At 38.7% G+C, this 72,089-nt stretch overlaps 1 pseudogene; it reads right to left on the bottom strand.

Moving 5' to 3' along the window:
• Window positions 1-9,821: 9,821 nt before the first annotated feature.
• On the bottom strand, window positions 9,822-38,642 carry LOC143675580 (uncharacterized; annotated as a pseudogene).
• Between the last annotated feature and the right edge of the window lie 33,447 nt (window positions 38,643-72,089).

Here is a 72,089-nt window from a genome sequence, read left to right on the forward strand (position 1 = left end):
CACTATGTTCAGAAAATTATAGACCAATATTATTTATAAATTTATAATAAATGTACCTAACTCATATACAGTGATGGAGATGCGTGGCTCAGAAAACATTTGAAAATACATTCATTTAATTTGACATGATCAGAAAATAAAGAGGAAGAGCTTACATTCTTCTGAATAGGTGCAGAAAAAGGTATTGCCAGAATCAGCACCTATTCATGAAACTAAGTCATATCAAACTTGGATGAGGAGGGACATTCTAAAATGGACAAAGTGCCTCTACCAAATAACAAAAATGATACTTAATGCCAAATTATGATACTTCCCTTTCCAGCACCCTCCAGAAGATACATAGGAAGGAAATTAAAAATGTGTTTGTCAAATGAACATTTTATTTGAGAAACTCTGCATTGTGATTGAAATTCAGATAAAAATGGCCACTTATTGGAAGCTTTTAGAAGTTCTTAAGGGGATGTCATCAGTTCATCAGGAAAGAAAAATATCAGACCTTGACAGGAAAATCACACCAAACTTCTCCAAACATGGACCCAGATCACTGGGGGTGATCCTCTGTTCTTCATGTGTCCAGGACACCCCTAGATGCACAACCCTTCCCTGTCTGCAGTGTAGAAGTTGGTGTCTGATCACACTCTCCTTTCCCTTTACACGTGTTTCCCATAATATTACATGACAGGATTCTCATCACACACAGGCTGAGCTGCAGAGAAAACTGGTTCTTGGAACTGCCTCTGCATTTAGCATTATGTAGAGAGTGGTAGGTTATTTGTTGTATCACTATCAGCACTTATGCATCCCATTGACTGAAGCCCATTTGGGGCTGGAGGATCCACCTTCAGCAGTAATTAACAATTTTTTTTTTTTTTTGCACTCAGTAATTCTTAGTATCATCACATAGATGTATGGTCATCATTTCTTAGTACATTTACATCGATTTAGGAAAAGAACTAGCAAAACAGCAGAAAAAGATATAGAATGTTAATATAGAGAAGAGAATTAAAATAATAATACTAATAATATATATATAAAAGGAAAAAGAAAAAAACAAAAACAAAAGATACAAACAAACAAACAAACAAACAAAAAACTATATTTCAGGTGCAGCTTCATTCAGTGTTCCAACATAGTTACATTACACTTAGGTATTATTGTGCTGTCCATTTTTGAGTTTTTGTATCTAGTCCTGTTGCACAGTCTGTATCCCTTCAGCTCCAATTACCCATTATCTTACCCTGTTTCTAACTGCTGCTGGTCTCTGTTACCAATGATATATTCCAAGCTGATTCTCGGATGTCGGTTCACATCAGTGGGACCATACAGAATTTGTCCATTAGTTTTTGGCTAGATTCACTCAGCATAATGTTCTCTAGGTCCATCCATGTTATTTCATGCTTCATAAGTTTAGTCTGTCTTAAAGCTGCATAATATTCCATCGTAGGTATACACCACAGTTTGTTTAGCCACTCGTCTGTTGATGGACATTTTAGCTGTTTCCATCTCTTTGCAATTGTAGATAATGCTGCTATAAACACTGGTGTGCAAATGTCCATCTGTGTCTTTGCCCTTAAGTCCTTTGAGTAGATACCTAGCAGTGGTATTGCTGGGTCATAATCCATTCTGCCATTCTATGTCTTTTGATTGGGAAATTCAGTCCATTAACTTTTAGTGTTATTACTGTTTGGATAATATTTTCCTCTAACATTTTGGCTTTTGTATTATATATATCATATATGATTTTCCTTCTTTCTACACTTTACTCCATACCTCTCTCTTCTGTCTTTTCGTATCTGACTCTAGTGCTCCCTTTAGTATTTCTTGCAGAGCTGGTCTCTTGGTCACAAATTCTCTCAGTGACTTTTTGTCTATAAATGTTTTAATTTCTCCTTCATTTTTGAAGGACAATTTTGCTGGATATAGGAGTCTTGGTTGGCAGTTTTTCTCTTTTAGTAATTTAAATATATCATCCCACTGTCTTCTAGCTTCCATGGTTTCTGCTGAGAAATCTACACATAGTCTTATTGGGTTTCCCTTGTATGTCACAGATTGTTTTTCTCTTGCTGCTTTCAAGATCCTCTCTTTCTCTTTGACCTCTGACATTCTAACTAGTAAGTGTCTTGGAGAATGCCTATTTGGGTCTATTCTCTTTGGGGTGCGCTGCACTTCTTGGATCTGCAAATTTAGGTCTTTCATAAGAGTTGGGAAATTTTCAGTGATAATTTCTTCCATTAGTTTTTCTCCTCCTTTTCCCTTCTCTTCTCCTTCTGGGACACCCACAACACGTATGTTTGTGTGCTTCATATTGTCATTCAATTCCCTGATCCCCTGCTCAAGTTTTTCCATTCTTTTCCCTATAGTTTCTGTTTCTTTTTGGAATTCAGATGTTCCATCCTCCAGTTCACTAATTGTAGCTTCTGTCTCTTTAGATCTACCATTGTAGGTATCCATTGTTTTTTCCATTTTTTTCTTCTTTGTCCTTCACTCCCATAAGTTCTGTGATTTGTTTTTTCAGATTTTCTATTTCTTCTTTTTGTTCAGCCCATGTCTTCTTCATGTCCTCCCTCAATTTATTGATTTGGTTTTTGTAGAGTTTTTCCATTTCTGTTCGTATATTCAGCATTAGTTGTCTCAGCTCCTGTATCTCATTTGAACTATTGGTTTGTTCCTTTGACTGGGCCATATCTTCAATTTTCCAAGCGTCATCCATTATTTTCTGCTGGTGTCTGGGCATTTGATCAGATTTCCCTGGGTGTGGGACCCGGCTGGTTGAAAGGTTTTTCTGTGAAATCTCTGGGCTCTGTTTTTCTTTTCCTGCCCAGTAGGTGGCGCTCGTGGCACTCTTCTGTCTGCGGGGCCCACCAGTAAAAGATGCTGTGGCTCCTTTAAATTGCCAATCCGAATCTCACAGTCGGACCGGGAAACCGCGCGTGGAGGGGGGGTCGCCGGTCGACGCAGCTTGGGGGAGTGCTGGTCCAAATTGCCCAGCTGGCCCGAGACGCCAAGCGTGGTGGGAGGGCCCCACTTTCCAACGTTCCCAGTCAGACCGGGAAGCCACGTGCATGGAGGGGACCCCAGTCGCCAGCCGCCCTGGCCGGGAAAACGCGCGCCCCTCAGGTATCTCACCGCAGCGGATTCTCCCTGCCCATTCAGCCGTTCCAGAATGGGGTACGCTGTCTTTTTGGTCTCTGTCGTGGCTCCGGGAGCTGTATTGTATTGTTTCTGTTTCTTTAGTTGCTTTTCTGGAGGAGGAACTAAGACCCGCGCGTCTTACTAAGCTGCCATCTTCTCCGGAATTCCTAATTAACAATTTTGATGGAGAACACAGAGAAAGTGCAGGTGAAGGAAGGGATATGTGAGGTCTTCACCTGTCCTGGACCTGATGCTTACAACAATGCCTGGGACAGGACACCTGAAAGCAGGAAAATCTCAGAGCCACACACTTTGTAAAAATCATGTCCATCACACAATCCCCACATCCTAGAAGATGCTCAGAGCTGAGATCTCCCACAGGAGAATGATGTGCCAAAATGTTTTTATGTTCTTTGGAATAAAACCCATGAATTTAACAAATATGTCCTTAAAAATAATAGAAAACTGACTAACAGAAGGGTTGTGATGTCTCCCAGGAGGTCAGAGTTTCATTTCTGTGTATAAGGCATGTTTGTGTATGAAGAGAGAAAGGGCTGACTATTTGGTCCTTCTGGTTGCTTTCCATGTCACCACGATGTATTCTGACCACAGGTCAGAGCTCAAGCTTTTGTGACAATAAGCATAATATTTATATCATTTCATTTTGTTTTTGAATATTCAGGAGAATTATCTCCCCCTGAAAATGAATTCTTCCCTCTAATTATAAAGAAATTCCATAAAGAAATTCCCATGGCATTTAGAAGGTGGTAAATAAATACATCTTAAATGAATGAAAATGTTTGTGATGATTTGAAGCTATTATGTACCCCAGAAAAGCCATGACCTTTAATCCGTATTCAATTATTGCTGGATAGAATCTTTTTATTGTATCCATGGAGATACGAAACACCCAATTGTGGGTTGTAACTTTTGATTAGATGTTTTCCATGGAGATCTGTCACCACCCATTCAAGGTGGGGTTGCTTACTGGAGCCATTTAAGAAGGAACCATTTTGGAAAATGAAGCTATCACATCAGTTCCCTCTGCAGTAACCTGTGGTTGTTCAGGTAGGATGAATATGACTTTGTTTTCCTCATGTCTCTGCTTGCTTCACAGAAAACTAAATGTGTGGAGTTTGATATTTTATTAATGTGAATGCATATGAAAACTTTAAGTTAAAAGAAAATACAAATAAATAATTGATAAAAACATCGAAGAATAATTAATTTCAAAGAAAGAGAAGTAAATGTATATGTAATCAGTAATGCTCTTTGGAAAAGTGAAAAAAGTAAACAAATATTATGAGTCTGCTCTTTTATAAATAGGGACTCACTCTTCTAATTTATAAACTGAAAGCCTTTCCTCTTTATGTATGTATAACATAATTGTACTACCCCATATAATAGCATCAGAATTTGTAAGAGACATAAACTAAGGATTGAGACATGGTCCTTGATGCCACAAAGGACTGAGGCTGCTCCGGAGGCCATGCAAGGATTTCCCTCTTCTTCCTCCTTCCATCTGAGAACTTCAAGCCCTGTACGAGGGTAGGAGAAGGTTATTCTCAAGAGATTGACTTAAAAGGACTAACATCACAAAATCTGCTGAAGATAGAATGGTTTACACTTCTGTCCAAAACCAGAAGGGAGAGCAGGGAATGTGTGTGTGTCTGTGTGTATGTGCACATGTACTTAATACTATTTTTTAAAACACACACAAATTATACTTTTAATAAAACTTGGATAGATCAAGGACTCGCTTTGAAAAGAAACAGTGCTCATTATATGGGCAACTATGCATGTTGGGAAGCAAGAAGAGTGAATACCAGGAAAGGGCAGGAATTTCCTTCCCAGCCACTCCCCCCACTTGCCCCTGGAGCCCCTCAACTCCGTTGATATAATCATGACACTTTACTGATTTTCCTATTCATTTCATGCATTACATCAATTGATTGATACGTTATATTTCATCCTTGCATCCCTGAGATAAATGTCAACTGTTTATGATATACAATTAACTGTATATGTTACTCTATTTTTCTACCTTGTATTTTGCTAAGGATTTTCTACCCATAACAAGATATTCACATGTTCTCTACTTTTGTTCAGATAACTATGTCTGGCTTTGGAGTAATCAATATATGGGCCTTGTAGGACTTGGTAAGGTTTCTTTCTCTTCTATTTTTTGGAACCATTGCTCCAAATATGGAAGAATTATGATTCATTCCAATTTCAATGATAAAGTACATTTGTGAATCTGTATTCACTTTGGTTTTTACTCATAGTTACATATAATTACCGGTTCAAAATTTTATTTGTTACATGTCTTTTCAGATTATTTATCCATTTCGTATTTGGTTTCATCATATTTGGTATTTCTAGCAAATTTTCTTCTTCATCTAAGTCTTCTAATTTTCTGAATCACAATAACTTAAAATATTCCTGATATTCATTGTGATTTCTCTTATGTTTCCAGGTATGATCTTCAATAGAGGCATGAGTCTTCTTCCAATTATCTTTGCCACAATTGCCAATGATTGTGAGGCAAAACTTAGGTTAGAACTGCTCCCAAGAATGTACTAATGTACTCAGCCATGGACTTGAATCTGGACTCTAAAGCTGAGTATGGGAAAATGGAAGTTGACTCCTAGAAACAGCCCTCTCTAGAACCTCAGTATTTGGTGAAAGAGAGACACATAGTGAAATCTAGGCTTGCCTTTCCTCAACTGGAATCACAGTCTCATGAACAATAAAAGGAAGCTGCACTCAAGGTAGAGCCACACTCCACAGTAGGCTTTAAGCAAATGAAGGAAACATTACTTCTTGAGTACATTCAGTCTTGACTTAAGCTCAGAAGCATCTTCTGGTCAGGATGTGTCTTTCATATCCAGATCTTCCTTTGAAGAAATTCCTTTCATGTACTTTTATTGATGTATATTCTATAGCTCAGCTTATATTATTATAAGTCATTCTCATTTTAGCTCTTAACTTTTGTATGTTTTATAGTGGGATCACATTTCATCCCTTTTCCATGTGAGTATACTTTTACTGCAGCACCATTTGTTGAATTTGTTTTTGTTTTGTTTGTTTGTTTCCTTTCTTTTTGGTTTGTTTTCTGAGAAGTGCATGAGGTAAAAATTGAACCAAGGTACCCATCATAATTAGAATACTAAACAGAATTTCAGTATGTCTTTATGCCTCAATTGATTTTTATTTCAACCTGTTTAATGTCACTGATGTTATTTCCAATGTATGGGCATTACAATGCAATTGGCAATTCATCTTTGATGTCTAGTAATTGAGAAAATATTCTTCTGGGTCTTAAATGAACAACACCAAAACAGATCTTCGGAAATTGTAAAGTATCAACATGTATTCAACTCATTACAGAATTGAGGAAATACCACAAAAAGTAAGAACATTTGGAGGCAGAGAGTTGCTATAATAAGGTTGTATATAAACAGTAGAGATCCTTCTTTCATGACACTCTGGTGGATTTCCAGAGAACCACTAAGTACACTGACATCTAGTCAGAGACCAAGGTTTTGTGGCAATGAGCATAAAATTTATGTCATTATATTGTGTTTTCCCATGTTCAGCTGAATTTCTGTGTTTGAAGAGGATTTTCTTCCTTTAATTATGAAGAAACCTCAATGTCATTTACAACACAGTAAATAACTACATTTAAATGAACTGACTATACTAATACATAAAATTTAGAGTATTTTTCACTTAACAAAAATTATTTCAATAGAGACAAGTAAATCATAATTTCCTAGGGATATTGTGGTGTCCACCTCTCATAGTCTCTCCTCTGTCACTGAGAAGAGTGGAAGATGTGGGCCAGCAGGGGCATGTGAGCTAGTGTGACAAAGAGTTGCAGGCTGCCTGAGCATTGTCCCTCTATAGTATTCCAGGCTACACCTGCCTCTGTCTGGATTTCCTGTGAAATTCAAAGGAACCATGGCTACACCCTGTGTGGTAGCTCCATGACTACACTCTGTTTGGTAGTTCTGAGAAAAATAGGAAAATCAGAACAGCAAGCACAGGAGAGGTTCTGTAAATCTCTTTTCTTCCTGGTGGGAGGAAACAGAGAGGCTCAATCAGGAACCTCTTCATCTTCTCTCTGTAGCATCCAGTCCCTGTTCCCCATGGGCAGGGTAGACCACAATCAATCCTGCCTGCTTTTACCAGCCTCTCTGCAGGAAGCTGGAATTCAGAAAGTTCGAGGAACAAGGAGGCAGTTTTCTCAGAGGTGATTTCATGTTCCGATTAGGCACCTACATCCCTGGGATGGATCCCAGTAGGGGCAACTGGATACTCATGAAGTCAGGAACTGTCATCACTTAAGCACGAGTTGTACCAAGGAGAGAGTTATTTCCCCATCACAGGTGCTGGGTGGGGTGGAGGAAGATGGAGATATCCTCAGATTCCAAGAATGGCATGGAACATGAGGCCTAGGCACACTTCTGAAAGGAACTGGTCTCAACGAGAGAATGTCACATCAGCTGGACCTACAGAAACCTTTGGTGGCCCAGGCAGGATTAGGAGTGTGACTTTGCTCTTGATCACCCAGCCTGCATCACGGAAAACTAAGTGTGTGGAACCTGACACGTTATTAATATGAAAATACAAAAAAACTTCAGGGTAAAAGAAAACACAATGAATGAAGATTAGTACAACCAAGAATAATTAAAAGAAAAGAAAGAGATTGAAATGTAAGTAGAATCAGTGATGCTCTTTGGAAAAGTGAAAAAAAAATAACCAAATATGAGTCCACTATTTTTGTGTTCAGTCCTCATAATGCAAACATTGCAAACGTGCATGCTCTGTGCAACATAATTGTATCACTTTATGGAAAACATCCAAATTTATAAGGGTTTTTATATAAGCACAGAAACCTGGTCCTGGATGACACAAAGGACTTAGACTGCTATTGAGGCCATGCAAGTTTTGCCCCCTCACTTTTTCTACTCCCTGGGGACTCAAGCACTACCAGATAGAAGGACATTTTTTTTCCTTGCAAACCTTGGAAGTTTGACATAGGAAAATTAACTTCGCATGGTCAGATGAAAGATTGTTTACAGTTCCATCCAAATCCAGTACAAATGGCAGAAAATTGCATAAATATGTGTGTGTGTGTATTTCATTGTACCTTTATATGGGTGTGTGTGTATATATACGTGTGTGTGTGTGTATGTGTGTAATACAGTAATTAAATAACATAGGAAAAAATGTGCTTCGACTGAACCAAGCTAGATCATGGACATGATAAAAAAACACTCAGTTGTTTTTACCTGGGAACTATATATTAAGAAAGGACAAGAAACACAATGCCAGGCAGAGAAATTCTCCCCCAGCCCCTGTTTGCCCCTGCACTGGCCCACTCATCTCTGTTCAGATAATCATGCAATTTTACTAAATAGTCTATTAATTTTAGGTATTAATATGATTTGATTGATGCATGACCATTCAATCTTGCATCCCTAGCATACATAACATTTTTTATGACACCTAAACATTTTGATATATCACTATTTTTCCATCTTTTATTTGGTTCAAGGTTTTGTTCCCATATTCAGAAGAGGAATTGGTATGTTATTTTATTTTGTTCTGATTACCCTTTCTTCATTTGAATTTAGCAGACTTTGATCCTTCTATAAGAGAGTAAGTATTCCCTTTCTTCTATATTTTGGGGAAAAATTTGTTCCCAAATTTAGAAAGATTGTGGAACACTCAACTTATCAAATGATAAGTAGAATGTCTTTTTGAATCTATATTCACCTTAGCTTTTATTATGGTTACTGATGCAATCTCTTCATATGTTTTATGCCTATTCAGATTATAGATTTCACTTTGGTTCAGTTTCTTAATTGTGTGTATTTTTTTGCAATTTTTCTGTTTCATCTAAGTTTTCCCAATTTTTGGACTCACAATTATTCAAAACAATCATGATAATCATTGTCATTTTTCATATTTTTAGGAATGTCATCCTCTAATTAGCAATTGTAATAATACTGATAATTCTGTCATTTCAAATGTCTGCTGAGTTTTTAATTTCACCTACAATTCTTTTCAACTCCAAAATACACTTTTTCTTAAGTTAAAAATGGTTACTTCTTTATTGAAAATAATAATTTGTTCAAAATTGCCTATATATCTTCTTTTGCTTCTATAATCAAGCTTTGGTAGATTCTAAAATCTACCAAATTCTATATTCCAAATCCAGGATTTGGTTTATAGAATATATGGTTCTTCCATGGAAAGTATGTCCAGAATCAACTTCTATCCTCTAGTTGAGCAATAGCAGCCTTAACCTGCAGATGAGGGGTTCTGAAATAGGCAACTGAAGGCAAGCTCAGCAAGGAAGAAAACATCTGGGGGGAAACGGTACAGATTCACAGGACAGGAAAGGCATTGGCTCAAGGAAAGACACAGGCTGCCCTCTGGTGATGTGAGCACCTGCTGCAGTCCTTTTCCTGCTGGAAGTGCAGGGGAAGTTTTTGTCTGGGTTCCCCCTGTCTTCTTCTCACTGTGCTACCAGCACAGTAATATGTGTCCGTATCCTCAGTTGCCATGCTGCCCAGCTTTAAATAGCCTTCATTCTTGGAAGTGTCCCTGGTAATGCTGATTTGGGACTGAAGAGATGGGTTAGAGTTTGTGTGTCCCTCAACCCATATTGCTCCAATTCACTCCAGGTGTTTGTCTGGAGTCTGGCGGATCCAGAACAAGTTATAACTAGTTAAAGAGCTTCCAGAAACAGTGCAGGTGAGGGACAGGGTCTGTGATGGCCTCACCAGGCCAGGTCCTGACTCCCGCAGCTGCACCTGGGAAAGGACACCTGAGGACAAGAAGAAATGCAGTGAGTTGTGTGCTCAGATCCATCCCCCTGTTACCTTTATGTGTGAATCCCTGAGATACTCATACTTGGGAACTGCCACCAGACAGAGAAAGAGTCAGAAGGCTTTCATGTTCTTGTGGATAGTATCCATGATTCCTAGGAACTATTTCCCTGGATGAACCTGAATTTAAGTAAATGTGAGCTGTGGTTTCATTTGTTGGCCACGTGGCAATTTGCATTTGGGAGGTAACTCTGTTAGTAAAGTGAAAGGAGATGAGGGGAAATCCTTCTATTAGAAGGGCAATGTGAGGAGGAGGCTGACTCCACCCTGGGTGTGCACCATCTTCTTCCTGGTGTGCCCCCTCAGCAATGCCCCTTAAATTTATTTTCAAGCAGCAAGTGTGTTGAATGATTTGTCACATGAGTCCTAGCATCAAAATTGGCTCTGGATACCTGTGCCCTTACTCTGAGGGATTATATACATTTGATTGTGTGTGTGTATGTATATTCCATACATTATATTGCTGATGTAATTCCTCAGTCGTTACTTCTGTGTGAAATTTTAGTAAGTTGTCAGTTATTTTCGTTGCAGCTATTGACCATGGGTGCAAGAAAGGACTCGTGTGTGTCCTCATAGCTCACCACCATGATTGCAAAACACTAATTACCCTGGTCCTGACTCTTATGTAACACCTGGGCAACTGGACCAGGTTAAAACCACTTCCCTTTCCTTTCTTCTCATTAAAATTGACAGGTTCTGATAGACTCATTTCTGAATATTTCTTTCTAATTTTTCTTATGATGATAATACCTTGAAAGCAACATATGGAAGCCTGGATATTCAATAATATTTGTTAAAGATTAAATGATAAATATGGTAACACATTAATGTTTAGCCTGTTTCCAAGTTGGTGAGCTAGCAATGTGATCCCAAATGATTTCTTCTGGACACTAAAGTCACAAAGGTTTATAGCACTTTGGGGATTTAAGGAAAATATCATAATGCATATTATAAGGTAAGTACTTGGTACAGGAGACATTCGAAGTCCAAGCATGGAGGAAAATGAAGCCCACATTTGGAATAAATTTTGTCAGTTTGAGGACACTGTGCAGAAAATCAGTTTCATTTTTAATAGGTGACATATGTCCACATCTCCATTCTTGGTTCATTGACTAAGAGTTTAGCATTTGGTTACATTGATGCACTTTGATGGACATCTTTATATATTCTGTGGTTCCCACAATTTTATAGCTTTAATTAATCAAGAAAAGTACTCAAATATAGTTCAGTAATGAAATTTCACATAGCTTGTATATCATCCCAAGGAGCAGACTCAAGACCAGTTTTACCAAATCCTAATGAAAGTTCAGCACTAAAAAATATCGCCAAATGCTGAAAGGGTGCTCCCTTATACTATATCGAGTACAACCCTCATACTGCCCCCTGGATTCTATAGTCTGAGCTCCCCCTCAGCCTTCTTGAATCCCGTACCTTGTCTGCCTGTCCCCAAGCTCTCTTAACCTGTCTCTCTTATATATATATATATATATATATATATATATATATATATATATATATATATATATATATATCTGGGTTGCATGTTGCTGAGCTCACCATGACCTGCTCTGGTCATGGTCCATGAAACCAGTTTTGCTGTGGTCCCTGAAGCTGCCTCTGTCCTGGAATCTCGGATCAATGATCCTGTGAGCCTGGTCCTCCAGTGGTGTACTCCTTGGTTCCTACTTTACTCCTTGCAATATGAGTCTCACATAGCATATATTTATGGTCCTTCACATTCAGGTTTTGGGTTGTACTTGGCAGCTAGAACTGTCTTTGTGGGCATCATGGCCATGGATGGATGAGCTACAATTGCTGTCAGTATGGCTGTATTTGCTGACAAGTATTTGCAGTCCCTCATAGGTTACTCTAATTTCACACTGAGTCTGTAGGCAGCAGGGCTTCTCACCCTCCCCTCAACTGCTGAACTCTCCAGGCATCCTCAGGCACTGAGCACTGTTGAGAAAATCTGCGTACCAGATGAGAGGGAGTAACACCCTACCTTAAAGATGACTCCAGATGATAGATATCTCCTACCATGCTTTTGTCTTGACATGATCCAGGAACTTTGGGATCATACAAGTCTTCTGCAGGGCACACTGCAGGGGAGCTTTGAGTCCCTTCACAGTGTCTGAATCAGTAATAAACAGTTGTGCCCTTAGGTTTCAGACTGCACATGTGAGACACACCATGCTTTAATCCTTATCCCTTGAGATGTTGGACTAGACTTTGACAGAGTCTGTGTACATGTTTAATTCCATCAACCCAGATTGCCCCATCACCCACATCAAACCATATTTTAAGTATCCCATCCATTAGCTATGGAAAGTGATTCTCCAATGCTGTAGCCCAAGCAATAGGTCCTTCTTAAATGGCTCATAACAAATATGCTCTAGCCAAGGACTAAGCTCAAGAAAGTAAACGATCTCCAATGAGTGGGAAAAGTGTAACAATAAATGTAAATATCACAGTGATTGTATCATAGTCATAAACCCTAATCATGAAAAAGCATTAGGTTTTAGGCCTCTTTAATGATCATACAAGAGACCTGATGTTCCCATACATAAGGGATTTAATTGTTCTTAAATCTCTTTATACCCGCCCTATTGTGGGTGGGACCTTAAACATCTGAAACAGACAACACTGGGGAATTTCATCTGCTAAAACCCCAGTAAGCCAATGCGTATTTCTGTACCGTGGGTTTTTTGGTCTCACAACAACACTATCCTATGTTTTGCAGGAACTCAGTCTGGGTTCAAATTGAGGAGATGCCTAGGAGAATATCAGAAACCCCCAAGCAGTACTAGGTGTCTCCCAGACTCCAGCATCTGCAAATGACATTGGACACTTCCAGGCACTAATAAATCTGGTCATAAAATGTGTTAATTAAGTGGAATGTTGTCCACACAGAAACTTTGGTTCTGTATTTGTGAGATATGGACATTAGAATTTAATAAGAGACATAAGAATATAATTTTAAGAAATTTGAGGGTCATCTATGAAAATTTTAAGATTGACACAAATAGTAAAAATTGAATTTCATATATATCCCCAATGACCAGTCTGTATATTTATTGAAATTTGTCTGTTTCATCTAAATTTAGCAAACTTTTGTATCACAATAATTTAAAATGTTCCTGATAATCATTTTTATTTCTGTAATGTTTCAGGAATGCCATCCTTTAATTAGCAATTCTAATAATTCTGATAATTCCATCATTTCAAGTGTCAGATGATTGTTTGTTTGTTTGTGTGGTTTTTTTTTCAGCTATTATTCTTTTCATCTCCAGGACGAATTTTGCTGCTTTTATAAATGACATTGTTTTGTGGAGGCAATGGTGGCTAGTGGTTGAGTTCTCACATGCTGGGCTGGAAATCTGTGTTCAATTCCCAGTGCCTGCCCATGGAAATAAATAAATAAGTAAAATTAAAAAGGCTACTTCTTTATTCAAAATAACTACTAGGCTCAAAACCGTCAATATGTCTGTCTTTGCTTCTATAATGAAGGTTTAATTTCTATTTCCAATAGAGAATAGGAGGAGACAGGTTCTTCCATGGCAAGTATGTTCAGAACCACCTCCCCCTACTTACTGAGTAATAACAGTCCCAGCTTCCAGAAGAGGGGTTCTGAAATAAGCAACTGAACAGGAATGCAGCATGGTCAGAAGCATCTGGGAAAATAAAACACCCAGCAGAAATACATGACAAGACAGGTTCAGACATAAAAACAGGCACAGCCTGCCCTTTAGTGGTTGGGATTGCCTCCTATATTCCTGTCCCTTTTGTAACTTCAGGGGATGTTTGTGTGTGGGCTCACTCTGACTTCCTCTCACTGTGTCTCTTGCACAGTAATAGGTACCTGTGTCCTTGGCTCTCAGGCTGCTCATCTTTAAATAACCTTCATTCTTGGATCTGTCCCTGGTGGTGCAGAGTTGAGACTGAATAGTTGGGTTATAGTATGTGCTTCCATCATATTCTATTAACCCAATCCACTCCAGCCTTTTTCCTGGAGACTGGCAGATCCAGTTCACATAGTAACCAGTTAAAGTGAATCCAGAAGCAGTGCAGGTGAAGGACAGGGTCTGAGATGGCTTCACCATTCCAGGTCCCATCTCTCACAACTGTGCCTCAGACAGGACACCTGGGAACAAGTAGAACCACGATGAATCGTGAGCTCAGGTCCATCTCCCTATTACTTTTATTTCTTTTTGGCTGAGAAACCCATGTGTGGGAGCTGCCACCAAAAGGAGGAAGACCCAGAAGGTTTTCACATTCTGTTGCATGAGATCCATGATGCCAAGGAAATCTTTTCCAGACTGTGGGGGAACCTGAATATAAGTAAATGTGTGCTGTGGTTTCCTCTGTTGGCCATGACTCAATTTGCATGTGGGAGGTAACTCTCAGTAAAATGAAAGGAGATGAGGGGAAGTCCTTGTCTTAGAGGTGAAATGTGAGGAGGATGCTGGCTGCACCCTGGGAGAACACAGTTTTCTCCCTGGTATGTCCCCACTGCAATCCTTGTTTCCTTTACATTCAAACAGAAAATGTGTTGTGTGAGGAATCAAATAGGTCCTGGGATCAAGAATGGCTCTGGGAAAATGATCCTTCTGCCTCTACTCTGTGGGATTATATGCATTTAATAGTGTATGCTTATATGCATAAATTCCAAGTATTTGGACTATATAATGCGTATATATTCCTTGACCATATTAGTTATTATGGATTCTTTAATTTTTAGAATATCAGTTGAGAGGAGAGGACTTGCTACAACCATATCCACATTGTCAATGTAATTCCTCAGTTGTTACTTCATGTGTTAGCAATTTTGTAAGATGTTAGTGTGATCAGTTATTTTCATTACCTCTGTTAGTTGTATAATACCCAACAGGAAGAGCCTGTGTGTTTCCTCATAACTCACAACATTGGTAAACACTGCTTGTCCTTGTCCTGCATCTTTTATGTGATATGTGTGCAGCTAGGACAGGTTAAAACTACTTACCTTCTATTTCCTCTGATGAATATCACTTGGTTATGATAGACTTATCTCTACATTTTTTTCTACCTTTTCATATCAAAAAATAACTTGAAAGCAACTTTTGAAGCCTGGATATGCAATGATACTTGTTAAAATTTTTAAAATATGGTAAGAAATTCATCTTTATACTTTTTCCAATTTAATGAGGTAGCGACATAATGCCAAATGATTTTGCCTCGACACTGAAGTGTCAAAGGTATAAAGCACTATTTGGGATTCAAGTACAAAATCATAATAGCTATTACTAGAACATTACCTGGTACATGAGACATCAGAAATCCATGCATGTAGGTGCTATGAGAATATGCAGGCAGGAAAATGAAGCCCATTTGTGCAATAAATTTTGTCAGTTTGAGAACACTGTGTTGAATGTCAATATGCATTTTTCATGGGTGACATATGTCCACATCTCCGTGTTTGGTGCTTTGACTAGGAGGTTGGCATTTAATTACATTGATGCACCTCATTGGACTTCTGGGCATATTTTTGTTTCACATCATTTATAGCTTTTACTTATGAATAAGATTACTCAAATATAGGTGGTAATGAAATTTCACTTAGCCAGGGAACAGACTCAAGACCAACTTTACCGAATCTTGATAAAAAAGAAGTGAGAAGAATCCCTACATGCTGAAAGGGAGCTCCCTTATGCTTCTGCTACAAAAATCCTTACACTGGTGCCTAGATTCTAAAATCCTGAGCTCCACATGCACTTTCCATGATCCTATACCTTGGCTCCATGTTCCAAATCTCCTTCCACATGTCCCTCTTCTGTGTATCTGGGCTGCATGTTCCTGAGCCCCCCCTGATCTGCCTTGGTCCTGCTCCCAGGACTCAGTGTTGCTGAGCTCCCTGCAGCTGCCTTGACTCAATGGTCCTATGAGCCTAGTACTCCAGTGTCATAATTCTCAGAGCCTACTTTCATCCCTGCAATATGAGTCCCACATCATACATATTTAGTTCTTGAGGTTTTTGGTTGTAGGTGGCCCCTGAAATTGTCCTTGGTGGATATCATGGCTGTGAATGGCTGAGCCACAGTTGTGGTCAGTATAGCCGTATGGGCTGGCCAGGACCTGTAGTCACATTTCAGCCTCCTCTGGTTTTAAACAAAGCCTGTAGGCCAAAGAACTGCTTACTCTGCTCTCAGCTGCTGAACTCTCCAGGCATCTTCAGAGACACTGACCACTGGTGTGAACAACAATGTACTAGGAGGGAAGGGAGACACACTCCATTGGAGATGACACCAGATGATTTCTCTAACCTCCCCTGGCTCAGTATTCCAAAGTTCCAGGAGTTTAGGGACTGTACAAGCCCTCTGGAGGCCACTCTGTGGGAAGCTTTGAATCCTTTCACAGTGTCTCACTCAGTAATACATGGCCGTGTCCTCAGCTCTCATGCTGTTCATTTCAGGCATAGCATGTTCTAGGATTTATCTTAAAGCCCTTCACAGAGTCTTTGTAATGTGTCTTAAATCCATCATTACAAATTCTACCCCCATGACCCTGTTGTAAATAGCTCATCAAGTAGCTACTGAAGATGCAACCAGAACCTGACAGCCTAAGTACTATGTCCCTCCTAAATAGCCCATAACAAATGTACTATTGTCAAAGGCATAAGGTCAGGAAAGTAAAGTTCTCTCCAGAGTGAGAAGAATGTAACCATGAACACTAATATTGCATTGATTGCATCATAGTCGTAACACTAATCATAGAAGAGCATTAGGTTTTAGGCCCTTTGAATTATTATTCAAGAGTCCCGATGTCCTCATATATATTAAATGTCATTCTAAAATCATATAGTACTCTTTATGCTAACCCTATTTCTGGGAGGGCCCTGAATATCTGGAATAGCCACAACTGGAAAATCTCTGCTGTTCAAAAGCCCCAGAAAATCAATGTCTACTTCTGTGTCTGGTTTTATTTTTGGTCTCACAATAGCACCAACACTTGTTCTTCATGAACTCAATCTGGGCTCAAATAGAGTGGATTCCCAAGAGAATTTCAGTGACCTCCAACCAATACTAAGTCTCCCCCAGACTCCACCATCTACATATGACATTTGAAAACTCCAGGAACAAGACAAGTGATCAAAAAATTGTGTGCAGTAAGTGGAATGTTTTCTAGAGAGGAACATTTGTTTGGTTTTTATGAGATATGTACATTGGAATACAAGTAGAGACATACGAGTATACCTTTAAGAAATGTGAGGGATCATCAATGCCAATTTTATGATTGGAAGATGCTGTATATATAAAATTACATGTATGTCAAAAATGTCAAATTAATTGCAAAGTCTGATAATAAGAGATTTGGGAATTCTGCATCTGCATTTGCAGCCATGCAAATGACATTTATATGCATATGCATTTTAATAGGCACTGAGGTAGTTTTCCTGCCCTATGTAGTTTACAAAGACAATTGATTAATTAAAATCTTTCAAGTTTAGTGCACCATTTCCTCAAGGATGCAGGATTCAAAAACTATGCATCCTGAGATTGAAGGATGTGCTGAGCAAGTTGGTGCTGGAGTCCAGGAATTCTGGCATGTGTGGAGAATCTGCCAATATTTGTGGTGAGTATGGGAGCCAAACAAATAAATGATGATCTTTTCCATTATAAATAATGATTTTCTCTCACAGAACACAAGCTCTACACAAAGGCTGCCTGGAGAATTCTCATCCACTTGTCTGATAATGTCCAGTTATTGTCCATTCTGGAGGAGATAAACTCTTTGAGAACTTTCCCATGATCTGCAATTCTCAATGGCTGAGTAGGGAGTAAACATAGATCCCTGGGTTCACCATTCTATCATTCTAGCTGCTTCTGGAAGATGAGGAACATGGTGAGATGTGAAAACCCCATGAATATGTGTCCATTCTCACACTTCACTTATTGTGAAGTGCTTCTTTGGTCAGAAATAATGTTGTGTGGAATGCCATGATGCTGCACAAGTTCCCCTATATACAATATGTTCTGTCTCAATATTATCCATGTGGGTTTAGTTGGAATGTCAAGGTAATGCATGAGGATGAGGTCTTCAAGAAAAATATTTATGAGAAAGAAGAAAAAGCTAATGTTGGGCATATTCATCTTGTGGGGTTAGGGTGAAGGATTCTCCTGATTTCAGAGTTTATTTTCAAATGACTAGAGCCTTTACCTCTGTGCAACGATAATTTCTTCGACATAATATAACATTACATAATTCTGGGTTCTTGGCAAACAGAGGACCTTCCCAATGTAGCCAGTCAGTCGTCTTTCTTAAGATTCTTAAACAGAGATTGGCAACACCACAGGATTCCCTGTTTATAGATTGGGCTTCCCACAATCAAATCAAACCTATTTCCTCCAGGTTAACTCTTAGAAACTGGTGTGAACTTATGCACTTTAGTGTGTTTTCTCCAGGATTATTGGCACTTGTCTAGAAACCAAGAGATTTCTGTGGATGTCCTCATACTCGGTGGTTACATGCCCCTGTGATTTCCTTATTAATTTCACAATGGAGATACATTGATGGGCTATATGAGATTTTTCACTAATGAAGGTTTTTTAAATTTATTTTCCCAATTAAATTTTCTGTGTCAGACCTAGAAGACTTGATGCCTTCACAGGCCATCAAACCCAATTGTGCCTACTTGATTCTCCATCACAACCAGAGGTTACTGCAGAGAATAAATCTGCATCCATTGGATGGTGGACTTGTATACACAGACAGCACCTGTTATGATGGGAATGTAGTTCACCACCTTTCCCTGAAGTGATGCATTGAGGAGGTGGCTCAAGATGATGACCTAGTGATATATGGAACTTTGTTCATTCTCCAGGACAGCTAGTAAATACTTGGAACAGAAAGAATAGGCTGGACACACAGTGTCCACCAATCTGGACCAGATGGAATGACTGGAAGCATACATAGAACTTTATTTCCCAGGCCAGTGCCCTAACACCATGGGCACAGCAGGCTACTTCTCCAGTAAGAAAGGAAACAGGCTCTACTAGCAGCAAGTTCGGAGCCCCACTAAGCTCCAATTGTGGAATTAACAAATTCTCACCATTGAAAATAGGCTCCCAGCACAGATAAACCTGGAATAAGCATTAAAGATACTGGCATGAAAGAGGGGCGGCAGGACTGACAGGAAAAAAAAATGCAAAAGAGGGCCATAGCCGACCACACACCGAGTTAAGCTCTTGCTATACAAACCCAAAGAGTAGGGGTTGGCTCTGAAATGGCTTTTTTTTCCTACTCATTAACAACTCATTAGATAGAACTGGAAGCACTCTCAGGCTCTAGCAGTACCTCAGTCAAGGGCAGAATTAAGCTTGTCTGAGAGTCAAAGTAAATTGTCAGGTGACAGGAGTTTTTTCACTAAATGGTGTATTTTCCACAAAAAAGAGTGGGGCCAAGATCACATGGAATCCTTCCTTCAAGGTATTCAGACAAAGGAGATTGGGAAACTGAAGCAATTCAAGCCAATTTACGACCTCATCTCTGTCTCAACCATGCCCAGTACAGGGAGAGTCTACTCAAATATCCTATCCAGGGAGACTCTGTGCTTTTCCTATCTCCTTATACTGATAGGAAGCTGAAGGAAGGTAAGTGCAACATGCTGGGCAGGATAGGAAAAGCACAGAGTCTAAAGGCTTTGCAGGAAAGTTTTCCTTTCTACTTGGTCTGACTGTCATGGAAAACTGATGCTGGCCACTCTTTCCTCATAAAACATGGGAATAGGTGGTCAAAGAAAGTCTGGGTGGGGTTATTATAACATAAAAGGCCTTCCTCAATAAAAAAGTCTCTGTATAGTCAGGGCAAGAAATAGGAAACCATGAAATGAAAAATGCTGACCAGTTAGACATAATCTATGTGCCACAGGTTGAGAATAAGTTGAGCCAAGGTCAATTAACAGGTACAGGACAAAGCCACCCAGCAAGAACATCTTAGATAAAAGAGTGAAAAAACCACCAGAGTAAACTAATTAAGAAACTCAAATGTCTAGATGTCAGCAAAAAGTAACAAGACATCCTAGAAAAATTGTAGATATGGCCCAGTCAAAGGAAAAACCAACACTTCAAATGAAATACAGTGTTGAAACTACCAATTCAGGATGTTTGATCAGAAATGGAAAAGCTCATCAAAATCAAATCTGAGAGTTGATGGAAGATATAAAAAAAAATGGTGAACAAAAAGAAAAACTTGAATTTTGGAAAAAAAATCACAATATTTTGGAAAATGAAAGGCCCAGGGGAAGAGATGAAAAATAAGGAAATCTACAATAATAGATTTGAAGAAGCAGAATAAAGGATTAGGGAACAAAATGACTGGAAATCTGAAATGTAACACAGAAAAGAAAATATAGGGAAACGAATGCAAAAAAATATGAGCAGGGTCTCAGGCAACTGAACATCAAAATGAAGCACAGTAATACATATGTGATGTGTACAAGAATGAGAGAAGAACCTAAAAGGAGTGGAAAGACTAATAGAGGAAATAATCACCGAAAATTACTCATTTCTTTTGAAAGGCATAAAATTAAAGATCCAAGAATTGCAGCACACTTTAAACAAAACAGGTCCAAATAGATATATGCCAAGACATTTACTACTCAGATCATCAAATGCCAAAGAGAAATAGAGAATTTTGAAAGGAGCAAGAGAAAAGCAATCCATTGAATAAACAAGAAGCTCAATAAGACTATGTTTTTCTCTGAACAGAAACCAGGAGGCAAGAAGCCATTGGTATGATATATTTAACATTCTAAAAGAGAAAAACTGCCAACCAAGAATTCTACATCCAGCAAAATTTCCCTTAAAAAATAATCCAGGCCACATCTGCCTCTGTCTGGATTTTCTGTGAAAGTCAAAGGAACCATGACTACACCCTGTGTGGTTGCTCTGAGAAAAATAAGAAAATCAGAACAGCAAGCACAGGAGAGTGTTCCGTGGATCTCTGTCTTCCTGGTGGGAGGAAACAGAGAGGCTCAATCAGAAACCTCCTCATCTTCCCTCTGTAGCACCTTGTCCCTGTGCCCCATGGGCAGGATAGATTCCTCTGCCCACCTATTCTGGGCTTCCCAGCAGGGAGATCTTTGTGTCTACTGCAATACCCTGGGGCCTCTGGTGTTTCACAGCAAAGCAGTATGCACACTTGTATTCTCAGGTCTCAGTGGCTCATATGATATTGAACTGAGGTCTGCAGGATGCCCAGTCAGGCTGTCATGTGAGCTCTGTTGGTTGTTCTCTCAATGCTATTCCCACAGGGTCAATTCTGCCTGCATATACCAGCCTCTCCCCAGGAAGCTGAAATTCAGAATGTTCAAAGGACAAGGAGCCATTTTTCACACAGGTGACGTTCATGTTCAGATTAGGCATCCTCATCCCTAGGATGGATCCAAGTAGGGGCACCTGGATACTCACTACGTCAGGAACTTTCATTCCTTAAGTCATCTTGCACCAAGGTGAGAGTTATTTCCCACCCGTAGGTGCCAGGTGGGGTGGAGGAAGATGCAATGACCTCAGATTCCAGGGATGGCCTGGAACATGTGGTCCAAGCACATGTCTGAAAGGATCGTGTCTCCATGAGAGGACGTCACGTCAGCCATGTCTGCAGAAACCTGTGATTGTTCAGGCAGGATTAGGAGTGTGACTTTGTTCTTCCTCATCACCCGGCCGGCTTCACAGAAAACTAAGTGTGTGGAGCCTGACACGTTATTATATGAAATACAAGAAAACTTTAGGTAAAAGCAAACACAAATAAATGATTGATTAATAGATCCAAAAATAATTAAAATAAAAGAAAGAAAATTAAATCTAAGTGGAATCATTGCTGCTCTTTGGAAAATGAAAAATAACAAAATGTTATGAGTCTGCTATTTTTTGCCTCAATCCAATTCAAACTTATGCATTGAAAACGTGCTTGATCTGTGTGGCATAAATGCACCATACCAAAGAAAGTATCAAAACTTTTAAGAATTTTTTAATAATAAATATATATACACACACACACATATATACATATAGATACACATATAGGTATATTTATATAAACATAAATAATAATAGTTAAAATAACACATAAATAAAAACCTCTATTTGATTCTGGGGTAAACATGGACATTCTTAGAAAAGAGTTAATGGTGAAGTATCTGGATATCCAAAACAAGGCCCAGAAATTCTTCCTCAGTTCCTATCTGTACATGCCCTTGGGACCCTCATCTCTGTTTAGATCACATGCAATTTTACTTGCTGTATTACGGATTTCAGATATCATATTGATTTAATTGATGCATGGAATTGAACCTAGCATATCTAGGAAAAATGCCAATTGTTTATGACATCTGATAATTGCTATATTTTACTCTATTTTTCAATTCAGTGTTTGGTCTAGTAATTTTTTTCAATATTCAGAAGAGGTATTGGTATGTTATTGTATTTTCTTCTAATGATTCATTCCTCCTTTGAATTCAGCTAATTGGTGGCCTCCTATGGTGAGTGGGGAAGTGTTCTTTCTCTTGTGTTTTGATGGGAAAAATGCTTCCAAATTTGAAGGATTGTGGAGCATTCTAATTTGAATGAAAAGTAGAATGGCACTGTATACCTATATCCTTTTTTGCTTTTATTCATGGGTATTTATGATTACTGATTCAATCTCTTCATTTGTAATACATCTATTGAGATTATAGATTGCTTTTTGATTCAGTTTATAATTGTCTGTATTCTTCTCAATGTTTCTGTTTCATCTAAGCTTTCTAATATTTTTTAAGCACAGTAATTCAAAATGCTCCTCAAATGATTATTATTTATGCCATGTTTTCAGGAATGCCATCATCTAATTAACAATTCTAATAATTCTGTTAGTTTTGCCATTTCAAATATGTGCTGATTGTTTTATTACAGTTAATATTTTTTTCACCTTCTGTATGGAATTTTGCTTTTTTAAAAAAAATTACTATCTCTTCTATTGAAAATAATACATGGTTTAAAATTGCCGAGGTATCTTCCTTTGCTTCTATAGCCAAGCTTTACACTTATATTTCCAATAGAAAGCAATAGAGACAGTTTTGACCTTGGAAGGTACGCCCAGAACCACCTCCCATCTCCTCCCTGCATAATAACAGCTTTAAGCTGCAAAATGGTGATTCTGAGATAGACAATAGAACACGAAATCAGCATAGTCAAAACAATTCAGAAACAAAACAAGAGGCAGAAATACATAAGACAAGCATTGACTCTAAAACTGGCACACCCTGCCCTCTTGTGGTCAGGAGCTCCTCCTGCAGCCCTCCGCTACTGTAACTGCAGTGGAAGTTTGTGTTTGGGTTTACCCTGACCTCCTCTCCTTGTGTATCTTGTACAGTAATAGGTGCCTGTGTCCTTGGTTATCATGCTATTCAGCTTTAAATAAACTTCGTTCTTGGAGGTGTTCCTGGTGATGCTGACTCGGGACTGAAGAGTTGGTTTATAGTTTGTGCTTCCAGTTTTACTTATCTGGCCAATCCACTCCAGTCCTTTTCCTGGAGACTGGAGAATCCAACTCATATAGTAGTCAATTAAAGAGAATCCAGAAATTGTGCAGGAGAGAGACAGGGTCTGCGATGTCTTCACCAGTCCAGGTCCCGACTCCTGCAACTATGCCTCAGACAGGACACCTGGGAACAAGGAGAACCACAGTGAGACGTGTGCTCAGATCCATCTCCCTATTACCTCTGTGTCTTACTTGCTGAGACACGCACATTTGGGACCTGCCACCAGGAGGAGAATGATCCACAAGTCTTTCATGTTCTTCTGGATGAGGACCATGATGGCGAGGAAATCTTTTCCAGACTGAGAGGGAACCTGAATTTAAGTAAATGTGTGCTGTAGTTTCATCTGTTGACCTTGTGGTGATTTGCATTTGGGAAGTAGCTCTCAGTAAAATGAAAAGAGATGAGGGGAGGTCCATGCCTTAGATACAAAAAGTGAGGAGGATGCTGGTTGCACAATGGGAGAGCACAGTCCTCTCTCTGGTGTGTCCCCACAACAATCTTTGTTTCTTTTCATACTTTCAAACATGAAATGTATTGAATGAGAAATAATATGGGTTCCAGGTTTGAGAATGGCTCTGAAAATATGGACCCTGTGTGACTACTCCAAGGGATTAGATTCTTTAGGTTGTGCATGTGTTTATACACATATATTCCAAATATGTGGGCTACATAAAACTCTGCATTCCATGACCATGTTAGGTATTATGGATTCTGGTTGATTTTTGAAGTATCAGTGGAGAGAAAAGGGTTTGATCTTTCCATTCCCACTTTGTTGATGTAATTCCTTACTTTGCAATTCACAGATTAAAATTTAATAGCATTTCAGCGCAGTCAGATATTTTCATTACAGCTATTAGTAGTGCAAGCTGCCATGGGATCCAAAAATAACTGTGTGTCCTTATAACACACCACAATGATTGCCAAAACTACTTGCCATGGTCTTGCATCTACTATGTCACATGTGTCAGCTCAGGCAGGTCAAAACCACTTATCCTCTATTTATTCTGATGAATAGAGAGAGATCTTTAGAAACTCATCTCTGAATATTGATTTCTAATTTTTCATATCAGGAAAACACCTTGAAACAACATAACAAAGTCTGGATATGCAAAAACATTTGTTAAGGATTGAAGAATAGATATGGTAAGAAATTCATCTTTCACCTATTTCCAATTTGGTGAGGCAGGAGCATGATCCTAAATGTTTTGGCCTCGACCCTAAGTCACAAAATTTTATAGCATTATTTCAGATTTAAGGAAAATATCATAATTCTTCTTATAAGGTAAGTACCTGGTACAATAATCATTCATAAAATCTGTACATCAAGTTGTTTTAAGGAGATGCAGGCATGAAAATGAAGTCACATGTGGAATGAATTTTTAACTCTGAGGAAACTGTGTTGAAGGTCAATAGGAATTCTTTATATCTGACATATGTCCACATTGTCATGTTTAGTCCATTGACTATGAAGTTGGTACTTGCTTTCATTGATGCACTTTGATGGACTTGTGTGTATATTATTTGTTTCACATAATTTTATAGGTTTTCTTTATCAAAAAATTACTCAAATATAGTTGCAATAATGAAATTTCACTTATGTTGTATGCTAAGCCAAGGAATAGACTCATGACCAGGTTTACTGAATCCTGATGAAAGAGAAGTCATGAGAATAATTCCCACATTCTGAAAGGGAGCTCACTTATCCTACCTCTACAAAAGACCTCACACTAGTACCTGAATTCTGTGGTGCTGAGCTCTTCTGCACTTCCCCTGATCATTCACTTCTGCACCATGTTCTGAAGCTCCCTTAACCGGTCACTCTTCTGTGTATATGGAATGCTTGTTCCTGAGCTCCCACTGGCCTGTCCTTGTCCTGGACCCTCGACTCTGTATTGCTGAGCTCCCTGAAGTGCTTCTGTCTGAGAAACTGGGCTCAATGATGCTGTGAGCCTGGTCCTCCAGTTTAGTCATCCTGGGTTCCTAAATTCTTCCCTGCAATGTACATATTTATGGTACAAACATAGCACATATTATGGTCCTGAGCAATCAGGTTCATGGTTGTAGATGTCAGATGGAACTGTCATTGGTGGGTATCATGTCCATGGATGGTTGAGCTACAGTTGTGGTCAGTATCACTATAGTAGCTGGTTATTATCTGCAGTTCTGGTCAGACTCATCTGGTTTCAAACAGAGTCTATAGGCAACAAAGCACCTCACACTGCTCTCAGCTCCTGATTTCGCCAGTAATCCTCAGAGATACTGTTCACTGGTGAGAAAGATGGTACAAGGAGAAAAGGGGAAACTCACTCCTTTAGAGAAGATTCCAGATTATTAATATCCCATCACCTACCTCAGTCATCATCTGATCAAATAGCTTTGGGGTTATGGAAGCTCATTGGAGGCCACTCACAGGGAAGCTTTGTGTCCCTTTACTGTGTTTCACTCAGTAATACACGACTGGGCCCTCAGCTCTTTGTACGTTCCAGATGCAGCAAGTTCTAGGACATATCTCTTGAGTGGTTGTACCAATATTTCGAAGACTCTTTCTTGTGTGTCTTAACTGCATCATTCCAGACACCCTCAACCCACCCTGGGACCTTGTTGTAAGTAGCCCATCAATGAGCTCCTGAAGATGAATACAGAATGTGGCGATCAAAGCACTGGGCCCCTCCTAAATGGCTCATAATATGTGTGCTGTAGCAAAGCCCTAAGATTGAACAAGAAAACAGTCTCCAGAACTGGGAAGAATGTTACCATGAATGTAAATACTGTATTGCAGGTGTCAAAGCTATAAACACTAATTATAGCCAAACTCCCCATTTTAGACTCCTTCAATGACTATAAAAGAGAACTGTTGTCCTCATACATATGGGATGTCACTGTTCCAAAATCATATATTACTCTTTGTATTCACCCTGTTGCTATTGAGGCCCTAAACATCTAGGATAGCCAACACTGGAGAATCTCTCTTATTCACAACCCCCAATAAATCTCTGTCTACTTCTGTGCCTGGCATGATTTTTGGTATCACAACAGCACCTGCCCATGCTCTGCAGGGACTCTGTCATGGCTGAAACAGAGGGGGTGCACACAAGAATTTCATAGACCCCCAAGCAATGCTAGCTTTCTACAAGATTCTGCAATCTGAACTTCTACTGGACACCTCCAGGCACTAAGGGGTCTGGTCAGAAAATTTTGCTCATTCATTCCACTGTTGTCTAAGGAGAAATTTTTTTGGTAATTATTACATATGGACATTAAAATACAAGAAAAAACATAAGAGAATAACTTTATGAAATTTGAGGGGGCAAATGTAATTTATTTAAAATTAACAGGTACACTACATATTGAATTTCATGAATGTCCTCAATATTTACATAATTTTCAAAGTCTGAAGACCATAAATGTGGGAGTTCTGTCTTTTTATATACAGCCATGCAAATGTCATTTACATACACACATATTTTGATATGCATTGCTGTGGTTTTCCTTCTTTATGTATTTCACAAAGGCAGTTGAATAATTAGATTCATCAAATTTGATGTACCCTTCCACCAGGATGAGGAATTCAAGCACAAAGTATCCTTAGAGTTGAGGATTGGCTGAAGGAGTTGAGGCCTCTCATAAACTCCTTTCAGTGCCAGAGTCCAGGAACCCTGGCTTGTTTGGAGAATCTGCCAAGATTTGTGCTGAGTTTGAGAGCCAACTAAATAAACATGTTCTCCACAGTTACAAATTATTATTTCTCATGGTACAAAAATTTTACCTGAAAAATACCTGTTGGATTCTCATCCACTACTCTCCTAATGTTGATTTGGTGATTCTAGCACAGGGACACTCCCTGAGAAGACTGCAGTGATCATATTTTCCTCAAGGCTGAGTTGGGAGTGTGTCTGGAACTTTGGGTTCACCAGTCCATCAATTCAACTGCCTCTGTATAATGGGGAACATGTTAAGAGCAGAGAATTCCATGAGCATGTGCCCATTCCCATACTTTGCTGTGAATTGGCTTCCTTTATCAGAAGCAGTGCTGTGTGGAATACAATTATGGTGGATCAGCCATTCCATAATGCTCCCTGCATGCAACATGTGCTGTCTTTACATTCTCTATTTGAAATTAGCTGGAATATCAGAATGATGAATGAGGGTGAGCTCTAGAAGGAACATGTTTATGATAGAGGAGAAAAACATCATGTTAGACAGATCACTCTTATAGAGTTGAGGTGAGGGATTCTTCAGAGTTGATGTTCCCATAATCAGAGCTCTCCTGCCCATTCAGGGAGGAAGAAAGTGGATGAGCTATGAGGGGCATTATGTCCCACTGAATGCAGGGCCAAGCCCAGGGCCAGGTGCAGAGGGTAGCTGTGGAATGAATGACTTCCTGGCAAAGTCCGTGGCTCTCACTCTATATAATTGTAGACTCTTTGAGCCAAATGTTCATGATTAAGGGTCACAATAATTAAAGGGCCTTCCATGGGGAGGTTGAGAGTCTTCCTTCTTAAGATTCTTAAGCAGAGACTGAAAATGCCCTCGGTGTTTCCTGTTTATACATGAGGATTCCCACAAGCACAGCACACCTCTGTCCACCAGGTTAAATCTCAGAATCTGGTGGGAACTTATGAACTGTCATCTGTTTTCTCCAAGAATGTGCTTCGGAGAGGGAGGACATACAACAGTGTTCTTCTTTCTGCTGAGAAAATGGAGCCCAATCTCATCTCTGTGGAATTAGAGAGTCCTCCAGAAGTGGGTTTCAAAAGTATTCCAATTCACTTCCTGGGACTAAGTGAAGGCAATTAATTGTGGATTTGGGCTGAGATGCATTTTCCTTTTTGATTTCCCACGTCTTCTTTTGTGCAATGAAGTGCTATTGGGTATGTGAGAAAATATGGTTAATAGAAGCAGCAGTTATGAATGACAGTTTTCATGAACACTATGCTCTAATTTCTGCAGGTGTTCATTGTGAAGTACTACTGGCTTAGTCTGGTTGAGGCTTGGAATAACCAGGGGGTTCCATGACTTTCGTTTGTAGTTTCTGCATTCATACTCAGTTGCTGCTTCATGAGCTGGATCTACCAGGCTCACAGAAAGGAAATGGGCTAGGTCTGACAAATTAACCCTGATAATAGAGCAATCTATATTGTGAGTTCTGAATCAGTTCACCATGTCCACATACCATGCCAAGAACATCCTGTATCTGAGCTTGGCTAGCCTAAGATCCGAGTAAATGGCCTTGTGCATCTGAGCAAGAAACACACAGTAAGGAAACACCCAAACACAAACTTCACCCGTGGGACTTCAAGTTCAGGTTTCAGCTGCTAAGGTTTACCTGGGACCCACCAGACACTACTGAAACCCAGAGGCAATTGCAATTTGGAGGCAAAAGAATGGTTTCCTGTAAGTTCTATGAGGTTCCTCTACACTTTACAATTCACCAAAGAAACATCATCAGAGGAAGTGACTGAATTAGAGAAAGTTAATTTAATAGGATAAAATGCATTCAAATGCACACAGAGCAGACTGTTACTTATGGAGGCATAAATGACTGCCAGTGTTCACCTCGAGTGTGCTGAGGGAGCTTAAGGCAGCCCGTTGAGGCCTCTCCAAGAAATATTAATGCAGAGAACTTAATAGGATTCCATGATTAGGACACTCTTTGGAATTCAGCAAAGAGTCAAGAGAAGCTCATTCAGGCTCAGTAACATATGTTGCCTAATGGATTTCAAATATGAGTCCTCAAATATTGAGATAATTAGCTTCTTCCTTGCTCTAGATGTATTTTTTTCTACTAATCTGTTTTCTACCTCCACGGTCTTTGTTACTACATCTCTCAATGCCCCTTCTGCAACCCTACAATTGATGGTGTGTTTCTGTTCTCAGTGTTCCAGGACTCATGCCTTTCAGCTTGTTCTCATTCTGTGGCTGAGGCTGTGGCTATAGAGAAATACTAGGGGACACAATCACTCACCATGTATTGGGACTCCCTTCTCTGTCCTCTGCCTGTGGATTCATTTTGGAAATGCATGTGAAAATAACTAGGTATGGAAATGATAATGTATGAATAAGAAACTGAATGTGGAAATAGGGTTGATTTCTTGTGTTGGTAAATTATTTAACTCTATTGTATTTAACTTTGTGGGGGATTGCTTGTGGAATGTCTCATTATACCCTTCACTATGTATGATTGTGTTCTGATTTTTGTGAACTGCATCCGTGGGTCTACACATGGTGACTCCAACCTCTATGATATAAGTAACTGCTGAATAAAATGCCAACCCATGATGATATTTCATCTTTGTGTTCTTCTCACTCTTCTCTAATTATATTTCTGTCCAACCTTTATATGACAAAATTATTATTGTCCATCCTGACAAACAATAATTGAGAGCAGCATGTTTCACTTTTCTTCATGAATTTAGGTAAAAATCATATGTGCTTTTTAAAGTATCCTTTCCAAAACTGGGAGTGATTTATCCTGAAAGAATTAGGGAGAATGTGGTTTAAATGGTATATTTTATCCAGGTATTTATATGGCTGAAACATAGTTGAGTTTATTGTCAGTTACAGATAAATCCTCACTTTAAACATGAAACATTGGATTATTTCATATTTTAGCCTGAAGGCTTCTAAAGGCCCAGACCATGGATCAAATAAAAGGAAAATATTTATCTGCAGTGGATGGTAATGCTTTCAGCCAAAATCCTAAGGGTCTGTGCCATGATTCTTCTAGAGGCACCTGCAAGTGCTTCAGAGAAAAGTCTAGTTTACATAGATATTTCCAGCACCATAAGATCTGCTTGATCATATGTCCAACTGGCACAGCAGTTTGCAGAGCATCCTGCCCCCTTCACAGAGCCTCCTCTTGTTCTGGTTCCCACTCAAATCCAGCAGCATTTTTGTTCATTTGGTAAATTTGCCAGAGTACCACATTCCCTGGAGGAATATGGTTTCTCCACAATTCTAATAGGAAAATTAGGTGCTGTGCCTCATTTGGGTTACAGTAGGGGCCTATTGCAGCACCTTATTCTTCACTTAGAAGGCATAGATTCAAATGACACACACCAGGGGAAACCAAAAAATTTCATTGAGGTGGAAGTCCCCTGTGTTCATGCTGGATTTATCTCCCAGCCCCTGACATGCAAATACCTTGACAATAAATCTAGAAGAATTGATAGTTCTTGCTTACTAGATGTAATCAACATAATAATTGACCAGAGTGATATCTTGTGGGAGAGAGAAATGAACAGGATCTTGGGAGAAAAAAATTATGACATAGGGCTTGAGGGTTGATATACCTCTGAGGTAGGACAGGGACAGTATAATGAACCAAAGGCATAATTGAGCACTTCCAAGAAGATGCCCAAATAGAGTAATGCGGGACTACACCATCTTCATGGAAAAGTTAGAGGAAGGAAAAGAGGGTGACTGAGGTGGCGATTTGGGAGTGCAGCTCACCTAGGAGAGGCTTTGGCAACACATGGGACAGCCCTGGTTGCAGTAACTGAGGAACTGAGAAGGATAAAGCTGGAGCCTGGTGCTGAGACATGAGGTGTGGAGCATAGAACTTGTAGGAGTGCAGGAAAGGGAGCCCCGGACTAATAATTAAGTTAAGCCATGTTCCTGAGCTTCTCTACCCTCACCAGTAAAACCCCATGACTGTCCGTTTGTGTCTTTGCCCTTAAGTCCTTTGAGTAGATACCTAGCAATGGTATTGCTGGGTCGTATGGCAATTCTATATTCAGTTTTTGAGGAACTGCCAAACTGCCTTCCACAGTGGTTGCACCATTTGACATTCCCACCAACAGTGGATAAGTGTGCCTCTTTCTCCGCATCCTCTCCAGCACTTGTCATTTTCTGTTTTGTTGATAATGGCCATTCTGGTGGGTGTGAGATGATATCTCATTGTGGTTTTGATTTGCATTTCTCTAATGGCCAAGGACATTGAGCATCTCTTCATGTGCCTCTTGGCCAAATGTTTATAGCAGCGTTATTTACAACTGCAAAGAGATGGAAACAGCCAAAATCTCCATCAACAGAAGAGTGGCTAAACAAACTGTGGTATATACATACGATGGAATATTATGCAGCTTTAAAACAAGATAAACTTATGAAGCATGTAATAACATGGATGGACCTAGAGAATATTATGCTGAGTGAATCCAGCCAAAAACTAAAGGACAAATACTGTATGGCCCCACTGATGTGAACGGACATTTGAGAATAAACTTGAAATATGTCATTGGTAACAGAGTCCAGCAGTAGTTAGAAACAGGGCAAGATAATGGGTAATTGAAGCTGAAGGGATATAGACTGTGCAACAGGACTAGATACAAAAACTAAAAAATGGACAGCACAATAATACCTAATTGTAAAGTAATCATGTTAAAACACTGAATGAAGCTGCATCTGAGCTATAGGGTTTTTTTTTTTTTTTACTATTATTACTACTTTTATTTCTTTTCTCTATATTAACATTTTATATCTTTTTCTGTTGTGTTGCTAGTTCCTCTAAACTGATGCAAATGTACTAAGAAACGATAATCATGCATCTATGTGATGATGTTAAGAATTACTGAGTGCATATGTAGAATGGTATGATTTCTAAATGTTGTGTTAATTTTTTTTTCTTTCTGTTAATAAAAAAAAAACAAACCCATGACTGGCAACTCATTTCACATCCCAAACACCTAAACCCCATCACCCACTCCCATTCCCTGTGTTCTATGCACACCCACCCCTCCATACACCCACCCCTAGTGCATCCCAACCCACCTCTCCTGCACTCCCCTCCCAAGCACTACTTCCACGTCCCTGTTCCCTTAAGACTTTAGCCGGCCCATAAAGGGTGTGGGCACTTACCTTCATACCTAGGCTACCCTTGCTTTCCCCACCCGTACTGTTACATAACCTCACTCTGCCCTGCCTGAACTCTGCACATCCATTAATGGCACTCCCAGGTGCACACATGTGCACAGGCACCCAATCATGTCATTCTTCTCTGAGAACTTCACACTACAGCAGGCCTAGAACCATGCATGCACAGGGCCCTCAACCAAACTTCCTGCATCTGAGAAAGTGCCGACCTGCACAGCGAGGTCACTTCTGCCTCCAATTTGCAAAGGAATAATGCCAACCTTCTGCCGCAACTCTGCACATGCACACAAAGGGCCCCATGATTTATACCAGTGCACACCAGTGTTCCAGCCCCCAGACAGTGCATCTGCACAGCTACATCCTCCTTGGCCACTGGATGCCGACATTCACAAGCATCAGCATAACATCCCCAACCTGTGCTTTTACCTGCACTGAAATGAATCATCACACTGAGTGTCCCACCCTGTGCCCTGCTCCCTGCTGTACAACCTTCATACAAACACAAGGCCTGAGACTACTGAAAGAAATCAGTTCCCAAAGTAAATCAATCAAGATATTTACATGACATAAGGACAACAGATGATCACTAAGCATATCACAATGCAGACAGTTATAGCCCTGTCTAATGACCAATGTAAACACCAGAGGAGACACGGACATTGGAAGAACTAAACAATGATAGTCATACAACTCTACTCAATAAAATAAGTGGGATACCAAAAGACATAAAGGAAATCAAGAAAACAGTATATGAGCATAAAGAGGAATTTGGAAAGTTAAATACAAAGTAGAAGATATCGTTGAGTTTCAAGACTGTTGAGCAAAGTAAAACATATTAGAGGCTCACAACATCATATCTGAAGAGACAGAAGAAAGAATAAATGATATAGAGGGCAGAATAATTTACTTTGAAGACTCAAAAGCGCAAATAGTAAAAAAGGTGGAAAAAATTGAATGGGAACTCAGGGAAAAGATAGACAAAACAAAGTGGGCAAATATAAGAATCATTGGAGTTCCAGAAGGAGAAGAGATGAGTAAAGGGTTAGTAAGAATAGTTAAGAATATAATGGTGGAAAACTTCCCAAACCTCATAAAGGACATAAATATACAAGTCAAAGAAGCCCAATGAACCCTGTACAGAAAAAATCCAAATACGCCTTCCCCAAGGGACATACAAATCAGTCTGTCAAATGTTGAAGAGAAGCAGAAATTCCTGAAAGTGGCATGAGAAAAACAGTCTACTACACATAGGCGAAGTGAATTAAGATTGAGTTAAGACTACTGAAGTAGCACCCTAGAGGTGAGAAGGCAGTGGTATGATATATTGAAGATCCTGAAAGAGAAAGACTTCCAACCAAGAATTCTGTACCCAGCCAAATTGTCCTTCAAAATTATGGGAGAGATTAAAGTTTTCACAGACAAGGAAGTCCTGAAAGAATTTGTCAACAAGTGACTGGTTCTACAAGAGAACAAAAAGGAGATCTGCTAGCTGACAAAAAAAAATTAAAAAAAAGAAAAGACAGTAGAAGGAGGTCTGGAGGAGGGCACTGAATTGAAGAGTACCACTAAGGGTAATTGAAAGAATACAAAGAGAAAGAAGGAAAAGAATATATAGATCTAACAAATAAAATAAAATAAGATAAGATGGTGGGTTCAAGAAAGGCATTTTCACTAATAACTTTGAATGTTTATGGTCAAAATTTACCAATGAAAAGATGCAGATTGGCAGAATGGATTAAGAAGCATAATCTAACTATATGCTGCTAAAAAGAGACTCACCTTAGACATGTGGATACAAATAGATTGAAACTGAAAGGATGGAAAAAGATTGTCCACACAAGTTGTAACCAAAATAAAGCAGGAGTAGCTCTAATAATATTGCACAAAATAGATTTTAAATGTAAAAATATCATAAGAAATGAAGAAGTACACAATACACTAATTAAAGGGTCAATTCACCAAGAAGATGTAAAAATAATATATTTGTATATATGTTATTTTTTCACAAAAAAAGAAGGAAAATTTTCTATTGTGATGATAAAACAATATTTAAGTGATCTAGCCTCCTATATTCTGGAGCAGCTAGAAGAAAAATATGGGAGGATTATATGGTAGCTCATGACAAATTCTGAGATCTATCCTGTAATCACTTGTCGAAGACTGCTTTGGAACTACTGTCTTTTTTATTTCTTTGCCTTGTATATATTGGATACACTACAATAAAATAAGTTTAATAAAAAGTCATTATTGAAGATTTGGAATGTTTGGGGTCATAGTCCTAAAGGCACAATGTTAACTGGGCCTCTTTAAAATGCCTTTGGAAATTTACCTACTACTGCTTCTGCTACTGACCCAACCTCCTCTCAGGAGTAGCAATGAAGAATTTTTTTTAAATGAAAAACATATTAAATATCATAAAGAAGGCGCACATCATTTTCCATGGGTGTAACTGCATTTAATCTATCCAAAGGCTAATGAATACTAAAATATTTTGAAAATTATTTGAAGGAAATTTCTGACCAGTGATATTCCTCTTCTTTTTCTTTAAAAGGGAAAATTACCATATTGTATGGGGTAAAAAACATAATGGAAAACCCATGAGTGATGCTAACTTGGAAGGAAATGTATTCGTATTGTCACATACTCATGTTCATAAGAGCCCAACTGAGTGTATTATAGTAGAATGACCAGCTACTTTCTAAATATTTAAACCAAACATATTATGGACTAAATGGTCCCTTTCTGAGAACCAATGGACCACAAAATGGTTAATTATCAGTTTAATATAAAATACTATTGATGATTTTTCTTGATCCATTGTTTCCCATATGTGATTGCATCATTGTTCAAAACTTTATTTAGTACAAACTAAATCAACAACATTTTTAACTGCTGAGAAAATATTCCAAACCTACATTGTACCTCTGGATATTGACCAATGTCCTTAATTATCAGCACTTGGCATGAAAATCCATCATTCCTACACACAGCCATACACATGGGATCACCGAGATGTAGAGACCCCTTCTACTTTAAGAGGTCCTGTTTCACAGAGTTCCTAGGTATATATGTCCATGTTATTAAAGTAAATATGAGATAGCAACACATATATGCTGAGATACCTAACTGAGTCATGGATGTGCTTAGGACAAATGATTTTAACATCAAAGACACAGATTCACAGATTCAGACACACACAGTCTCCCTGTTTAACTGAAAATATATGGGACCGACACTACTTGGGTCAGTTGGGAATTAAAATTCAAGGGCAATGCAACAGGCTAAATAATATGCACAAATTATAACTGGGTTCTACACAAGGAATCTATGAATATTAACTTACGTGACATGAGGGACTTTATAAGTGTGATTTAAGGAGGATCTTGAGATGAGATTGTCCTGGCTTTTGAGGCAGGCTCTATGTGTAACTGCAAGTATCATTATAAATGGGTGACAGAGTTATAGGTTACCATGTGAATTACAAAGCAAGATGACTATTGAAGCAAGATATTTTACTACTTGTTTCAAAGATGGTTAAAGATACCAGTAGCCAGAGAGTGTCAAGAATTCATTTTCAGAAGCAGAAAAAGGAAAAGGAATATATACTTCCTAGAGTATATGGAGGCAATATATCCCTATTCATACATTTATTTTGGTCCAGTAAATCTCATGTACATATTCTTAATATCGGAACTATGGGAGAACAAACATATGGAGTTGCATTTTTTGTTTGTTTTTTTTTTTGTTTGTTTGTTTAGTTTGTCATTGTCACTACAATCATAGGAAACTCTTGCTTTCTGGGAGTTGTGCAGTACATTACATTTGTTTTCCACAATACTCCCTGTTGTCTGATACCCATAAGTATGCACTTAGGGACAAGATTATGGCCCAAGGATGTGTCCCACTCTGGGGATTTATTGTCACAGAGAAGACAAAAGAAAGGACAGTACTGAACAAAACTGTGCTTGAACCAAATACACTTGTCAGTTTGTTACATTGCTAACATTTCCTCAGACTTTCTCTGCCCAACTAGAATTTGGTGATTGCAGATAACTGGGAAACATAAAGGTTAGTTGGACTTTATCACAACATAGGTTGCATTCCACTTCATTTTTATTTTAAAAATTGTATACCCCCAGGGGTGTTAATCTCCCTGGTAACATAAGATGGTATCCCAGGATGAGGTGGATCCCAGCATCAAGGAAATGAAAAAAACATTATTGATCCAAATTTGGAATAAATAAATGAGAAAGGTATATTTCCTTGCAATTCTTTGGTGTGTGACATGAGAAAATGTACTTCACAACATCAGATGAAATGTTACATACACTTGCATCCATATAGAAAACAAAGGACAGGAAATTACATATATGTGCGTATGAGTACATTTCTACAACTCAAATACACACACATATTTACAGACAGATTTAATATTTTAAAAACACGTAGAAAAAACTCTACTTTGATTGAATCTGGGGTAGATCATGGATATGCTTAGAAAAGACAGTCCTCATGATCTGGGGATTACAGATTGAGAAGTAAGAAGAAGGAACACAAGGCAAGGCCCAGAATTCTTTCCCAGTCCCTCTCTGCACCTGCCCTGGTGCCCTCATCTGTGTTCAGAACATCATGCAATTTTACTTATTATTCTAATATCCTATTCAATTTATTTCAGAAATTATAGTGATTTAATTGATGGATGATTATTCAACCTCGCATTCCTAGTATAAATGCCAAATTCCTTACAATACCTGATTATTTTTATTTTTACATTTTTATATGTTTCTCTATTTTTCTATCTTGTACTTGGTCTAGGATATTGCTCCCATATTCAGAAGAGGTATTGCTATGTTATTTTATTGTGTTCTGATGATCCTTTCTTCCATTAAATTCGGTAAACTATGGGTGTTGTATAATGAGAGGGGAGGTGTACTTTCTCTCCCATTTTGTGGAAAATTTTCCCAAATTAAGAAGAACAGTGGTTCACACCCCTTATAACGATAAGTAGAATGGTACTGTGAATGTATGTCCATTTTGCCTTTTATTTATGGTATTTATGTCTATTCCAATTATAGATTCATTTTTTATTCAGTTTCATCATTGTGTGTATATTTTCAATTTTTCTGTTTCATCTGAGTTTTCTAAGCTTCTTGACTCACAATAATTCAGATTATCCTGTAAGTAATTGTAATTTTCTGTCATGTTTCAAGAACACCATCTTCCAATTAGTAGTTCTAATAATTCTGATAGTTCTGTCATTTCAAAATTTTTGCAAATTTTTAAATTTCTGTTCTTATTCTTTTCATCTCCAGAATGTATTTTTGCATTATTTAAATATGTATATATATCTTTATTGAAAACAATAATGTGTTTCAAAATTGACAATATATCTTCCTTTGCTTCAATATTCAAACTTTTATTTCCAAAATAAAGTGAGAGGAGACAGGTTCCACTATGGAAAGAATGTCCAGAACCACCTCCCCTCTCCTCACTGCATAATAACAGGCTTAAGCTGCAGAAGGGTGATTCTGAAATAGGCAACACAACTCAAACTCAGCCAAGTTAGAAACATATCTGGATAAAACAGGAGGCAGAAATACATAAGAAAAGCATTGACTCAAAATCAGGCACAGCCCGCCCCCTTGTGGTTGTGTACACCTCCTGCAACCCTACCCCTCCTCTAACTACAGAGAAGGTTTGTGACTGGGCTCACCCTGATTTCCTCACACTGTGACTCATCCACAGCAATAAGTTCCTGTGTCCTTGTCTCTCAGGCTATTCAATTTTAAATAAACTTCATTCTTGGAGGTGTCCCTGGTGATGCTGACTTGGGACTTTAGAGTTGGTTTATAATATGTACTTCTAACCCTCTCTATTATTCCATGCCACTCCAACCCTATTTCTGGAGACTGGCAGATCCAGTCCACATGGCAGGTAGTTAAAGAGAATCCAGATACAGTGCAGGTGAGGGACAGGGTCTGCGATGGTTTCACCAGTCCAGGTCCCGACTCCTGTAACTGCACCTCAGACAGGACACCTGGGAGCAAGGAGAACAATAGTGAGTCATGTTCTCATTTCCAACACCCCATTACCTTTATGTCTTATTCTCTGAGACACTCACATTTGGGAGCTGCCACCAGAAAGAGGAAGAACCGCAAGGCTTCCATGTTCTTCTGGATGATATCCATGATGGTGAGGAAATATTTTCCAGACTGAGGGGGAACCTGAATTTAAGTAACTATGGATGGTTTCATCTGTTGGCCAAATGGCAATTTGCATTTGAGAGGTAACTCTCAGTAAAATAAAAGGAGATGAGGGAAAGTCCTTGTCTTAGAGACAAAATAGAGGAGGATGCTGGCTGCACCCTAGGAGAGCACAGTCTTCACCCTGGTGTGTCCCCACAGCAAACCCTGTTTCCTTTACTTTCAAACATGAAATGTATTGAATGAGAAATAATGTGGGTCCTAGGATCAAGAATGGTTCTGTTAATATTAACTTTGTGCCACTAGGCTGAGGAATCATGTTCTTTTGGTTGTGTGTGTGTTTATACACATATATTCCAATTATGTGGGCTTTATAATATGTACGTATTCCTCGACCATGTTAGCTATTATGGATTCTGGTTGATTTTTGAAGTATCAGTCTAGAAAAGCAAGTTGGAGTCTTCCTTTCCCACCTTGCTGATGTAATTCTTCAGTTTTTACTTCACATGTGGAATTTTAATACATTTTCTGTGTAATCAGATATTTTCATTACAGCTTTTAGCAGTGTAAGCACACAGGGGAGTCCAAAAGGCCTATGTGTTTATTCGTAACACACCAAAGTGATTGTCAAACATTACGTGTCATTGTCCTCTTCTTTTAGTTAATGTGTCAACTTAGGCAGGTGAAAACCACACATCTTCTATTTACTCTGATGGATAGTGACAGGCTCTGAGAGACTCATCTCTGAATATTTATTTCTAAATTTTCATGTTAGGAAATCACCTTGAAACAACATATTAAAATCTGAACTTTGCAATATTTGCTAAACCTTGAAAAATGAATATGATAAGAAATTCACCTGTTTTCAAGTTGGTGAGGCACCAATGTGATGCCAAGTAATTTGGCCACTAACCTGAACTCGCAAAAGTTTATTGCACTATTTCAGATTTAAGGAGAACATCATAATGAATGTTACAAGGTAAGTACCTGGTGCAAGAAGCATTCAGAAAGTCCATGCATGGAATTGCTGTGAGAAGATAGAGGCAGGAAAATGAAGTCCACATGAGGAATGGATTTTGTAACTTTGAGAATACTGGTTTGAAATTCGTTGTGAATTCTTTATAGGTGACATATGTCCAAATCTCCATGTTTAGTGCATTTTCTATGTGGTTGGCATTTGATTTCATTGATGCACTTAGGTGGACTTGTGGGTATATTATTTGTTTCATATAATTCATACTTTTTATTTATCAAGAAAATTATTTAAATATAGTTGCACTAATTAAATTTCACTTATTCCATATATTACGCTAAGGAATAGAAGAAAGACAATGTTTACTGTTCCCTGATGAAAGAGAAGTCATAAGTAGAAGCCCCAAATTCTGAAAGAGAGCTCACTTATTCTACCTCTACAAAAACCCTCGTACTGGTACCTGGATTCTGTGGTGCTGAGCTCCCCTGCATTTTCCCTGATCATGTACCTCTGCACCATGTTCTGAAGCTCCCTCAACCATCCCTCTTCCGTATATCTGGGCTGCATGTTCCTGAGCTCACCCTGGTCCTGGTCCCTGGACTCAGAGTTGCAGAGCTCCCTGAAGCTGCCTTAGTCCTTAAAACTGGCCTCAATGGTGTTGTGAGCTTGGTCCTCCAGTTTGGTTGTCCTGGGTTCCTAAGTTCATCCCTGAAATGTGAATCCCACGTAGCACATATTTATGGTCCTGAACATTCAGGACTTTAGTTGTAGGTGGCAGCTGAAACTGTCATTGGTGGGTGTAATGGCTATAGGTGACTGGGCTACAGTTGTAGTCAGTATGGTTGTAGTAGTAGCTGGAGAGTATCTGCAGTTCTTTCCCACTATCATCTTGTAACTTATGCATTGCAAACCTTTTACCTTTATGTATGTGTGACATAATTGTATCATCCCATGTAATAGCATCAGAATTTATGAGATTAAAAATAAACATGGCGACATTGTAGTTGATGCCATAAAAGACTGTGGCAGCTCCTGAAACCATGCAAGTACTTCCCTCTACCTCCTCCTTCCACCTGGGAACTCAAGCCCTGCATGCTGGCAGGGGAAGGGTATTTTTCATTGCTATTCTCAAGATACTGACTTAAGAGAATTAACTTCACAAAATCAGCTGAAAAATAGGTTTGTTTACACATCTATCTAAAACCAGAAGAAAGGGAAGGAATTAAGTGTGTCTGTATTATGTATTTACAGATATACTTAATAATATTTTTAAAGCACACACAACAAAAAAAAACTGTACTTTGTTTGAATCTTGTGTTGATCATGGACTTGCTTAGAAAAGATGCAGTGGTCATTATCTGGAGTTTACATGTTGGGGAGCAAGAAGAGGAAATGGCAGACAAGGGCAGGAATTTCATCCCAAGAAACCATCTGAATCTGTGGAGATGACCATGATATTTTGTTATTATTCTATTGATTTCATGAATTGTAGCAATTGATTGATGTGTGATAATTCATCCTTGCATCAATGTGATAAATGCCATGTTACAACTTATTATACATAATTAATTGTATGTGTTATTCTATTTTTCTATCTTGTATTCTGTTAGGGATTCAAACAAGAAGTTGATATATTTCCCTCTTGTTCAGATGACTGTTTTTGGCTTTGGTGTCAGCAAAAATATGTGCCATTGACTGGAAAACTGTTTCCTTCTCTTCTATTTTTTGAAACAAGTGTTTCAAGGATGGAAAAATCATTATTCTTTTTACACTGAAAGATAGATAGAGTTCAGATGTGAATCTATGTTCATCCGGGCCTTTATTCATGGTTATTTATGATTACTGATTCAGTATCTTCATTTGTTGCATGTCTTTTTAGATTATACATCCTTTTAGTATTTGGGTACATCAAATTTGGTAAATCTAGCAATTTTCCTGTTTCCTCTAAGTCTTCTAATTTTTCGCTCACAATTTTCCTGATAGGGATTGTTATTTCTCTTATGTTTTTAGGAATGCCATACTCAAATGAGGAATTCTAATATGTCTGGAAAGTCTGTCATTTCAAATATCTAGTGATTTTTCTTAACTTTATTGCATTTTTCTTTTTATTTCCAGAATGTACTTTTGAATCTTTTAAAAAATATTCACTATTTATAAAATTAAAAAATTTAAAAAATCACTATTGGTTTCAAAGTTTTCAATATATCTTCCTTTCCTTCTATAATTAATCTTTCCTTTATACATTGTGTAAGTAATTATAGAATTTACTTTAAAATATGTGTTTATCATATATGACATATGAGCTATTTCACAAGCAGATTATGTGCACACACTTTTTTAAGAATTGGGTAGTTAATATATTCATGTATCTTTGTGCATCTCCCAATTGCCTATTGGAAACTTGGCAGTCTGAATAAAAAAAGTAAATCCAAATACTGCAAAACTTCCCCAGGCTTAATTTTTTTTTAACTCCTTACTTGTCAAGTTACTAACTGGAATAATTCAATGAAGTAATCTGCCACCACTGTGTCGAGTCTCTAATATTTTTGATCTGGGAGTTGCAGATTTGGTTACTCCCACAGTTGACCTAGCATGGGGGCTGTGCTGTAGGTCCTGTCTTCAACCCTTCCACCAGCCATAAGGTTGAATGCAACCAATTGTTGGTCAATTATTATATTTTGTAGAACTATCCCCTGAGACCTAAGCATATCCAGCATCTAATGTAATCAAACATGGTGACTTCTAATGGTTAGTGATGAGACCACTGACTTCAGTCTACTCAGATGCCTTATAAACCTTTTCACACTTGCCAACCAACTGGTATTCAATCTATGTATTTTCTTCATTAAAGCAGGAATCTTCTTCCAATTAACAGACCACAATGTCGGCTTCTGTGAGGAAATTCTGTGGTTCAAAGTGCTGAGGATGCGAAAATAAAACTTCACACATAGGTATACTGCATTCTAGAAACTGAATATTTGCTGGAATTGAGCAGTAGGCTGAAATCCTCTAGGCTTGCCACTCCTCACTTGGAATCATCGTCTCATGAAAAAAAAGGGAGCATAACCCAAGATGGAATGACACATTCATGAATAGGCTTTGAGCAAACAAAGGAAACACTATTTCTTGACTACATTAACTTTTGACTCAGGAACAGAAGCATCTTCTGATGAGGATGTGACCTTCATATCCAGATATTCCTTTAAAAAATATCTCATATGTACTTTCATTGGTGTATATTCTGTCACTCAACATAGTTGTTGAATGTCATTCTTATTTTATTATTTTTACTTTGGATGCTATATGGTGGGATTGTATATTATTATTTTTCCATGTGAGTGCCCCATTACTGCAGCATCATATGTTGAATTTGTGTTTGTTTTGTTTGTTGGCTTACTTGTTGGCCTGCTTTTTGAGAATTGCATGTGGTTGGAATCAAACCCTTTTCTCCTGCATGAGAGGTGAGGATTCCACCATTGATCACTCATGCACTTCACCCTCATTTTTCTTTGTTTCAAGCATTTGCTTATTGGAATACTCAGCAGGATTTCAATATGTCTATATACCTTGAATTATTTATATTTTAAACTTTTTACTAGTATTATGTTGCTTCCAATGTATGGGGATTATAATGTAATCTGCAATTCATCTTTGATGTCTAGTAGTTGAGAAAAATATTGTTCTGGGACTTAAATGCTCAACGACAAAAAGAGATCTGCTAAAATTACAAAACATCGACATGTATTCAACACATTACCCAATTGATGCAATACAGCATAAAAGAATAATAAAACGTGGAGCAAGAATGTTGCTATAAAAAGTTGTAATAAAGAGTGGTGGTTCCTCTCTCATCACAATCTGGTGGCTTTTCAGGAAACCATCGTGTATACTGACTCCAAGTCAGAAAACTAGGTGTTGCGGCAATAAACATAAAATTTATGGCATTATATTTTCTTTCCCATTGTTCAGCTCATATTTCTGCCTGTGAAGAAGATTTCTTCTTCAAACTAAGAATTAATCTCAATGAAATTAGAATACAATAAATAAAAATATTTTAAATGAACTGAATATGTTGATATATGAAATTGAGATTATCACTTAACCGAAACGTAAATTATACAGAGACAAGTAAATTATTCTTTCTCCAGGAATATTGCAGTGGTCACCTCTCATAGTCTCCCCACTGTCACTTGGAAGAGTGGAAGATGTGGATGAACAGGGTCATGTGAGAAGCGATGCAAGTTGCCTGACCATTGTCACTTTATAATATTCCAGGCCACATCTGCCTCTCTCTGGATTTCCTGTGAAAATCAAAGGAACCATGACTACATCCTGTGTGGTAGCTGAGAAATATAAGAAAATCAAAACAGCAAGAAGACGGGAAGGTTTCATGAATCTCTGTAGCACCTTGTCCCTGTGCCCCATGGGCAGGGTAGACTCCTCTGTCCACTTATTATGGGGTTCCCAGCAGGGGGATCTTCGTGTCTCCTGCTCTATCCCGGGACCGCTCATGTCAGCCAAGCAGTGTGCACACTTCTGTTCTTAGGTCTCAGTGGCACATATGTTATTACACTGAGCTCTGCAGGATTCACAGCTTGGCTGACACGTGTGACCTCTAAGTTGTTCTCTCGATGATGTTCCCACAGGGTCGATTCTGCCTGCATATACCATGCTCTCCCCAGGAAGCTGGAATTCAGAAATTTCAAAGGACATGGAGCCAGTTTTCACACAGGCGAAGTTCATGTTCAGATTGGGCATCCTCATCCCTGGGATGGATCCCAGTAGGTGCACCTCAAGACTCACAAGGTCAGGAACTGTCATTGCTTAAGTGATGCTGCACCAGGGTGAGAGTTATTTCCCAGCCTTAGGTGTCAGGTGGGGTGGAGGAAGATAAGATCACCTCAGATTCCAGGGCTAACCTGGAAACTTGTGGCCCAAGCACACGTCTGAAAGGAACTCATCTCCATGAGAGGATGTCACGTCAGCCATATCTGCAGAAACCTGTGATTGTTCAGGCAGGATTAGGAGTGTGACTTTTTTCTACCTGATTGCCCTGCCAGCTTCACAGAAAACTAAATGTGTGGAACCTGACACGCTATTATACGAAAACACAAGAAAACTTTAGGTAAAAGAAAACACAATTAAATGATTGATTAATAGATCCAAAAATTAAAATGAAAGAAAGAGAATTAAATGTAAGTGATGCTCTTTGGAAAATGAAAAATGTCCAAACCTTATGAGTCTGCTATTTTTGGCCTCAATCCTCTTCCAACTTAGCACTGAAAACTTGCATACTCTGTTCAACATAACTGCACCATAACATAGAAAGCATCAAAATTTATAAGAGCTTTCAAATAATATATATGTATATGTGCACTCATATATATATATAGATATATAGATAGATAGGTAGATAGATAGATAGATAGATAGATAGATAGATAGATAGATAGATACACATACCTGTATATTTATATACACACAAGCAATAACAGTTAAAATAACACATAAATAAAATCCTCTACTTTGATTCTGGGGTAAGCATGGACATTCTCTGGAAAGATTCAATGGTGAAATATCTGGAAATTCAAGACAAGGCCCAGAAATTCTTCTCCAATCACTGTCTGCACTTGCCCTGGGGACCTTCACCTCTGTCAGATGACATGCAAATTTACTTATCACATTATTGATTTCAGGTATTATACTGATTGAATTGATACATGTAATTCAATCTAGCATATCTAAGATAAATGTCTATTGTTGATGACATCTGATTATTGCTATATTTTACTTCATTTTTCAATTTAGTGTTTGGTCTAGAAATTTTGTCCATATTCAGAAGAATATTGGTATGTTATTTTATTTTTTTCTGATGACTCTTTCCAGCTTTGAATTCAGCTAATTGGTGGCCTCCTATGATGAGTGGGGAAGTGTTCTTTCTCTTCTGGTTTATGGAAAAAAACGTTTCCAAATTTGGAAGGATGGTGGAACATTTTAATTTGAATGAAAAGTAGAATGGTGCTGTAAATCTATATTCACTGTGGCTTTTATTTGTGGGTATTTATGATTATTGATTCAATATCCTCATTTATCATGCATCTATTGAGTTAATAGATTGCTTTTTGATTCAATTTCATAATTGTCTGTATTTGTCATAATGTTTCTGTTTCATCTGAGGTTTCTAATATTTTTTAAGCACAGTAATTCAAAATGCTCCTGAAATGATTGTTATTTATGCCATGTTTTCAGGAATGCCATCGTCTAATTAACAATTATAATAATTCTGTTAGTGTTGACATTTCAAATCTGTGCTGATGGTTTTATTTCAGTTATTATTCTTTTCATCTTCTGTATGTAATTTTGCTTTTTTAAAAAAAATTACTATGTCTTCTGCTGAAAAGAGTACTTGGTTTAAAGTTGCCAAAATATCTTCTTTTGCTCCTATAACCCGACTCTACATTCTGTTTCCACCATGGAAATTATGTCCAGAACCACCTCCCCTCATCTCACCTCATAATAACAGACTTAAGCTGCAGAAGGCTGACACTGAAATAGACAACAGAACATAAACTCAGCATAGTTAGAACATCTCAGAGAGAAACAGGAGGCAGCAAGACATGAGAAGACAAGTATTGATTTAAAAGCTGGCACAGCCTGCTCTCTGGCTCTGGTGGTTGCAAGCACCTCCTGCAACCCTGCCCATCCTGCAAGGGCAGGGGAAGTTTGTGTCTGAGCTCACCCTGGCTTTCTCTCACTGTGTCTCTCACACAGTAATAGGTGCCCATGTCCCCGGTACTAAGGCTGTTCAGCTTTAAATTAACTTCATTCTTGGAGGTATCCCTGGTGATTCTGAGTCGGGACTGAAGAGTTTGGTTATAGCTTGTGCTTCCAGCATTTCTTATAAAGCCAACCTACTCCAGGCCCTTTCCTGAAGCCTTGTGGGTCCAACTCAAATAGTAGTCAGTTAAAGAGAATCCAGAATCAGTGCAGGTGAGGGACACGGTCTGTGATGGCTTCATCATCCAGGACTTGACTCCCACAACTGTGCCTCAGACAGGACACCTGGGAGCAAGGAAAACAAGAGTGAATCCTGTGCTCAGATCCATCCCTCTATTACCTTTATGTCTGATTTCATGAGACATTCAAATTTGGGAGCTGCCACCAGAAGGAGGAAGAACCACAAGGTTTTCATGTTCTTCTGGATGAGGTCCCTGATGGTAAGGAAATCTTTTCCAGAATTTGGGGGAAACTGAATATAAGTAATCATGTGCTGTGGTTTCATCTGTTGGCCACACAGTGATTTGCATTTTGGAGGTAACTCTCAGTAAATGAAAGGAGATGAGGGGAAGTCCTTTTCTTAGAAAGAGAAAGTGAGGAGGATGCTGGTTGCACCCCGGGAGAGCACAGTCCTCTCCCTGGTGTGTCCCCACAACAATCCCTGTTTCCTTTACTTTCAAACAAGAAATTCATTGAATGAGAAATAATATGGGTTCTAGGATCAAGAATGGCTTTCCAAATATGTACCCTGTGCGACTACCCTGAGGAATCATATTATTTTGCTTGTGCATGTGTTATACACATATATTCCAATTATGTGGGTTATATAATGCGTATGTACCCTCTACCCATGTTAGCTATTATGGATTCTGGTTGATTTCTGAAGTATCAGTAGAGAGAAGAGGGTTTGCCTTTACCTTTTCCACTTTGTTGATCTAATTCCTTAGTTTTTAATTCACATATTAAAATTTAATAGTATTTCAGTGCAGTCAGATATTTTCATTACAGCTACTATTAGTGCAAGCTGCCATGAGAGCAAAAAAAGACCTGTGTGTATCCTCATAATACACCACAATGACTGTCAAGCACTACTAGCCATGGTCCTGCATTTATTATGTCACATGTGTCAGCTCAGACAGGTCAAAAATCACTTATCCTCTATTCATTCTGATGAATAAAGACAGGTCTTAGAAACTCATGTCTGAATATTTATTTCTAACTTTTCATATCAGGAATACACCTTGAAACAGCATAATAAAATATGGATATGCAATAATATTTGTTAAAGATTGGGTAATACATATGGTAAGAAATTCATTGTTTACCTATTTACAATTTGGTGAGCCAGCAGCGTGATCCCAAATGATCCAGCTTCGACCCTAAAGTAACAAAAGTTTATAGCACTATTTCAGATAGAAGAAAATCATTATAATTCATGTTATAAGGTAAGTACCTGGTGCAACAAGCATTCATAAAATCTGTACATCAAGTTGTTGTAAGGAGATGTAGCCAGGAAAAGGAATTCACATGTGCAGTGAATTTTTAACTTTGAGGAAACTGTGTTGAAGGTTAATGTGAGTTCTTTATAGATGACGTATGTCCATATTGCCACATTTAGTGCATTGACTATGAGGTTGGCATTGCTTTCATTGATGCATTTGATGGACTTTCAAGTATATTATTTGTTTCCCATAATTTTATAGGTTGTATTTATCAAAACATTACTCAAATATAGTTACAATAATGAAATTTCACTTATGCTGTATATTAAGACTTGGAATAGATTCATGACCAGGTTTATGGAACCCTGATGAAAGAGAAGTCATAAGAAGAAGCCCCAAGTTCTGAAAGGGAGCTCACTTATTTTATCTGTACAAAAGCCCTCACACTGGTACCTGGATTCTGTGGTGCTGAGCTCCCCTGCACTTCCCCTGATCATGTACCTCCACACAATGTTCTGAAGCTCCCTCAACCTTTCCCTCTTCTCTATAACTGGGCTTCTTGTTGCTGAGCTCCCCTTGACCTGTTCTGGTCCTGGCCAATGGACTCAGTCTTGCAAAGCTCCTTGAAGCTGCTTCTGTCCTAAAAACTGGGCTCTATGGGGTTGCAAGCCTTGTCCTCCAGTTTGGTCATCCAGGGTTCCTAAATTCATCCCTGCAATGTACATATTTATGGTACAAACATAGCACATATTATGGTCCTGAGCATTCAGGTTCTTGGTTGTAGATGACAGCTGGAACTGTCATTGGGGGGTATCATGTCCATGGGTGGCTGAGCTACAGTTTTGATCAGTATGGCTATAGTAGCAAGCCATACTCTATGGCTAGTATCTGCATTTCTTGTCAGACTCACCTTGTTTCAAACAAAATCTGTAGGCAATGGAGTGTCTCACATTGCTCTTAGCTGCTGATTTCCCCAGGGGTCTTCAGAGATAATGATCACTTTTGAGAAAGACTGTGCACAAGGAGAAAAGGGGACTCACAATCCCTTAGAGAAAACTCCAGATTATTAATATCCCATCCGCTGACTCCATCTTCACATGATCTAAGAGATTTGGAATTATGTAAGCCCATTGGAGGCAACTTACAGGGAAGCTTTGTGTCTCTTTACTGTGTTTCACTCAGTAATACATGGTTGTGTCCTCAGCTCTTAGAGTGTACATTTCAGACACAGCATGTTCTAGGACTTATCTCTTGAGTGGATAGATCAACATTTCACACTCTTTCTTGCATGTCTTAACTACATAATTTGCAACACCCTGAATCCACTCTGGGACCTTGTTGTAAGTAGCCCATGAACGAGCTCTTGAAGATGAATCCAGAATATGTTATACAAAGCACTCGACCCCTCCTAAATGGCTCATAACATGTGTGCTGTAGCAAAGGCCTAAAATTGAACAAGAAAAAAGTCTTCAGGAGTGGGAAGAATGTTACCATAAATGTAAATACTGCATTGCAGGTATCAAAGTTATAAATACCAATCATAGCCAAACTTCTGATTTTAGGCTCCTTTAATGATTATAAAAGAGACCTGTTGTCCTCATGCATATGGGATGTCATTGTTCCAAAATCATATATTACTCTTTGTATTCCCCTTATTGCTAATGACGCCCCAAACATCTAGGACAGTCAACACTGGAGAATCTCTCTTGTTCACAAGCCCCAATAAATCTCTGTCTACTTCTGTGCCTGGAATGATTTTGGTCTCACAATGGCATCTACCAATGCTCTGCAAGGATTCTGTCAAGGCTCAAATAGAGATGGCGCCCAGGAGAATTTCATAAGAGCCCCAAGTTTCTCCCAGACTCCACAATCTGAACTTCTATTGGACACCTCCAGGCACTAAGACATAAGGTCAGAAAATGTGCTCATTCATTCAACTGTTGTCTAAGGAGAAATATTTTTGGTAATTGTGAGATATGGACATTAGAATAGAAGGAAAAGCATAAGACATGTCTTTTTGAAATTTGAGAGGATGAATGTAATGTTTTCAAATTGACAGATACAGTACATGTTTGATTTCACGAAGTCCTCAATGTCTACTTAATTTTCAAAGTCGGAAGACCATAAATTTAGGATTTCTGTGTTTTCTATACAGCCATATAAATTCCATTTACATACTATATTAGTTAGGGCTCTCTAGAGAAACAGAATCAACAGGAAACACACGCAAATATAAAATTTATAAAAGTGTCTCACATGACCATGGGAATGGAGAGTCCAAAATCTGCAGGGCATGCTGTGAAGTTGATGATTCCAATGGTGTGTCTGGATGAACTTCAGAGGAGAGGGTCACCATCTAAGACAGAAGGAGCCTGTTCTTTTGAATCCTCCTTAAAAGCTTTCCAGTGATTAGACTGAGCATTACTCGTTGCATAAGACACTCTCCTTTGGCTGACTACAAACGTAATCAGCTATGGATGTAGTTGATGTAATCATGATTTAATTCTATGAAATGTCCTCATCACAACAGACAGCCAGCACTTGCCTAATATGACAAACAGGTATCACCACTTGGTCAAGTTGACACATGAACCTAACCATTACACATACACACATATTTTAATAGACATTGCTGTGGTTTTCCTTCTCCATGTAGGTCGCAAAGGCAGTTGATAAATTAAATTCATTCAATTTTAATGAACCCTTTCCTCCAGGATGGGGGATTCAAGCACTCAGTATCCTTAGAGTGGAGAATGTGCTGAAGGAGTTGAAACCTCTCATAGACTCCTTTTTATTGCCAGAGTCCAGGAACCCTGGCTTGTTTGGAGAACCTGCCAAGATTTATGCTGAGTGTGAGAGCCAACTAAATAAAGATGTTCTCCTCAGTTGCAAATGATTATTTCTCACAGAGCACAAATTTTGCATGAACACTGCCTGGTGGATTCTCATCCACTTGTATCCTAATGTCAAGTTGTTGATTCTAGTGGAGGGAAACTTCCTATGAAGACTGCAGTGATTATGCTGATCTGAAGGCTGAGTTGGGAGTGTATCCAGATCTTTGGGTTCACCAGTCCATCATTCCAACTACGTCTGCATAATGGGGAACATGGTAAGAACAGAAAATCCCATGAGCATGTGCCCATTCCCACACTTCATTTACTGTGATGTGGGTTCCTTGATCAGAAGTAGTGCTGTGTGGAATACAATTATGGTGATTAAGGCCTTTTGCCAGTGCAGAGGGTAATTGTGGAATGAATGACTTCCTGGCAAAGTCTGTGTCTCACACTCTATAGAATGATATTTTTTGAGTAAATTTTCATGATTATGGGTTCTCAATAATTAAAGGGCCTTCCATGGGGAGGCTGACAATCTTCCTTCTTAAGATCCTTAAGCAGAGACTGAAAACGCCCTAAGGATTTCCTGTTTATACATGAGGATTCCCACAAGCACATCACACCTCTGTCTCAAGGTTAAATCTCAGAATCTTATGTGCACTTCTGAACTGTCATATGTTTCCTCCAAGAATGTGCTTCGGAGAGGGAGGAAATATGAACAGTTCCCTTCTTTCTGCAGAGAAAATGGAGTCCAATCTTATCCCTGTGGTATTAGAGAGTCCTCCAGACCTGGGTTTTCTAAGTATTCCCATTCACTTCCTGGGACTAAATGAAAGTAATTCGTCGTGGATTTGGGCTGAGCTGTGTTTTCCCTTTTGATTTCCCATGTCTTATTTTGTGCAGAGAAGTTCTATTAGGTAGGTATGTGAGAAAATATGATTAATAGAAGAAGCAGGTATGAATGGCAGTTTCGTGAACACTATGCTTTAATTTCTGTAGGTGTTCATTATGAAGTACTAGCTTGGTCTGGATGAAGCTTGAAACAACCAGGGGTTTCTGTTACTTCCATTTGTATTTTCTGCATTCATACTCAATTGCTGCTTTATCAGCTGGATCTACCAGGCTCACAGAAAGGAAATGGACTAGGTCTGACAAATTAAACTTGATAATAGAACAATCTATATTGTGAGTTCTGGAATCAATTCACCATGTCCAGGTACCATTACAAGAACATCCTGTATCGGAACTTGACTAGCCTAAGATCTGAGCACATGACCATGTACAACTGACCAAGAAACACACAACAAGGAAACACCTAGAGGCAAACTTATCCTGTGGGACTTCAAGATCAGAGTTCAGCTGCAAAGGTTTACTTGGGACCCACTAAACACTCTATCAACAACCAGAGGCAATTGCAGTTTGGAGGCAAAAGGCTGGTTTCCTGGAAGTTCTATGGGATTCCACTACACTTTCCAATTCACCAGGGAAACATCATCAGAGGAAGTAATTGAATTAGAGAAGATTGCTTCAATAGGATAAAATGCATTCAAATGCACACAAAGCAGACCGTTACTTATGGAGGCAGAAATGGCTGTCAGTGTTCACCTCGAGTGTGCTGAGGGAGCTCAAGGCAGCCTGGTGAGGCCTCTCCAATAAATATTAATGCAGGGAACTTAACAGGATTTCCCAATTAGGGCACTTTTTGGGATTCAGCAGAGTCAAGAGAGACTATTTCAGGCTCAGTACCATATGTAGCCTAATGGATTTCAAATATGAGTCCTGAAAAATTGAGACCATTAGCTTCTTTCTTTCTCTAGATGTATTTTTTTCTGCTAATCCATTTTCTTCCCCCCAGGGTCTTTGTTATTACATCTCTCAATGCTCCTTCTGTATCCCTACAATGAATACTGTGTTTCTGTTGTCATGTTCCAGGACTCATGCCTTTCAGCTTGTTCTCAGGTTGTGGCTGAGGCTGTGGCTGTGGAGAAACACTAGGGGACACCATCGCTCACAATGTATTGGGACCTCCTTCTTTGTCCTCTGCATGTGAATTCATTTGGGAAATACATGTGAGAATAACTAAGGATGGAAATAATAATATATGAATAGCAAGCTGAATGTGGAAATAGTGTTGATTTCATGTGTTAGTAAAGTATTTACATCTATTATATATAACTTGCAGGAGATTGCTTATGGGACCTCTCATTATAACTTTCACTATGCATGATGGTGTTCTGATTTTTGTGAGCTGCATCTTTTTGTTTACACGTGGTGACTACAACATCTATGATATAAGTAACTACTGTATAAAATGTCAACCCATGATGAAATTACAACTTTTGTATTCTTCTCACTCTTTTCTATCTTATATTTATCTCCATCTTTAATATGACAAAATTATTTTTGTCCATCCTGACAAACGATAATTGGGAGCAACATGTATCACTTTTCTTCATGGACTTAAGGAAACATCATACGTGCTTTTTTTAAATTTTAAAACATTCTTTTCAAAACTGGGAGTGATTTATCTTGAAGGAATCAGGGGGGAATGGTCTAAATGGTTTATTTTACCCAGATATTTATATGCCTGAAGCATAGTTGTGTTTATTGGACATTACATATAAATCCTCACTTTAAATATGAAATGTTATATTACTTTATGGTTGAACCAGAAGTCTTCTAAAGGTCAAAGCCTTGGACCAAAAAAAAAAAAATGAAACGATTTATCTGCATTGGATGTTAATGCTTTAAGCCAAAATCCAAAGAGTCTGCACCATGTTTACTCTAAAGGTGCCTGCAAGGGCTTCAGAGAGCAACTCTATTTTCCATGCATATTTCCAGCACCATTAAATCTGCTAGATCATATGGCCATGTGGCACAGCAGTTTGCAGGGCATCCTGTCCCCTTCAAAGAGCCTTCTTTTATTCTGGTCTCCACTCAAATCTAGCAGCATTTCTGCTCATTTGGTTAATTTGTCAGATTACCACACTTCAATGAGAAATATGGTTTCTCCAAAATTGTAACAGGGCAATTAGGTGTTGTGCCTCATTTGGGTTAGAGTAGGGGCCGATTGCAGCAGCTTATTCTTCAGTTAGAAGGCATAGATTCAAATGGCCCACACCAGGGAAAACCAAGAAATTTCAGTGAGGTGGAGGGCCCTTGTGTTCACGCTGAATTTATCTTCCAGCCCTGACATACAAATGCCTTAACAATAAGTGTAGACGAGTTGATAATTCTTGCTTACTAGATGTAATCAACATGATAATTGACCAGAGTGATGCCTTGTGGGAGAGAGAAATGATCAAGATCCAGAAGAAAAAATTTATGACATAGGGCTGGAGGTTTGATATACCTCTGAGGTAGGACAGGTGCAGTATAGTGAATAAAAGGCATTATTGAGCATTTCTAAAAAGATGACCTAATAGAGTATTTCGAGATTACACCTACCCCATTGAAAAGTTAGAGAAGGGACAAGAGGGTAACTGAGGTGGCCATATGGGAGTGCAGATGACCTGTGAGTGGCTTCTGCACCAGATGGGGCAGCCCTGGTTGTAGTAGCTGAGGAGCTGAGAGGGATAAATCTGGAGCCTGGTGCTGAGGCATGGAAGCCTGGAGCAATGGAACTTGTGGGAGTGCAGGGACAGAAGCCCTGGACTAGTAAATAAGTTAGGCTTCATTTCTGGGGTTTGCTATCCTCACCAGTGCAACCCCATGAACGGAGAGTTACCTCACACCCCGTACAGCGAAACCCTGTCACCCACTACCATTCCTCGTGCTCTATGCAAACCCAAACCCCACCACAACAACCCCTAGTGCAGCCCAACCCACCTCTCTAGCACTCCCCTCCCAAGTACCACTTCTACCTCTCTGTTCCCTTAAGAGCCTGTCCATTGAGGCAGCAGTCACTAAACTCCATACCTAGGCTACACTTGCTGTCCCCATCAGTAGTGTCCCATAAACTCACTCTGTCCCACCTGAACTCTGCACATCCATCTATGACACTCCCATGCCCACACACATGTGCACAGGCACCCAATCATGTCATTCTGCTCTAAGAACCTCACTTTATAGCAGGTCTCAAACCATGCATGAACACGACCCTCAGACAAACTTCCTAGCAATGAGAAAGGGCTGACCTGTGCAGCCAGGTCACTTCTGCTCCAATTTGCAAAGGTATAATGCCAACCTGATGCTACAGCTCTACACATGCACAAAAAGGGCCCCATGCCTTAGACCAGTGCACACCAGGGTTTCAACCCTGATACCAGTTCACCTGCACAGCTACATCCTTCTTAGCCACTGGGTGCCAACATTCACAAGAATCAGCATAACATCATCAACCTGTGCTTATACTGCCCTGAAACGGATCACCACACTGAGTGCCCCACACTGTGCCCTGCTCCCTGCTCAACAAATGTCATACAAACACAAGGTCTTAAACTACTGAAAGAAATCAACTCCCAAAGTAAATCAATCAAAATATTTAAATGACACGCACACAACAGAAGATCACTAAGCATATCACAATGCAGACAGATATAGCCCTATCTAATGACCAATATAAAGATCAGAGGAGACACAGACATTGGAAGAACTAAACAATCATATTCATATAATTCTACTCAATAAAATAAGTGGGAAAGAAAGTGACATAAAGGCGATCAAGAAAACAATAGAAGAGCATAAAGAGGAATTCAGAAGGATAAATAGAAAAATAGATGTTATCATGGAGATTAAAGACACTGTTGAGCAAATAAAAAAGGTATTAGATAAACACAATCTCAGATATGAAGGGACTGAAGAAAGATAAATGATACAAAGGATGAAACAGTTAACTTTGAAGACTCAAAACAGCAAATAGCAAAAAGATGGAAACTATTGAATGGGAAATCGGGGAAATGATAGACCAAACAGAGTGCACAAATATAAGAATCATTGGTGTCCCAGAAGAAGAAGAGCGGAGTAAAGGTTTAATAAGTATAGTTGAGGATACAATGGGGAAAACTTCCCAGTCCTCATAGCGAACATAAATATACAGGTCAAAGAAGCTCAATGATCTTTATAAAGAAAAAATCCAAATATGCCTTCCCCAAGGCACATATATATCAGTTTGTCAAATGTTGAAGAGAAGCAGAAATTCCTGAAAGTGGCAAGAGAAGAGCAATCTATTACAAACAGGGGACACCAAGTAAGACTAAGTTCAGACTAATGAACTAGTATCCTGGAGGTGAGAAGGCAGTGGTATGATATATTCAAGATACTGAAATAGAGACATGTCCAGGCAAGAATTCTGTACCTAGCCAAATTGCCATCAAAATTGAAGGAAAGATTAAAGTTTTCACAGAAAAAGAAGTCCTGAAAGAATCTTTCTACAAGAGACTGGGCCTACAGGAAATACAAAAAGGAGGACAGCTAATTAAAAAAAAAAAAAAGGCAAGAGAAAGATTTCTGGAAGAGGGCACAGAATTGAAGGGTACCATTAAAGGTAATTTAAAGAATACAAAGAAGAAGTAGGAAAAGAATATATAGCTCTTACAAATAAAATAAGATGGTGGGATCAAGAAAGACATTTTCACTAATAACTTTGAATATTAACGGACAAAATTTACCAATGAAAAGATACAGATTGGCAGAATGGATTAAGAAGCATAATCCAACTATATGCTGCTAACAAGAGACTCACTTTTGACACATGGATACAAATAGATTGAAAGTGAAAGGATGAAAAAAGATTTTCCACACAAGTTGCAATGAAAAGTAAGCAGTAGAAGCTGTATAAATATTGGGCAAAATAGACTTCAAATGTGTATATATCATAAGAGACAAAGAAGGACGCAATACACTAATTAAAGGGTAAATTCACCAAGAAGATATAACAATCATAAATGTTTATGCTCCCAATCAAGGAATGACAATATACATGAGACTGTCATCGGCAAGACTGAAGGGAGTGATCAAAGTTTCAACAATAATAGTAGCAGACTTCAATACACCACTCTCCTCTATAGAACAACTCTCGTTATAGAACAACCAGCCAGAGGACCAATAAGAAAATAGAAATGTTAAATAGCTTGATAAATGAATTGAAACTAACAGATGTATATAGGTCATTGCACCCTAAAGTATAAGGTCATACATTCTTCTCTAGTTATCATGGAATACTCTCCAGGACAGATCATATGCTGGGGCACAAAGCAGGTCTTTCTTATTTTAAAAACATTGAAATTGTTCAAAGGACTTTCTCTGATCACAATGGGATGAAGCTGAATCTCAATACCTGCTAAAAAACAAGAACATGCACAAATGTATGGAGATTAAATAGCAGACTCTTAAACAACCAGTGGGTCAAATAAGAAATTGCTACAGAAATTTGTAGCTATATGTAGATGAATGAAAATAAGAATGCAACTTATCAACTTCTGGGATGCAGCAAATGCTGTGCTCAGTGGGAATTCATTGCTGTAAATGCCTATATTATAACACAAACAAGAGCAAAAATCAAGGCTTTGACAGCAAACCTGGAGGAACTTGAGAAAGTACAGCAGGCTAATACCAAGGCAAATAGAAGAAGAGAAATTAAAAATATTAAATCAGAGATAAATGAATGGGAGAGCAAAAGAACAAAAGAAATAATCAGCAAAACCAAAAGATCATTCCTTGATGAAATGAATGAAATTGATGGAACACTAGTAAGACTGACAAAGAAAAAAAGATGCAAATAAACACAATAAAAAATGAGAAGTGGGGCATTACCACAGAGTCCAAAGAAATAAGAGAAATCATAACAGTACACTATGAATGAACTATACACCAACAAACTAGACAACATAGATGAAATGGACAAATACCTGGAGATGCACCAATAAGCTATACTGACTCACAAAGAAATAAAATACCTCAATAAATGAATCACAAGTAAAGAGATTCAAGCTGTCATCAAAAATCTTCCTACAAAGAAAAGCCCAGGGCCAATTGCTACACAGGGAATTTTATAAAATTTCCATAAAAAACTATCACCAATGCTCCTCAAACTTTTCCAAAAATTTGAGGGAAAAGAAAATCCACCTAACCTGTTTTGTGAAGCTTATAACACTTTACTACCAAACCCGGGTAAAGAAGCTAAAAGACAGAAAATACAGACCAATCTCCCTGATGAACATAGATGGAAAAACTCTCAATGAAACATTAACAAATTGAATCTAACAACAAATTAAAAGAATAATACACCATGATCAAGTGGAGTTTATACCAGAAATGCAAGGATGGTTCAATGCAAGAAAATCAATTAACGTAATGCAGCACATCAACAAATCAAAAGGGAAAAATCGCATGATCATTTCGATTGATGCTGAAAAAGCATTCAACAAATTTCAGCATCCATTTCTAATAAAGACACTCAGAAAGATAGGAATCAAAAGTAGCTAAATCAATATGATAAAGAGAATATATGAAAAAATGAGGCCCAGCTTCATATTCAATGGAGAGAGATTGAAAATTTTCCCCTGAAAATCAGGTACAAGACAAGGATGCCCAATGTCACCACTATTATTCAACATTTTGTTAGAAGTTCTGGCTAGGGCAATTAGGCAGGGCCAAGAAGTAAAAGACATCCAATTGGAAAGAGACAAATAAAACTCTCATTATTTGCAGATGATATGACACTATAGATGGAAGATGATGAGAAATCAACAACAAAGTTACTTGAGCTAATAAACCAATTCAGAAAGGTGGCACTATATAAAATTAATGTGCAGAATTCAATAACATTACTAGACACAAGCGATGACCTAGTTGAGGAGTCAGTTAAGAAAAGACTTCCAATCAAAATAGCATCTGTCATCGTTTGGGACATGTATCAACTTGGCCAAGTTGTGGTACCTGTTTATCTGATTGGGCAAGTGCTGGCCTGTCTGTCGCAATGAGGATATGTCATAGGATTAGATCATGATCACGTCAGCTGAATCCACAGCTGAGTCCATTGTAGTCAGCCAAAGGGGAGTGTCTTCTATACTGAGTGATACTTAATCTAATCGTGGGAAGTCATTTAAGGAGTACTCAGAGGAGACAGGTCCCATTCCTGCTTCAGCTGGTGAGTTTCTCCTGTGGAGTTCATCCAGACCACCCATTGGAGTCATTGGCTTCACAACCTGCCCTGTGGATTTTGGACTCTGTGTTCCTGCAGTGACATGAGACAATTTTATAAATTTTATGTTTGCAAGTGTTTTCTGTTGATTCTGTTCCTCTAGAGAACTCTAACTAATGCATCTTGTTCCCAAGAGTGTTTCTTAAGAAACAGAATCTTAATAATGGGTTTGTATGAATGGTTTTCTATTCTGACTGGACTCAGAGACACTAAGGGACTCTGAATGACACTCCCAATCCATGTAGTTGACAAAGGAGATACTCAAAATATCATCATTTGATTATCCTAATGCTTCTCTTGTACAAAACCAGACTCTGGGTGATAATGTTTTTGACACCTTTACAGAGTTTTGTAGAAATAAGAGTTATAGAGTTGTTGGTTGGTTGTTGTTAGATACCCTAGGTACATTAAGGAGTGAAAGGGATGGGCTTAAGGCTTCAAACAAGAAGCTTAAGTGCTGGCTGAAAGACACTGATGTTTCTATGGGCATCCTGAAGGAAAATCTTATTTCCTGTAGCTGTAGACTTGAGATCTGAAAATGAGATTCAGAATCTTATTGTTAGTGTAGCAACTTTACATCATAAACTGAAATCTCAGTCTTGCATGGTGTCTGCCACTAAAGTGAGGGCATTGATTGGAAAGGAGTGGGACCCTGAAAAATGGGATGGTGACATATGGATTGATAATGATGTGGGAGGCAAGGTTGGAACCCTAGGCCATGCTGAGTCTTCTCTAAATAACCCTGTAATATTCTGCCCTGAGGACATAGTTACTGAACCTCCAGCCTGTCTTGAGGAATTGGCCATACAACCTCCTCCTGAAGGGATTATCCTTAGAGTGATTAATCCTGTTTCACCAGATGAAACTGCAAATGAAGGCCCTGAAGCAAATCGCTTGAAATATGTTTCTAATTATTTTCATAACCCATCCCCACCATTCCTCATTACTTCCAGACCTATAACTAGACTAAAGTCCCAACAGGCCCCTAAAGGTGAGGTACAAAGTATCACACAATGGGAGGTACGTTAAACTCCAAAAGAACTGTGTGAGTTTTCCAATTTATATAGACATAAATCAGGGGAATATATGTGGCAATGGATTTTAAGAGTGTGGGATAATGGTGGGAGGAATATAAGGCTGGATCAGGCTGAATGTATTGATACGGGCCCACTAAGGAGAGATTCTGCATTCACTGTTATAGTTCAAGCAGTTAGAAAAGGTGTTAACAGTTTGTTTGTATGGTTGATTGAAACATGGATCAAAAGCTGGCCAACATTACCTGAGGTTGAAATGCCAGAACTGCCCTGGTATAATGCAGATGAGGGCATCAAGAGATTTAGAGAGATTGGAATGTTAGAGTGGATTTATTATGCAAAGCCTGCTCTTACACCCCATGAATGTCCAGAGGATGCATCCTTTACCAGAACAGTGAGAAATAAATTTGTGGACCAGCACCATCATCCCTAAATAGCTTTGTGGTTGCACTTCTCTGTAGGTCAGATATTACTGTAGGAACTGCTGTCACTGAGCTGGAATCCTTAAACACAATGGGAATGACAGGATCCTGAGTTGGCAGAAGCCTGGTGGCAGCACTTAATCACCATAGACAGGGTAGACGTGGCTATTATAATAGACAACAAACGCAAAGGAGGTGTCAAAATTATATGACATGCAGAGATTTGTGGCATTGGATAGTAAATCTGGGGTACCTATAAATACAATAGAAGGGCAGTCTACTAAATTCTTATTGGAGCTGTATAAACAAAAGGGTTCTAGGTCAAGGGAACAGAAGTCTAACCTGAATTACAAATCACAGAGTCATGGCCCTTAATCGATTTCCAGATTTGAAACAGTTTACAGACCAAGAGCCCCTTGAATGAAGGGGAGGCCAGGTCCCTTTGGGGGAGAAACCTGTTACACTGCCACAAATTTGTACGTTAATCTTCCTCCAAGTCTTCCCCAAGGAGACTGCAATCCTTTTACCAGGGTAACTGTGCATTGGGGAAAAGGAAATGATCAGGTATTTTGGGGATTATTAGACACTGGCTCAGAAGTGATATTAATTCCAGGGGACCCAACATGTCACTCTGGACCACCAGTCAGAATGGGGGCTTATGGAGGCCAGGTGATCAGTGGAGTTTTAGCTCAGATACGTCTCACAGTGGGTCCAGTGGGTCTCTGGACCTATCCTGTAGTTTTTTCCCCATTCTGGAATGTATAATTGGCATAGACATACTGAGCAACTGGCCAAAGTTCCATGAAGTCCTACGAAGTCTCTCTAACTCAAGCAGCGAGGGCTATTATGGTGGGAAAGGCCAAATGGAAGCCACTATAACTGCCCCTACCAAGCAAAATAGTAAATCAGAAGCAATATTGTATTCCTGGAGGGATTGCAGAGATTACAGTCACTCTTAAGAACTTGAAAGATGCAGGGGTGATGATTCCCACCACATCCCCATTGAACTCTCCTATTTGTCCTGTGCAGAAAACAGATGGGTCTTGGAGAATGACAGTGGATTATCATAAGCCTAACCAGGTGGTAACTCCAATTGCAGCTGATATTCCAGATGTGATATCATTGCTTGAGCAAATCAATACATCCCCTGGTACCTGGTATGCAGCTATTGCTCTGGCAATTGCTTTTTTCTCAATAGCTATTAGTAAGGACCACTAGAAACAGTTTGCTTTCAGATGGCAAGGTGAGCAATATACTTTCACTGTCCTATCTCAGGGGTATATCAACTCTCCAGCTCTATGTCATAATCTTGTTCAGAGAGACCTTGATCATTTCTGCCTCCCACAAGACATCACACTGTTCCATTATATTGATGATATCATGTCGATTGTGAGCAAGAAGTAGCAAGTATTCTATATTTACTTGTAAGGCATTTGTGTGTCAGAAGATGGGAGATAAAGCCAACAAAAATACAGGGGCCTTCCATCTCAGTAAAATTTCTAGATGTCCAGTGGTGTGGGGCATGATGAGATATCCCTTATAAGATGAAGGATAAGTTGCTCCATCTGGCCCCTTCCACAACGAAGAAAGGGGCACAACACCTAGTTGGTCTTTTTCGATTTTGGCAACAACATATTCCTCATTTGGTAATGTGCTACTCCAGCCATTTATTGAGTGACCAGAAAAGCTGCTAATTTTGAGTGGGGACCTGAACAAGAGTAGGCTCTGTGGCAGGTCCAGGCTGGTGCACAAGCTGCTCTGCCACCTGTGCCATATGATCCAGCAGATCCAATGGTGCTGGAAGTGTCAGTGACAAATAGAGATGCTGTTTGGAGACATTGGTCGGTCCCTATAGGAGAATCACAATGCAGACCCTTAGGATTTTGGAGCAAAGCTTTACCATCTGCTGCAGATAACTACTCTCCTTTTGAGAAACAGCTTTTGGCCTGGTACTGGGCCTTAGTAGAGATTGATCACTTAACCTTAGGCCACCAAGTTACCATGAGACCTGAGTTGCCTATCATGAGTTGGGTGTTGTCTGACCCACCAAGCCATAAAGTTGGGCCTGCACAGCAGCACTGTATTGTAAAATGAAAATGGTATATACGAGATAGAGCCAGTGCAGTTCCTGAAGGCATAAGTAAGTTACATGAAGAAGTGAAATAAATGCCCATGGTTTCCATTCCTGTCACATTACCTTCTCTTTCCCAGACCAGAGCTATGGCCTCTTGGGAAGTTCCTTACAGTGAATTGACTGAGGAAGGGAAAACTTGGACCTTGTTTGTAAATGGTTCAGCATGATATGAAGATAGCACCCAAAAGTGGACAGCTGCAGCATTACAACCCCTTTCTGGGGTGTCCTTGAAGGACAGTGGTGAGAGGAAATCCTCCCAGTGGGCAGAACTTCGAGCAGTGTACTTGGTTGTTCATTTTGCTTGGAAGGAAAAATGGCCAGAGGTATGTTTGTATACTCATGGGCTGTTGCAAATGGTTTGGCTGGATGGTCAGGGAGTCAGAAAGTCCAAAATTGGAAAATTGGTGACAAAGAGGTCTGGGGATGAAGTATGCGGATAGTCCTTTCTGAGTGGGCTAAAAACATGAAAATATTTGTGTCCCATGTGAATGCACAACAGAGGGTCTCTTCAGCAGAGGAAGATTTTAATAATCAAGTAGATAAGATGTCCCATTCTGTGGATACCAATCAGCCTCTTTCCCCAGAAAATCCTGTCATTGTCCAATGGGCTCATGAACAAAGTAATCATGGTGGTAGGGATGAAGGTTATGCATGGGCTCAGCAACATGGACTTACACTCGCCAAGGCTGACCTGGTTACAGCCACTGCTGAGTGCCCAATCTGCCATCAGCAGAGACCCACACACAGCCCCTGATATGGCACCATTCTCTGACATGACCAGCCAGCTACATGGTGGCAGGTTGATTACATTGGACCACTCCCTTCATGGAAAGAGCAGCGATTTTTTCTAAATGGAATAGACACATACTCTGGATATGGGTTTGCTTTCCCTGCACACATTGCTTCTGCCAAAACTACCATCTGTGGGCTTACAGAATGCCTTATCCATCGTCACAGTATTCCACATCGCATTGCTTCTGATCAAGGAACACACTTCAAAGCACATGAAGTGTGGGAATGGGCACATTCTCATGGAATTCTCTGGTCTTACCGTGTTCCCCATCATCCAGAAGCAGCTGGATTGATATAATGGTGGAATGGCCTTTTGAAAACTCAATTATGCTGCCAACTAGGTGGCAATACCTTGAAAGGCTGGGGTAATGTTCTCCAGGAAGCTGTATATGCTCTGAATCAGCATCCACTGTATGGTGCTGTTTCTCCCATAGCCAGGATCCATGGGTCCAGGAACCAAGGGATGGAAATGGGTGTGGTAACACTATTACCCCTAGTGATCCACTAGGAAAATTTTTGTTTCCTGTCCCTGCTACCCTGAGCTCTGCTGGCCTACAGGATTTAGTTCCAAAATGGGGTGTGCTTCCTCCAGGAGAAACAACAATGATTCCACTGAACTGGAAGTTAAGAATGCCATCTGGTCACTTTGGGCTACTTATACCCCTGGATCAACAAGCCAAGAAGAGGATTACATTATTGTCTAGTGTGATTGACCCTTACTATCAGAAGGATGTAGGACTGCATCTATATAATGGAGGTAATGAAGAGTTTTCTTGGAATTTAGGAGATCCCCTAGGGTGTCTTTTAGTACTACCATGTCCTGTGATTAAAATCAATGGAAAACTGCAACAATGCAATCCAGGCAGGACTACGAATGGCTCTGAAACTTCAAGAATGAAGGTTTTGTTCACCCCAACAGGCAAAGAACCATGGCCAGCTGAAGTGCTTGCTGAGGCTAAAGGGAGCATGGAATGGGTAGTAGAAGAAGGTAGAGATAAATATGAACTTCAGCCATGTTATCAGTTACAGAAACAAGAAGTGTAATGCTGTTTTGTTTGTGTTAAACTATTCAGGTTGTAAGATATCAAGTTTAGGAATGAATGTTGCCCAAGGATTTATGCCTTATTCTGAGAGATTTAATGTTTCCAGTTATAGGCAGGACAATTGAGTATTGTCAGGTAAAAGAAAAAATGTGTGTTTTATTTTTTCCTATTGGAAATTAAGTATGGTTTAAGGTGATATATATATAGGTGCCAAGTTGACAAGGGGTGGACTGTCATGGTTGGGGACATGTATCAACTTGGCCAAGTTGTGGTACCTTTTTATCTGAATGGGTAAGTGCTGGCCTATCTGTTGCAATGAGGACATTTCATAAGATTAGATCATGATCACGTCAGCTGCATCCACATGAATCCATTTGTAATCAGCCAAAGGAGAGTGTCTTTCACTATGAGTGATGCTTAATCTAATCACCAGAAGCCTTTTAAGGAGGACTCAGAAGAGATAAGTCCCATTCCTGCTTTGGCTGGTGAGCCTCTACTGTGGAGTTTATCCAGATCATTCATCGGAGTCGTCGGCTTTACAGCCTGCCCTGTGTATTTTGTACTCTGCATTCCTGTGGTGACGTGAGACGATTTTATAAACTTTATATTTGCAAGTGTTCTCTGTTGATTCTGTTTCTCTAGAGAACCCTAACTAATACATCATCTAAAAGAATCAAGTACTTACAAATGAATTTAACTTGGTAAGTAAAGAAATGAATTTAACTTGGTAAGTAAAGGATTTGGTAAGTAAAGCTCACGGAAAACTACATACCATTGATAAAAGAAATCATAGGAGATCTAAACAGGTGGAAAGACATTCCCTGCTCATGGATAAGAGAGCTAAATAGAGTTCAGATATCAATTCTCTCCAAATTGATCTACAGAGTCAACATAGTACCAATCAAAATTCCAACAACCTACTTTGAAGATTTGGTAAATTCATCTGGAAGGGAAAGGAACAGTAAATAGCTAAAAGCATCCTAAAAAAAGAAGAATGTAGTGCGAGGATTAACACTCCTTGACTTTAAGACCTATTATAAAGCCACAGTGGTCAAAACAGCATGGTACTGGCACAAAGATATAAGAATTGACCAATGGAATCAAATGAAGAGTGCAGAATTATTATACCATTAAATTTATGGTCAACTGATTTTTGTTAAAGCTCCCAAACCTCTGAACTGGGACAAAATAGTCTTTTCAATAGTTGGGCATGTAAAAACTGGACAGCAATAGCCAAGAGTATGAAAGAGGACACTTATCTTATGCCCTAAAAAAAAAACTTCACGCAAAGTGTATCAAACACCTAAATGTAAGAACTAGCACCATAAAACCTCTAGAAGAAAATATAGGGAAACATCTTCAAGATGTAGTAATAGGAGGTAGCTTCCTGAACTTTACATCCAAAGCACAAACAAAAAAAGAAATAATAGATAAATTGGAACCCCTCAAAATGAAAAGCTTCTGCACATCAAAAGACTTTGTCAAAAGGTGAAGAGGCAGCCAACTCAATGAGAGAAGATGATTGGAAATCACGTATCAGGCAAATATTTGATTTTCTGTATATGCAATAAATCATACAACTCCACAACAAAAGATCAAGCAACCTAATTATAAAATGGGCTAAAGATATGAATAGGCATATTTCTGAAGAGCAAATACAGATGGCTGAAAAGCACATGAGGAGATGCTCATTTTCATCTGTTATAAGGGAAATGCAGATCAAGACTAAATGTGATAACACTTCACACCTATAAGAACGACTGCTATTAAACAGGGAACTATAAATGTTGGAAAGAATGTGGAGAAACTGGGACACTTATGCACTGCTGGTCGAAATGCATAAACGTGCAGCCACTGTGGAAGACCAGTGGTTCCTTAGGAAACAAAATATGGAGTTCCCCTATGAACCAGCAATGGCATTCCTTAATATATGCCCAGAAGAGCCGAAAGCAACGATGACACAAACAGACATTTGCACATGGATGTTCATAGCCACATTTTTCACAATCATTAAAAGATGGAAACAAACCAATTGACCATCAGCAGATGAGTGTATCAACAAAATGCAGTATATGCAAACAATGGAATATTGTGCAGCATTAAGACAAAATTATGTCTTGATGCACATGATAAGATGGATGAGGCTTGAGGTTATAATGTTGAGAAAAATTAGCCAGATATGAAAGAATAGATACTACATAATTTCATTTTTCTGGCCACCATAAAGACATAATCAGAGGCTTATAATACAGAATATAGGGTGTTTAGAGAAAAATGGAATATAGAAATGTGGCCCTTCCAATATCAAAAATTTAGAATTGTCATAGCTGAAATACCCCTAAAGGGATGGATGAAAAGATCAAAGGTGATGGTGGATTTATGCAGAGAAGATAGCATTTAACAAAGGAATATGAATGCCAAATCATTGAATTGATGTCTTCCTTAGTATCCAGTATTTTAGGCCTCCTAGAAAGAAAAGCCTAAGATTGTGAAATTGTAGCCACGTCAAAATCTGAAATATGTTCTACAACTAATTGTTGTGCTGTATTTGAAATTAGTAGTTTTTTTTTGTATATACGTTATTTTTTCAGAAAAAAATGAAGGAAACAATATGATTGTGATGATAAAACACTATTTAAGCCCACTAGCATCTTATATTCTGGAGCAGCTAGAAGCAAAAATATGAGAGTATCGTATGGTAGCCCATGACAAACTGTGGGATCTGTCCTGTAACTACTTGTCAAAGAGTGTTTTGGAACTACTGCTTTTTTAATTCCTTTGCCTTGTATATATGTGATACTATACAATAAAATAAGTTTTTAAAAAATGTCATTACTGTAGATTCAGGTGGTTTGGGGTCATATTCTTAAAGACACAACATTCATTGTGCCTCTTCAAAATGCCTTTGCAAATTCGCCTACTTTTGCTTTTACTACTGAACATACCTCTTCTCAGAAGTCGCAATGAAGGACTTTTTTTTAATGAAAAATACATTAAATATCAGGAAGAAGCCTCACTTCATTTTCCATGGATGTATCTCCACTTAATTTGCCCCCAAATATTATGAATATTGAAATATTTTGAAAATTATTTGAAGGAAATTATTGACCAATGGGATTATTCTTCTTTTTCCTTAAAATGGAAAATTACCAGATTTTATAGGATAGAAAAACTAATGGAAAGCTCATGAGTGAAGCTAACCTGGAAGGAAATGTATTCATATAGTCACATACTCATGTCCATAAGAGCCCAACTGAGTGTATTATAGCAGAATGACCAAATTCTTTCTAAACATTTAAACAAAACAAAGATTATGGACTAAATGGTCTCTTTCTAAGAACTGATGGCCCAGAAAAGGGTCAATTATCAGTTTAATTTAAAATACTATTGATGATTTTACTTGATCCAATGTTTCCATTATGTGATTGCATCATAGTTCAAAACTTTATTTAATCCAAACCTAAACCAACAACAGTTCTAACTGCTGAGAAAATATTCCACGCCTACTTCATACCTCTGCAAATTGACCAACATCCTTAATTATTGGCATTTGGCATGAAACTCCACCATCTCTGCACACAGCCATACACGTAGGATCACCCAGATGTAGAGACCCCTTCTACTTCAAGAGATCCTGTTTCATGGAGTTCCTGTGCATATGTGTCCATGCTATTAAAGTAAAGATGAGACAGCAACATGTATATGTTAAGATGCCTAGCTGAATCATGGATGTGCTTAAGACAAAAGATTTTAACACCAAAGTCACAGATACACACATTTACATGCACACAATCTCCATGCTTAACAGAAAAGATATGGGACCTACACTGCTTGGGTCAGTCAGGAATTAGAATTCAAGGACAATCCAACAGGCAAAATAATAACCACAAACCATAACCAGGTTCTTACACAAGGAATCAATGAATATTAACTTATGGGACATGAGGGACTTTGTAGGTGTGATTAAAGGAAGATCTTGAGATGAGATTGGCCTGGTTTTTGAGGCAGGCTCTATATGTAACTACAAGTATCACTACAAATGGATAACAGGGTTATGGGTTTCCAGGCAAATTAAAAAGCAAGATGACAATTGAAGCAAGATATTTTACTGCTTGTTTCAAAGATGGTTAAACATAGCAGTAGCCAGGGAATAACAGGATTTCATTTTCAGAAGCAGAAAAAGGAAAAGAAGCAGGTACTTCCTAGAGTATCTGTAGGAAATACATTCCTATTGATACATTTATTTTAGACCAATAAATCTGATGTAATAATTCTTAATATCATAAATATGGAAAAAACAAGCATATGGAGTTTTGTTTTTAGTTTGTCATTGTCACTACAATCATGGGCAACCCATGCTTTCTGGGAGTTGTACAGCACATTGTCATTTGTTTTCCACAATACTCCCTGTTGTCTGATACCCATAAGTATGCACTTAGGGACATGATTATGGCCCAAGGATGTGTCCTACTTTGGGGATTTATTGTCAAGGAGAAAACAAAAGAAATGATAGTACTGAGCAAAACTGTGCTTGAATCAAATAATATTGTCAGTTCAAACATTGCTATTATTTCCTCAAACCTTCTCTGTCCCACTAGAATTTGGTGATTGCAGATAAGCTGGTAAACATAAAGGTTAGCTGGACTTTATCAAAGCATAGGTTGCATTACAGGTCATTTTTATTTTAAAAATCATATACACCCAGGGGTGTTGATCTCCCTGGTGACATAGGATGGAACTCCCAGGATGAGGTGGGTCCCAGCATCAAGGAAATGAGAAAAACTTTTTGATCCAAAATTGGAAGAAAGAAATGAGAATGGTATATTTCCTTGCAATTCTTTGGAGTTTGACATAAGAAAATGTACTTCACAAAATCAGATGAAATTATTTATTCTTGCATTCATATCTAGAAGAAAGGACAGAAAATTACATATGTGTGTGCGTGTGTATACATTTCTACAACTCAAACACACATGTATATAAATGAATTTAATATTTCAAAAACACATAGAAAAAATTCTACTTTGATTGAATCTAGGGTAGACCATGGATATGCTTAGAAAAGACAGAGTCCTCATGATCTGGGGGTTACAGATTTTGAAGCAAGAAGAAGGAACCCAAGGAAAGGTCCAGAATTCTTTCCCAGTCCCTTTCTGCACCTGCCCTGGAGCTTTCATCTGTGTTCAGAATATCATGCAATTTTACTTGTTATTCTATTATTCTGTTCTATTGATTTCATAAATTATAGATTCAATTGATGGCTGATAATTTAACCTTGCATCTCTTGTATAAATGCCAAAATTTTATGACACCTGACTATTTTTATTTTTATATTTTTATATGTTACTCTATTTTCCTATCTTGTATTTGGTCAGTTTCATCATTGTGTGCTTATTTGCAATCTATCTGTTTCATCTGAGTTTTTAAGTTTCTTGACTCACAATAATTCTGATTATCCTGTTAATAGTTCTTATTTTCTCTCATGTTTTCAGCAATACCATCTTCCAATTAGTAATTCTAATAATTCTGATAGTTCTGTCATTTCAAAATTTTGGCCATTTTTAATTTCAGGTCTTAATTCTTTTCATCTCCAGAATGTATTTATTTGCTTCATTTAAAATGTATATGTCTTTATTGAAAATAATAATTTCTTTCAAAATTGACAATATATTTTCCTTTGCTTCAATAGTCAATCTTTCTTTTTGCAATAGAAAGTTAGAGGAGACAAGTTCCAAAATGGAAAGTATGTCTGGGACCTCCTCACTTCTCTGCAATGCATAATAATAGGCTTAAGCTGCAGAAGGGCAATTCTGAAGTAGGCAACACAACTCAAACTCTGCATAGTCAGAATCATCTCTGGAGAAAACAGGATTCAGAAATACATATTGATTCAAAATCATGTGCAGCCCACCCTCTGGTGGTCATGAGCACCTCCTGCAGCCCTACCCCTTCTCTAACTTCAGGGGAGGTTTATGTCTGGACTCACCCTGACTTCCTCTCACTGTGTCTCTTGCACAGTAATAGGTGCCCGTGTCATCGGTGCTCAGGCTGTTCAGCTTTAAATAAACTTCATTCTTGGAGGTGTCCCTGGTGATGCTGAGTCGGGACTTTAGAGTTGGGTTATAATATGTACTTCCACCATTCTCTATTATCCCAAGCCATTCCAGCCTTTTTCCTGGAGCCTGGCGGATCCAGTCCACCTGGTAGCTGGTTAAAGAAAAATCATAAACAGTGCAGGTGAGGGACAGGGTCTGTGATGGCTTCACCAGTCCAGGTCCTGACTCCTGCAACCGCACCTCAGACAGGACACCTGGGAACAAGAAGAACTTCAGTGAGTCATGTATGCAGACACATCCCCCTATTACCTTTATGTCTTATTCTCTGAGACACTCACATTTGGGAGCTGCCACGAGAAGGAGGAAGAGCCACAAGGCTTCCATTTTCTTCTCAATTAGGTCCAAGATGGTGAGGAAGTCTTTTCCAGACTGAGGGGGAACCTGAATTTAAGTAAATGTGTGCTGTGGTCTCATCTGTTGGCCACATGGTGATTTGCATTTGGGAGGTAACTCTCAGTAAAATAAAAGGAGATGAGGGGAAGTTCTTGTCTTAGAGACAAATCGTAAGGGGGATGCTGGCTGCATGCTGGGATAGCACAGTCCTCATCCTTCTGTGTCCCCACAGCAATCCTTGTGTCCTTTACTTTCAAACATGAAATGTATTGAATGAGAAGTAATATGGGTCCTGGGATTGAGAAAGGCTCTGTTAATATGAACCATGTGCCACTATTCTGAAGGATCATATTCTTTTGGTTGTGCATGTGTTTATACACATATATTCCAATTATGTGGGTTATATAATATGTATGCATTTCTTGACCATGTTAGCTGTTATGGATTCTGCTTGGTTTTTGAAGAATCAGTTGAGAAAACAAGTTTGATGCTTCCTGTCACACCTTGATTTTGTAATTCTTTAGTTTTTACTTCACATGTCGAATTTTAATAATTTTCTGTGTAGTCAGATATTTTCATTACAGCTTTTATCAGTGTAAGCTCATGTGGGAGTCCAAAAGGTCTATGTGTTTCCTCATAACACACCAAAGTGATTGTCAAGCATTACTTGCCTTGGTCCTCCTCTTTTATGTCGTGTGTCAACTTAGGCAGGTGAAAACCACACATCTTCTATTTATTCTGATGTATAGTGAAACCTGCTGAGAGATTCATCTCTGAATATTTGTTTCTAAATGTTTATATTAGGAAAACACCTTGAAACAACATATTAAAATCTGGACTTTGCCATAATATTTGCTGAAACTTAAATAATAAATGTGATAAGAAATTCATCTTTCACATGTTTTCAAGTTGGTGAGGCAACAACGTGATGCCAAGTGATTTGGCCTCTAACCTAAACTCACAAAAGTTTATTGCACTGTTACAGATTTAAGGAAAACTTCATAATGCATGTTACAAGGTAAGTACCTGGTGCAAGAAGCAGTCAGAAAGTCCATGCATGGAGGTTCTGTGAGAAGATACAGGCAGTAAAATGAAGTCCACAGGTGGAATGAATTTTGTAACACTGAGAATACTGGGGTGAAGGTGGATGTAAATATTTTATAAGTGACATATGTCCAAATCTCCATGTTTAGTGTATTGACTATGGGGGTGGCATTTGGTTTCATTGATGCACTTAGATGGATTTGTGTATATGTTTCACATAATTTATAGCTTTTATTTATCAAGAAAATTACTTAAATATAGTTACTATAATGAAATTTCACTTATCCTATATATTAAGTCAAGGAATAGAGGCCAGACCAGGTTTACTGAACCTGAAGAAAGAGA

This window comes from Tamandua tetradactyla, chromosome 3, assembly GCF_023851605.1.
Source record: "Tamandua tetradactyla isolate mTamTet1 chromosome 3, mTamTet1.pri, whole genome shotgun sequence".
NCBI lineage: Eukaryota > Metazoa > Chordata > Mammalia > Pilosa > Myrmecophagidae > Tamandua > Tamandua tetradactyla.